This window comes from Nycticebus coucang, chromosome 6, assembly GCF_027406575.1.
Source record: "Nycticebus coucang isolate mNycCou1 chromosome 6, mNycCou1.pri, whole genome shotgun sequence".
Taxonomy (NCBI): domain Eukaryota; kingdom Metazoa; phylum Chordata; class Mammalia; order Primates; family Lorisidae; genus Nycticebus; species Nycticebus coucang.
The window spans coordinates 130,421,144-130,492,059 of NC_069785.1; the positions used below are offsets into that span (position 1 = coordinate 130,421,144).

The 70,916-nt window shown below is 44.3% G+C and overlaps 4 protein-coding genes across 4 annotated transcripts in view; 1 reads left to right on the forward strand and 3 right to left on the reverse strand.

Annotated features, from left to right (window-relative positions):
- Nucleotides 1–6,211: 6,211 nt before the first annotated feature.
- LOC128587962 (beta-galactosidase-1-like protein 3) lies at nt 6,212–44,284 on the reverse strand. Its single transcript, XM_053594503.1, has 20 exons — nt 44,121–44,284; nt 43,389–43,514; nt 43,031–43,243; nt 41,367–41,435; nt 40,694–40,789; nt 39,328–39,436; nt 35,665–35,757; nt 33,105–33,186; nt 32,109–32,173; nt 25,618–25,702; nt 23,994–24,131; nt 23,354–23,434; nt 22,579–22,685; nt 21,182–21,322; nt 20,774–20,845; nt 20,212–20,290; nt 19,421–19,508; nt 19,002–19,113; nt 6,757–6,873; nt 6,212–6,572 (listed from the first exon to the last, which is right to left on the reverse strand). Exons 1-20 carry the CDS (start codon nt 44,129–44,131, stop codon nt 6,507–6,509), a joined length of 1,950 nt encoding a protein of 649 aa, XP_053450478.1. The 5' UTR covers nt 44,132–44,284; the 3' UTR covers nt 6,212–6,506.
- LOC128587963 (STING ER exit protein-like) lies at nt 28,585–29,326 on the forward strand. The gene has a single exon (XM_053594504.1). It carries the CDS (start codon nt 28,586–28,588, stop codon nt 29,252–29,254), a length of 669 nt encoding a protein of 222 aa, XP_053450479.1. The 5' UTR covers nt 28,585; the 3' UTR covers nt 29,255–29,326.
- Nucleotides 44,285–54,651: 10,367 nt separating the features above from the next.
- Nucleotides 54,652–65,588, reverse strand: LOC128588274 (beta-galactosidase-1-like protein 2). The gene is made up of 10 exons (XM_053595001.1): nt 65,527–65,588; nt 64,795–64,901; nt 60,473–60,619; nt 58,454–58,522; nt 57,909–57,996; nt 57,080–57,167; nt 56,718–56,826; nt 56,010–56,126; nt 55,836–55,899; nt 54,652–55,028 (listed from the first exon to the last, which is right to left on the reverse strand). The coding sequence occupies exons 2-10, from the start codon at nt 64,891–64,893 to the stop codon at nt 55,021–55,023; spliced, it is 789 nt and encodes a 262-aa protein (XP_053450976.1). The 5' UTR covers nt 64,894–64,901; nt 65,527–65,588; the 3' UTR covers nt 54,652–55,020.
- Nucleotides 65,589–66,472: 884 nt separating this feature from the next.
- The window catches only part of LOC128588876 (beta-galactosidase-1-like protein 2), a 27,477-nt gene continuing 23,033 nt past the window's right edge, over nt 66,473–70,916 (reverse strand). Inside the window, exons 8-11 of the mRNA XM_053595637.1 lie at nt 69,793–69,874; nt 68,155–68,219; nt 67,509–67,593; nt 66,473–66,645 (exon numbers count right to left, since the gene is read on the reverse strand). Coding sequence (XP_053451612.1) covers nt 66,473–66,645; nt 67,509–67,593; nt 68,155–68,219; nt 69,793–69,874 — 405 coding nt within the window. The remainder of the gene's footprint in view (nt 66,646–67,508; nt 67,594–68,154; nt 68,220–69,792; nt 69,875–70,916) is intronic.

The window sequence follows — 70,916 nt, forward strand, 5'->3', positions numbered from 1 at the left end:
GAACATTCAACAAAATCTTAAAAGTTCTGAAGATGGAGGGAAGGGGTGGGGATAAGTAAATTCACACCTGTTGGGTGCAGTGCACACTCTTTGGGTGAAGGGCATGCTTATAACTTTGCCTCAGTCTGTACAAAAACAAAGTATACAGAACATGTGTACTGCCTCATATTCTGAACATTTTTTTAAAGTTATGAGGCTAAGATGCGCAATGCATCTTCTGTAAAAGCAGTCACTAGACTCCTGCTCCTTGATTTCTCCCTACAGACAGGCCTGCCCAGCCACCCTCCACTCAGGAGGAGCAAAGTCTACTTAGGCTGTCAAGCTACCAGGGACCTTGAGCAAAAAATGTAAGAATAGGGGGGAATTCCTGGGAATAAATAGGCAATTTGAACCCTAGACCAAAAGAAAATAGAAAGTCCTGGAATGGAGACTTTGACCTTAGAAAAGAAAAAGAGAAAAGAAATCTAAGTTAAGAGAAGTAGACAAGTCTCCTGAGCCGGAAAGGTATGTTAATGAGACTATAAGAGGCCTGTGTACAGCCTGTAGGGATTGACTAAACTTGACCTTTGGCCTTGATAGTCCAAATATACTGCTTTTCAGCCTTAGGCTTTGGAAAGCCAAATAGCCAAAGATCTAATTCGATGACACTTTCTTTATTAAAAAAAAAAAAAAGTTTCTAGCACTTGGGAGGTCAAGGCACGTGAATCACTTGAGTTCATAAGTTTGAGACCCACCTGAGCAAGAGAGAGACCCCATCTCTACTAAAAATAGAAAAACTAGCCAGGCATTCTGGTGGGTGCCTGTAATCCCAGCTACTTGGTAGGTTGAGGCAAGAGGATTGCTTGAGCCCAAGAGTTTGAGGTTGCTATGAGTTATGACGCCAGGACATTCTACCTAGGGCTACAGAATGAGACTCTGTCTCAAAAATAAAATAGTTGACAAGCCTTTAATGGCCATGTAGAATATGCTGAACATTGTTTTAGGTGCTTGGGACACATTAGTGTACAAACAAAGATCCCTTCCTTTTGAAACTTATATTCTAGCTGGGGAAAAAAAGATAACAAAAATTAACACAATGAACCAATAATCTGCATGTTCAAAGATAATAAACACCATTGCAGAGGTAACAAGTAGATGAAGGAGGGAGGATTAGGAGTGTGGTGCGGCGGGGCCTACAGAGAGGAGGTCTCACAGGGAATATGTTAACCGAGCTAAGAGCATAGCGCTAGGGGCGCTATGAGTTAGCCGCGCACACTGCTCCCTGGAGGAAGCACTGCCCAAGCAGAGAGAACAGCTAGTACAAAGGCCCGCAGCAAGAAGCACAACCTGGTATTCAAGGAAAGGCAAGCAGGTCAGCATGGGAGGACAAGGGCAAGAATGCAGAATTAAATTGGAGCCATGACAGGTTGTGGACATGACATCGGTTATGCCTTGGAAGTATCACTCTGCTGCTGTGGGGAGAGTCTGCAGGAGCAGGCACATGTGGAAGAAAGGAGCCAGTGAGGAGGTGATCGCAGTAATACGTGTGAGAACCGGTGCTGGATCAGGCCAGCTGGACAGGGATGGAGGTGTGACAAGTGTTGGATATCTGGAAATATTTGAAAAGCAAAGGCAAGAGGACTGTTGCTATTGATGTTGTGGAATGAGAGAAATAAAGAGGGTTCAAGAATGACTCCCATGTGTTGGACCTGAGAAAGCAGAAGGTCTGGAGTTGCTGTGACCTGAAATGGGGAAGGCTGCAAGGTGTTGGGCGGGGACATGATATTGCAGGGACGTCAGTAGCTCAGCTTGGGCTCACTGCCTTAGTGATGCCCAGCAGACGCCCAGTGGGTATTTCAGTCAGCTGTAGAATCGACAAGCCTGATAATTTAGAAACTGACAGAGTTTAATGACAGCACCACTGAGTGGAGTGTGGACAGAGGAGAGGATGAAGGATAAGCCCTGGAACCCACAACAAGAGAAAAGGAAAGGAACCAGGAGCCGGATGAGGAGGAGCAGCACAGAACGGGGAAGAAAACGCACACAGTGGGGTGTCCCAAATTCCAGCAGAGAAAAGCCACCAAGAAGGAAGCAGGATGGACTGTGTTCAGTGCTGTCAAGGCCATGTTAAAGAAAGACTGAGAATTGGCCAGTGGACTTAGTATGTGGCAGATATTGGTGAGCTGGACAGAGCGGTCCGGGTGGGGCTGGGGTCACAGGGATTGGGAAGCCTCCTGGACAGGGCTGAAAAAGGGACAGTTCAGAGGAATCTAAGACAGGGAACAGTGATAACTCACCCAAAGATGTCTGCTAGAAAGGGGAGCTCATAAATGGGATGGTAGCTGGGGGCAAAAAGGGGAAATGAGTCTGTTTTCATTTCTGTTTAGGTGGGAGGAACCACAGCGTGCTTGTATGCTGATAATGACCTTGATCAGTAAACAGTGAAAACCAGCAAGGTGAGAGAGATCGTGGAGGATTTCTACTGACTCCCCGGAGCAGGTGAAGTGGAGGGGAGCTGGTTACCAAGTGAGATAATTTCAGGGAGGGGTGTCCAACCTTGTGGGTCTCTGGGCCATATTAGAAGAAGAAGGGTTGTCTTGGGTCACACGTGAAATACACAAACACTAAGGAAAGCTGATAAGTGAAAAAGAAAGGTCTGTGCATAATTTTCATGATATTGGCCACCACAGATAAGCAAAAAAGTCCTCGTCCATCATCTTAATTATGTGGCAGCCTGTTCAGAAAGTTCTTTAATTTTTTAATATTTTTTTAATTTTCATATTAAAATTTAAATGAGAGTACAATTAGGTTACAATGTTTGGGTTTGTTTCTTTTTTTAATATTTTTTTATTAAATCATAGCTGTGTACATTTATGCAGTCATGGGGTACAATGTGCTGGTTCTATAGACCATTTGAAATATTTTCATCAAACTGGTTAACATAGCCTTCCTGGCATTTTCTTAGTTATTGTGTTAAGACATTTATATTCTACATTTAGTAAGTTTCACATGTACCCTTACAAGATGTGTCATAGGTGTGGTCCCACCAATTACCCTTCCCTCCACGCATCCTCCCAAATCCAATGTTTGAGTTTGTTAGGTAAGGTCCTGTTGTGGTTGTGCCCCTCCCCCAGGAGGTGTGCCTATTAGGGGAGAGCACACCAAGCCCCCTCCCTTTTCCTCCCCCCAACTTGAATCAAGCTGAGTTTTTCTCTTGTGTGGGCATGTATTAATTCATCTACTGAATACACTGGATACGTGCTTTTCCATTTTCATGATGCTTTACTAAAGTGAATGTTCTCCAACTCTATCTAGGTCAATACGAAAGATGTAAAGTGTCCCTTATTTTATGGCTGAATAATATTCCATGGTGTACATATACCACAATTTATTAATCCAATCATGGGTTGATGGGCCAGAGAGTCTTTCTAAATCATCAAGCAGATTCCAAGTTTGTGATCACTAATACAGAAAATGTATATATTTAAGTAATAAAAACATCTTTGGGGTTTTTAAAAAATATTTTTTCCTATAAAAGTAAAAGAAAGGTGGGCAATGTAAAACTAGTGACATATTTGACATTGTACTTGAGAAACTAAAGCACCAATAGTTCCATGGAAGGAGTTGCAATTTTCACTGAGTTCTCAAGTGCACATCAGATATTTGGGTTCTAATTTTACTCATAATGTGCTTCATTCTTGAAAATAGTTGCTCGCAAAGGTAGGTGCTGCCAAAAAGCAATGACGTGACTAAGGTGTGATTGTGAAGTGAGGGATGTTTGTCTCTGGGAAGATGAAACACACAAAAGTCCAAAAGACACACGATCAAATTTTTCTTCAAGTTGAATGTCAGATTATAGCTGTATGCATTCTACTTGAAAATTGACCGGTAACATATTTATGTCAAGTGAAAATGGAGTTGCAAATTGCACCAAAGTATTGATTACATTCCCAGAAATCTTGGAATCTGTTTTGAAATTCTTCTATCAAATCAAAAGGCAAGGCTGCATATTTCCTACAGTTCACAGGACTTGGTTTAGCCAATATGTCAAAAAGTATAGAATTGTTTGCCTTCGCTTGAGCTTGCCATAATTTCAGTTTCAGTTGGAAAGCTGTTATGGTTTGAAACATTATGTTGATAAGTTGGTTTTCACCTTGAAGACACATTTTTAACTCATTTAAATGAGCCATTAAATCCACTAAAAATGCTAAATCTGTGAGCCAGTTTTCATCATCAAGTTCTGGCACAAATTTGGTTTTTGATACCATAAACAACTTAATAACTTGTTGAAAATCATAAAATCTTTACAACACTTGGCCCGACTTAGCTATTTTACTTCCAAAAAGTAAATGATGTCACCATAGTCAGCATCAATATTTTTAAAGAATTCCTGGAATTGCTTGTGGTTCAATCCTTTGGCCTTTATGAAATTCACAATCTTGACAGTGCTTTGCATGACATTATTCATTTTTAAAGCTTTTGTGCATAAATTTTCTTGATGTACTAAGTAATGATACTTCATCAAATGTGAGTTTTGGGTGGCAATTACATCATCTTCTATTAATTTTATAAGTCCCTCTTTTACCTACCATTGCTGGGGCACCATCAGTCACCAACTATACCAGATATGTTAACAATGGAGAAAGAAAATCGCCTGAACTTATTTTTTACTGCCACATAGAAATCTCTTAATTAAGTTGTGTCTTTTAATAGCACTAAAGAAGCCATTTCTTCAGTGACATTATATTCATCATCAATACTGCTAATAAAAATGGCAAGTTGATGCTTATTAATAACATCAGTGATGTCATCCATCGCTAAATTTAAAATTAGCAGCTTAACTCTCCAAACTTCTTTCGATAGATCTGCCAGTTTCTTCAATTCACCTGGCCATAGTCAGGTGAGACAAAATGATTTTAGAAATAGCCCCTTTTTGTTCAGGTCAAATTGTATCTGCCGTGCTTTCTGTACAGGGCTTAATGAACCTCCAATGCCCCCAAACAGCCGTGATATGGAATGAGTTAACGTCTCTAACATACATCCAAAAGATACAACAAACAAATAACTACTGAAAACATTTTGTGCAGGGTTTAATTCTCTTAAATTAGCACTGAGAGAGGCTGCTTCAGAACATCCTTCAGCGTGGATCTTTTCATGACAAACCCTCTTTGCTTTTGTTTATCCAAAAGTTTGGTTTCTTAGATTTGCTCTTCCTGAAAGACAGTTTTGCCACAAGCTTTTTTCTGTAAGTGAACTGAAAACATTGTGTCTTCTGGGTAGCACTTTTGCATTGATATTTGGAAAAGTATGACATAGGTGCAGAGCTGAAGTGGAATCGCCAAGGGGTGTTAAACAGGGAGACATGTGTTCAAACACCTCTTTGAACCTCGGTTTTTCTTTCTGTAAAATGGATATGTTGCATGGCCGTTGCTAAGTTTAGTGTATGTTACACATGACATGTAATATTTACTCATGATCATCATGTTTATTTGTTCTGTTTTCCTGCCCTACTTTACAGTTTCTACAGACATCAGAGGTTTGAGCCTGGAGCCCCACAGAATAAAGTTTTATGTAGGAATTGTGGAGGTATATAACAGAATTCTCCTTCAGTGAGCTAGTCGTTCAGATCAGTGGGAGAGAAGATAATCTGACGCCTCATCTTTATTCCAAAAAAAGGAGACTCCTCTTCCCTTTGGACACTGGATTAGTTGCTACATTAGTTGAAGGCCCTAGGCACTATATTAACAAAATGAGAAGATTTTGCAATATTGCACTGGTTTGTATGTTTTGTTTATAAGAATGTGATGTGTTTCCAAGGGTGCCATTTGAAAAGACAGGTTGGAATATTTTTGCACAGGTGGCTAATCTCACTAACACCTGCCTGCTAATCAGTAGTATCGTTGACTATACCCAGATAGCTAAGGAATAAGAAGAGGACTCTGGGCCAGGCTTTGCCATCACACATGTCAGAAGCACACAAACCAATTGCTGTTCCTTCTCTGATTGGATGTGACCTCCCAAGTCACCTTGGAGACACATACTCAGCTTCAGGGATATGCCTAAAGACATTGTTCATTGCTCTCTGCTCTTTGGTGCTCCCACACAGAGACCATGAGTCTTCCAATCAGCACATGTAATACTCTCCTTGGCATAGGAGAGCAGGGTCGTTACTCTGCCCCAGGCTAGAGAGCCCTCTCCCTTCCTCCCAATTGCACATGGAAAGCAGAAGTAAGATTTATTTTTATTTTATTCATATCTGGATAAAGGATGAGAGAATAAGAACCTGATAAAGATTAAGTACGTAACTAGATAAACAAGTCATTATGGATTTTGAAGACTTTTTAAGTCTTTCTAAAGGCACCGTGTCTCTATCCTTTAAAATATACTACAGCTTGTCTGTTGATGGTTTAAGTTTTCACATTTTTGTGACTATAAGCAACATTGTATTTGATGGTCTTAAATCTTCTTCCTCAAAATCAACTTATAAATGAACTCTAACAATCCAAGAAATGGGTTAAAACAGCATTTTATAGCTTGGGCTTGTCTGTAGATTGGATGACTGAGCCACCCATCAACTTCTCAAACACGATGATCTAGGACAAAAAAAAAGGGTGACAGTAGAAAGGGAGGGCCCGGGCGACAGTGGGAAGGGAGGGCCCAGGCGACAGTGGGAAGGGAGGGCCCAGGCGACAGTGGGAAGGGAGGGCCTATTCAGCACAGGAGGAGAATGATGCTGAAATTGTATGAGATCTCAAGGTAGAAGTCGGGGTTACTCACTTCGTTGTCTTCTGGATGAAGCCAGGTACCAGGAAGGTAAAGTGTTCTCTGAGGCCCAATATTCCAGTACCGCCCAAGGTTCTGTCCGTTGATGAACACAAATCCATAATGCCAGTTCTGGAAGGAATGATGATTTGAGACATAGGAACACTGGCAAGGTAAAACCTAAGGCATTTGGGGAGTGCAAGCAAGAGTGAGGTGATTCTGGCACTCAACATGGAAGCAAGTTTAGAATGGAATATTTTCTGGAACTTCCATCCTGCTGTCTAGTAATGGAATGAATGGGACCAAGCCTTTAATAGTACTACTACTATTATTCCTGCCTGGGATTTGTCATGTTATATATTTTTAAAAGTAGGTCTTCTGCTTCCAGAAATAAATACTAGATAATAGAAATGAACACTACTATCGACAACAGCTATAAAAGATATTCGATTTTTTTAAATCTACTTGTAATATAATGAAGAATTATAGGGTCAAGAGTTAGGAAAAGAAACTAGAGAGATGAGGGTACAACCAGGCAGTTTTTCTGCTAGAGGTCTTTGCGTAGTCAAGGATGTAGCAAAATGTAAAACATAAAATTGGCATCTCTGAAATGCTGTAAATTAAAGTACAACGATTGCTAGATGGGACTTTTTTTTTTTTTTTTTACAGTTTTTGGTCGGGCCTGGGTTTGAACCCACCACCTCCGGTACAGGGGACCAGCGCCCTACTCCTTTGAGCCACAGACGCTGCTCTGGATTGGACTTTAAATAAAGCTGTTGTGTGCTATGCATAAGAAACATGAAGTTGTTGCAAAACTAAAAGAAAAACACTGGAGAAAGGTAAACATTAAAGTCTAAAAGAAAGTCACGATAGCTCTGTTAATATCAGAAAAATAGGACTTTAAGGTAAGCATTATTTGGTGGGACCTCACCTAATGTGCATGATGCGATGGTACATTTCAAAACTATTAAGAAATGAGTCTAACTGTGATGGATGTGTTACTTAGTTCAATGTAAGCATTTCACATTGTATATCAAAGCAGTACCCTGAACCCCATAAATGCATCAATGTACAAAGTTATGATTTAATTGAAAAAAAATTTTTTTTTTGTAGAGACAGAGTTTCACTTTATGGCCCTCGGTAGAGTGCCATGGCATCATACAGCTCACAGCAACCTCCAACTCCTGGGCTTAAGCGATTCTCTTGCCTCAGCCTAAATTAAAAAATTTTTTAAAAAGGTAAGCATTAGTAGAGATAAAAAGAAACATTTCATGATAATAAAATTCTTAATTTACCATGAATGTCTATGTCATATATAGATACAAAGTACAGATACAAAGCAAAATAAGCAAAATTGACAGAATAATAAGTAGAAATAAATTCATAACTGTAGTGAAAATTTCCACATAACTTTTTAATAGCTGATAGACAAAGCAAATAAAAATCAATAAAGATAGAAAATATTTGAAAAAAAGATAATTAACCAGATTGAATTAATTGACATTGGTCTTACATCTATAATAGACATGTATTTTTTCAACTATACATCAGAAAATATATAAGTTTGATCACATGTTAAACTAAATAAGTACTCACATATTTTAAAGTTCTCAGACTACCATGCAATTAAATAAGAAATTGATAGCACAAAGATAACTATGAAATATCCAAATAATGAGAAATTAAGAAAAATATACTTCTAAGTAACTCACAGGTCAAAAAAGAAACCACAAGGAAAGTTAGAAAATATTTTAATTCATTGCTGATGAAAATAAAATACATAAATATTTGTAGGGTACTGGACTATCAGAGAATTTTCCAGCAGAAACCTTGCAGGGCAGAAGGGCTAATATGTTCAGCTGATATGCTCAAAATGCTGAAAGGAAAGAAAAAAACAAAACTGCCAACCAAGAACATCAAACCCAGCAAAACTGTCCTTAAAGACTTTTTTTTTTTGTGGTTTTTGGCCAGGGCTATGTTTGAACCCACCACCTCTGGCGTATGGGACCGGCGCCCTACTCCTTGAGCCACAGGCACCGCCCCTTAAGGACTTTTCAAGACAAGTGAAAACTGAGGGAATTTATCACCTTAGGCCTGATTTATAAGAAATGCTTATGGGCAGCGCCTGTGGCTCAAAGGAGTAGGGCACTGGTCCCATATGCCAGAGGTGCCGAGTTCAAACCCAGCCCCAGCCAAAAACCACACACACATACAAAAAGAAATGCTAAAGGGAGTTTCTCAGCTTAAAAGAAAAAAACCTTAAAACAGCACTAGGGATGCATGTGATAGTATAAACTCATTGATAAAAATCATCCAGTTTCTCCCCATCAAGAGCACAGCCCCCAGAGTAGACGGCACCTTTATGAATGATGCTACCAGAAGAACCAGCCCTTACAGGTTGAATATTACCCCTCAAATTGCACCTTCAGTCTGCATCACTTCACTTACTACAGGAAAGAAGCACAGCCCCAGGGGTGGCACCTGTGGCTCAAAGGAGTAGAGCGCTGGCCCCATATACCAGAGGTGGTGGGTTCAAACCTGGCCCTGGCTGGGGAGGTGGGGGTGGTGGGGAGAAAAAGAAACACAGCCCCACTAGAGCAAACTTCTGGTCCCAGCGATCTAGTCCCTATCTCCCAGAACATGGAATCTGTCATGATGGGCAAACCCTTGTGGAACATGTGATGCTGACAATCCCCATAGCCATGTGAGGGAAAGTAAAGTTGAAACTTAAAATTCAGAAGTGAAAGAGCAAGAGTAGGTATTCTGTAATTGCAGCAGACTCAAAAAAATTGGCCACCGTCTGCAGGAAAACTTATAGACCTTCTCCTTGGTTGGGTTCAATTTGCCTGCCGGTTCCATATCCAATCATCTTTAAGATGTTCTAAACTGCCAATATTGAGGTTAACTTGGTAACTGCCGAGAAGCACCTGTGTGTGAAGTGCTTGCCTTTAGTACCAGCTGTTTTTTTTATTAAATCTTTATTTTTGTTAAGTAGAATTTGTGGCTATAATAAAAATGTTGGGCTGACATGGTAACCCAAAGGCAACAACTTTCTAATTAATGAGATCCTAAAATGAGTCATCTCTTTCTATATAGCCATCATTTTTCTTTCCTTTTCTTTCTTTTTTACTTTTATTTATTTATTTATTTATTTTGAGACAGAGTTTCACTTTGTTGCCCTCAGTAGAGTGCCCTGGCATCATAGATCAAAGCAACCTCAAACTCTTGGGCTCAAGCAGCTGGGACAACAGGTATCTGCCACAACACCCAACCATTTTTTGAGATGGGGAATCTCACTCTTGTTCAGGGCTGGTTTTGAACTCCTGAACTCAGGCAACCCATCTGCCTTGGCCTCCCAGAGTACTAGGATTACACTGCATCTGGCCCCCATTTTTCTTACTATAACTTGTTTTTTCTGTGCTTCTGCATGAAACACTATGTGTATAATATAAAATATAATATAAATTTTAATATGCTGATAGAAACAAGATAATGTACATTCTGAATTCTTGCTTGGAAGAATGCAATTCCTAAATTGTAAAAATAAAATATATCAAATTTTTCTTATTCTGTGTAAGAAAAAAAGCATAAAACTTATATCCAAATATGGAAATTCGAAAGGAGCAAGATGGCGGCCGAGTAACAGCTTCCCTGCAACTGGGCATGGTGAGTCTGGGGAGATAAGACTCCAGGCATCTCTGGCTGGTGGGATCTGCCTATAATCATCCCTTTGAGGATACAGAGAGTCAGCAAGGGACTTCTGGACCCCAAGAGGAGGACAAAAACAGTGGAAAATTGGCAAGTGGTTGCATGTGTTCGATCGACCTAAACACACCGGCAGACATAAGTATAAGCAGCAGTGAGACTGCAAACCGGAAAGGCCTTACCTGTGAACTGTTTTGGTGTTTTTGGACTTGGCACTCAGTTGAAGTGCCTTGGGGAGAGCTTGATCAAGAGTGCGGAGAACTTTGGGGATTGTCTAGGGACCCAGACTGAGCCGCTGAGCCAGATGGAGCTAAAAGTGTCCAGCTGTGGGCCACAGGGAGCCATTGTGCGAGAACTGCCCTGGCAAGCTCCGCCCTCACGGTCGCAGAGCAAGGATCGGCGGGAGCTAATAACCTAGTGACTGAGCAGCCTAAAGGTGGGGACTGAGCTGCCTTACAGCCTTAACCCTCAGGGGCAGAGTGAGACCGGTTTTGGCACACTGGAGCCTTGGGCTGTTGCCCTGGGTAGAGTACCATGGCTCTCACAGCTCATAGCAACCTCAAACTCCTGGGCTTGGCGCCACCCAGACCTCCATAAGAGCTGCGACGCAACCCCTGACCCGCAACCCATCCCGCCAGGCCTCCACATGCCCTGACCAGGAACTGTGGGAACCGCACAACCCTACATCCTCCGTCCTGTACCCTCCCTGCCTCCACACCAGCCCGCTCATCTGACCAGGGTCTCTGGTAGCCGCTTGCCCTCCGGAGCCCTCCCTGCCTCTGCGCAGAGCCCTTCTCCTGGCCAGAGACTGCTGGAGCTTTGGGCTCTCTGTGCCAAAGTCACTGGGGGCCAGGCACTCCCAGAACCGTGCACACCACCTCCTGCCCTGTTGCTGGATCTGGGTGTGTCACACTCCAGAGCTGCTTTCACAATCAGAACTTCCTCGCTGGGGCAGCCCCAGAGGAACTACACAGAGTCACTCCCTACAAAGATCCAGCAACAATAGAGTGATCCACTGGGGTCTAATCTTGGAGAGACACCTCCCAACTCTGAGGACAGCCAGAGGCAACGGTGAAAAACAATCATGAGGTGAAATCAACAGAAAAACTATGGCAATATGAACAATCAGAGTAGATAAACTCCCCCAAGCATCAATGGGGCAGACACAGCACAGGATCCCATGCACAAATAAATAGCTGAGATGTCAGAAATCGAATTCAGAATCTGGATAGCAAATAAGATCGAATTAGAATTCCAAGCACTAACCCAAAAGTTATCTCAAGTATTCAACGAATTCAAAGACGAAATTCAAATGAATTCAAATGACCAAAGATTTTGACACATTGAGACAAGAAGTTGCAGCCCTCAAAGATCTGAGAAACACAGCAGAATCCCTCAGTAACCAAATGAAGCAAGCAGAAGAAAGGATTTCTGACATTAAAGACAAAGCTTTCAAATGCTCCCAAACTCTCAAAGAGGAAGAGAAATGGAGGGCAAAAACAAATTACTCTCTCAGAGAGCTCTGGGATAATTCGAAGAAAACCAAAATTCGTCATATAGGGATCCCTGAAAGCAATGAAGTGGCTTCACAAGGCACAGAGTCTCTTCTCCATGAGATCATGAAGGAGAACTTTCCAGACATGACAAGAGATTCTGAAATTCAGCTAGCAGACAGTTTCAAACTCCAGCATGACTCAACGCAAATAAGACATCCCAAGACACATCATAATCAATTTTGCTAAAGTTAATATGAAGGAGAAAATTCTGAAAGCAGCCAGACGAAATAAAACCATCACCTACAAGGGCAAGAATATTAGAATAACTGCAGATCTCTCTGCTGAAACCTTTCAAGCTAGAAGAGGATGATCATCAACTTTTAATCTCCTAAAACAAAATAACTTTCAACCCAGGATCCTGTACCCAGCTAAACTGAGTTTCATTTCTGACAGAGAAATTAAATACTTCATGACATTCACACGTTGAAGAAATTTGCCATAACTAAACCAGCTCTCCAGGATATTCTCAGACCTATCCTCCATAAAGACCAGCGTAATCCTCCACCTCAAAAGTAAACCCACCCAGAAAACTTTGATCAAATTCCAACTTTCACAGTCGCAAGAGGATTAAAAATGTCCACCAGACTCTCGAAAGGCTTATCAATATACTCAATTAATGTGAATGGTTTAAATTATCCTCTAAAGAGGCACACGTTGGCTGACTGGATACAAAAACTCAAGCCAGATATCTGCTGCATACAAGAATCTCATCTTACATTAAAAGACAAATATAGACTCAAGGTGAAGGGATGGTCATCTATACTCCAGGCAAATGGAAAGCAGAAAAAAGCAGGCGTTGCAATCCTATTCGCAGATGCAACAGGCTTTAAACCAACCAAAATGAGGAAGGATAAGGATGGACACTTCATATTTGTTAAAGGTAATACTCAACATGATGAGATTTCAATTATTAATATTTATGCACCCAACCAGAATGCACCTCAGTTTATAAGAGAAACTCTAACAGACATGAGCAACTTGATTTCCTCCAGGTCCATAGTAATTGGAGATTTTAACACCCCTTTAGCAGTGCTGTATAAATCCTCCAAAAAGAAGCTAAGCAAAGAAATTTTAGATTTAAACTTAACCATTCCACATCTGGACTTAACACACATTTACAGAACATTTCATCCCAACAAAACTGAATACACATTCTTCTCATCAGCCCACGGAACATACTCCAAAATCGACCACATCCTAGGCCACAAATCTAACCTCAATAAATTTAAAAAAATAGAAATTATTCCTTGCATCTTCTCAGACCATCACGGAATAAAAGTTGAACTCAATAATAACAGGAACCTGCATACCCATACAAAAACATGGAAGCTAAACAACCTTATGCTGAAGGATAGGTGGGTTATAGACGAGATTAAGAAGGAAATCACCAAATTTTTGGAACAAAACAACAATCAAGACACAAATTACCAGAACCTCTGGGATACTTCAAAGGCAGCCCTAAGAGGGAAATTTATAGCACTGCAAGCCTTCCTTAAGAAAACGGAAAGAGAGGAAGTTAATAACTTAATGGGACATCTCAAGCAACTGGAGAAGTAGGAACACTCCAACCCCAAACCCAGCAGAAAAAAAAAGTAACCAAAATCAGAGCAGAATTAAATGAAATTGAAAACAAAAGAATTATACAACAGATCAATAAATCCAAAAGCTGGTTTTTTGAAAAGATCAACAAAATAGATAAACCTTTGGCCAACCTAACCAGGAAAAAAAGAGTAAAATCTCTAATTTCATCAATCAGAAATGGTAACGATGAAATAACAACAGACCCCTCAGAAATTCAAAAAATCCTTAACGAATGCTACAAGAACTCTACTCTCAGAAATATGAAAATCTGAAAGAAATCGACCAATACCTGAAAGTATGCCACCTACCAAGACTTAGCCAGAATGAAGTGGAGATGTTGAACAGGCCTATATCAAGTTCTGAAATAGCATCAACTATACAAAATCTCCCTAAAAAGAAAAGCCCAGGACCAGATGGCTTTACGTCAGAATTCTACCAAACCTTTAAAGAAGAACTAGTACCTATATTATTAAACCTCTTCCAAAATACAGAAAAAGAAGAATATTACCCAACACATTCTACAAAGCAAATATCACCTTGATCCCCAAACCAGGGAAAGACCCAACAAGAAAAGAAAATTATAGACCAATATCACCAATGAATATTGAAGCTAAAATACTCAATAACATCCTCACAAACAGAATCCAACAACACATCAAAAAAATTATACACCACGACCAAGTGGGATTTATCCCAGGGTCTCAAGGCTGGTTCAATATACGTAAATCTATAAATGTAATTCAGCACATAAACAAACTAAAAAATAAGGACCATATGATTTCTTTCAGTTGATGCAGAGAAAGCTTTTGATAATATCCAGCATCCCTTCATGATCAGAACACTTAAGAAAATTGATATAGAAGGGACATTTCTTAAATGTCCCCTTAATAGAGGCCATCTACTGCAAACCCACAGCCAATATCGTATTGAATGGAGTTAAATTGAAATCATTTCCACTTAGATCAGGAGCCAGGCAAGGTTGCCCATTGTCTCCATTGCTCTTTAACATTGTAATGGAAGTTTTAGCTATTGAAATTAGGGAAGAAAAGGCAATCAAGGGTATCTACATAGGGGCAGAAGAGATCAAACTTTCACTCTGCAGATGATATGATTGTATAACTGGAAAACACTACAAATTCTACTACAAAACTTTTAGAAGTCATCAAGGAATATAGCAATGTGTCAGGCTACAAAATCAACACCCATAAATCTGTAGCCTTTATAGTTACCAACAATAACCAAGCCAAAAAAACAGTCAAGGACTCTATTCCTTTCACAGTAGTGCCAAAGAAGATGAAATATTTGGGAATATACCTAACAAAGGACGTGAAAGATCTCTACAAAGAGAACTATGAAACTTTAAGAAAAGAAATAGCTGAAGATGTTAACAAATGGAAAAACATACCATGCTTATGGCTGGGAAGAATCAACATTGTTAAAATGTCTACACTACCCAAAGCAATATATAATTTTAATGCAATTCCTATTAAAGCTCCATTGTCATATTTTAAAGATCTTGAAAAAATAATACTCTGTTTTATATGGAATCTGAAAAAACCTCGAATAGCCAAAATATTACTCAGCAATAAAAACAAAGCAGGAGGAATCACGCTACCAGATCTGAGATTGTACTATAAATCGATAGTGATCAAAACAGCATGGTATTGGCACCAAAACAGAGAAGTAGATGCCTGGAACAGAATAGAGAACCAAGAGATGAATCCAGCTATTTACTGTTATTTGATCTTTGACAAGCCAATTAAAAACATTCAGTGGGGAAAAGATTCCCTATTTAACAAATGGTGCTAGGTGAACTGGCTGGCAACCTGTAGAAGATTGAAACTGGACCCACACCTTTCACCATTAACTAAGATAGACTCTCACTGGATAAAAGATTTAAACTTAAGACATGAAACTATAAAAATACTTGAAAAAAGTGCAGGGAAAACTCTTGAAGGAATCGGCTTGGGTGAATATTTTATGAGGGGGACTCCCCAGGCAATTGAAGCAGTATCAAAAATACACTACTGGGACCTGATCAAACAAAAAAGCTTCTGCACAGCCAAGAACATAGTAAGTAAAGCAAGCAGACAGCCCTCAGAATGGGAGAAAATATTTGCAGGTTATACCTCCTATAAAGGTCTAATAACCAGAGTCCACAGAGAACTCAAACGTATTAGCAAGAAAAGAACACGTGATCCCATCTCAGGGTGGGCAAGGGACTTGAAGAGAAACTTCTCTAAATAAGACAGACACACAATCTACAAACACATGAAAAAAAGCTTATCATCCTTAAGCATCAGAGAAATGCAAATCAAAACTACTTTGAGAAATCACCTAACCCCAGTAAGAGTAGCCCACATAACAAAATCCCAAACCAGAGATGTTGGCATGGATGTGGAGAAAAGGGCACACTTCTACACTGCTGGTGGGAATGCACACTAATACGTTCCTTCTGGAAGGATGTTTGGAGAATACTTAGAGACCTAAAAATAGACCTGCCACTAGATCCTATAATTCCTTTACTAGGTTTATACGCAGAAGACTAAAAATCACAATATAACAAAGACATCTGAATGTTTATTGCAGCCCAATTCATAATTGCTAAGTCATGGAAGAAGCCCAAGTGCCCATCGACCCACGAATGGACTAGCAAACTGTGGTACATGTATACCATGGAATATTATGCAGCCTTAAAGAAAGATGGAGACTTTACCTCTTTCATGTTTACATGGATGGAGCTGGAACATATTCTTCTTAGCAAAGTGTCTCAGGAATGGAAGAAAAAGCATCCAATGTCCTCAGCCCTACTATGAAGCTAAATTATAGCTTTCACATGAAGGCTATAACCCAACTATAGCACAAGACTATGAGGAAAGGGCCAAGGAAGGGGAAGGGAGGGGGGAGGTTAGGGTGGAGGGAGCGTAATGGGTGGGGTCACACCTATGGTGCATCTTAGAATGGGTACAGGCGAAACTTACTAAAGGTAGAATACAAATGTCTATATATAATAACTAAGAAAATGCCATGAAGGCTACGTTGAACAGTTTGATGAGAATATCTCAGATTGAAACCAGCACATTGTACCGCTTGATTGCACTAATGTACACAGCTATGATTTAACAATAAAAAATATGCAAATTCATAAAGATAATGAGAAGACTGGTGCTGCCAGGTGGTGAGAAGAGGTGAAAATGGGAAAATAGTTGCCAAATAGATAAAGCATTTCCTTTTGGAGTGAGGAAAATGTTTTGGAGCTGGAGGTAGGGGTTACACAACATTGCAAATATACTAAGTTCCACTGAATCATTCACTTTAAATGAGTTAATGTGATGTGAATTTCACCTCAATAAAAAAACTTTCAAAAAGTTATAATAGTCAACCAAATCCATGCTTAAATGATAATTAGTAGCCTAAATTCATAGATTGACATGAATAAAGACTAAAAATCAATTATCTAAGTATCTCAAGAAATGATTACAAATTAAGCAACGTCATTTCCAGGTTTGGGTACCAAAAAAGAAAAAAATACATTAAACAAACTACTGCTAAACTAAAAAACAGAATAAACATAATAATAATGACAAAAATTTAAAAAACAGAAAAGAAATACATAATTTAGTAAAAATCACAGCCAAACATCTTTGAAAGATGAATAAAATTGATAATGTTCTTGCGAGAGTTATCAAGAACCTACCTAAGACATAAAAAAAAGAACGCTACTGTTGGTGGTCTAGACATCAAAAACGTGAAAGCCAATATATATAAAATTTATATGAAATGGGCATGTTCCTGAAAAAATATATTTTATCAAAACTAACTTTAAAAGACCAGAAAATAAGAATAGTCTTTTGATCTTGAAAGAATTGAACCCACTACAAACTTTCCCACAAAGAAAATGCCCACTCTAGAAGCCTTCACTAATGAAATGGATCATATGTTGAAGAAATACTAGTCTTGCACAAACTTCATTTCAAAATCATTCATCAAGGCCTTAAACGTCAGCACCAAAGCCTGACAAAGATATCTCCATCATGATCATAAACACAAAAGAAGCCTTAACTTAATCATTTATCCGGGACAAACATTGGAAGTTTTCCAAATGTTCATCTTTAAATAAATTACGGAATATTTATCCAAGGTGAATATATACATAAACACAGACACAGAAGTGAAAATGAACCCATCACTTCAACATCAACAAATGGCTGTACAGAATGTTGAATGAATGAAGCCATGTTGAAAAGAATTCATTCATTCAGTAGGAAATCCTGACCTAGAGTGTTAGAAGTCAAGATAGTAGTTGCCTCTGAGGAGAAAGGAGTCAGGAATTGGGAGGGGAGCTAACAATATTTTTCAGTCTCAATGATAAATAGATGATGTTCACTTTGTGATAATTTGTTAATTTGTACATTCACACTTTGTGCTTTCATGTTCCCTACATGTGTGGCTCATTCGGTAAGGCGCCGGCCCCATATACCGAGGGTGGCGGGTTCAAGCCCAGCCCCGGCCAAGCTGCAGCCAAAAAATGGCCGGGCGTTGTGGTGGGCACCTGTAGTCCCAGCTGCTAGGGAGGCTGAGGCAAGAGAATCGCTTAGGCCCAGGAGTTGGAGGTTGCTGTGAGCTGTGTGAGGCCACGGCACTCTACAGAGGGCCATAAAGTGAGACTCTGTCTCTACAAAAAAAATAAAATAAAATAAAAAATAATAAAAATAGTCAAAAGTTAAAACTAACCTGCCACCACCACCCCCAAGAAAGCAAGCTGCAAAATATAATTTATCATTTAATCTCATTAGTGTAGAAAATAATTGACTGTGTTTAGGCAAAGTTATATATAAAACACAAATTGTTGGCAGCATTTAGCTTTGAGAAGGACAGGGATTGGAATGGGGGTGGGTCTGAAGGAGAACTTCCACCCTCTGCTCTCTACATCTCGTTACTGTCTGAATTTTCCCATTGTGTTTTGATGTGTTATTTTCTAAACAATAATACATTAGGAAGATTGAGAAATGTTGAGAGGCTTGGTTGGAGGTGAGGAAGATGAGGAAATGGACGAAGGGAGGTATTCCTGCCAGGAACACTATGGCTTTGTTTCAGGACTCTTTAAAAATAAAATAGGTGCTTGAGATCAAGAGTTCAAGACCAGCTAGAGGAAAAGGGAGACTCCCCCCGCCCCATCTCTACTAAAAAAGGGGGGAAAAATTAGCCAGGTGGCTAGGCAGGAGGATAGAGTGGACCCAGGCATCTGAGGTTGCTGTGAGCTAGGCAGACACAACAGAGCTCTAACCTGGGCTACAGAGTGAAACTCCATCTCAAGTTTAACAAAAACACACACACACACACACACACACACACACAGAGAGAGAGAGAGAGAACTCGGGCTTGTGACACCAGAGCAGCAGAGGGCGTCTCACTTACCAGCATCCTCAGGAAGGTGTCCTTGGGAGAAGAGCCAGCCTTCAAGGTGCCGCGGTAGAAGGCAGGGCCCATATATCTCAGTGGGACAGGCCTCCAGGTGGCAGAGCGGAGCCTGGAAGAAGGGCCCAGTTGTAAGGGACAGGAAAAGCCTTCCCAACTCTGGTCCCAGCATTGATGCCTGTATCCCTAACCTGGACTAGGATTCTGTTTCAGGGAGATGTATTAGACTGAAATATTAATGTTAGCATTGAAATCGGGAGACTTGTTCTAGGATTCTAGTCCTGATTCCCAAGAATCTGATAACCTTGAAAATCGCTTCAATTCTCTGAATCTTGGGCTCTTATCTGCCAAGTGAAGGGTTTCAAAGCTCTGTGTTCCCTGCACACTCAAAGTGCCCCCTGGAGCTGGTGCAAGCGTACCTCTCAAAGAAGCTCGTTTTCATCTCCAGAGAATAGATAGTAAAATTTTCCAGAGTAATGTTATTGATGGTCACAGATCCAGTTAATCCTGCAGACGGGAGGCAAGAAAGAGAATGTAAACGAAGACTGGACATTCTCCAGTGTCTAGGGCAAACATACGCCTTGCGGCTGCAAGTTTTTCTGGAACAGCAAGTTTTTCTGACCTGCCATGACCAAGAAACTGCCATGAGGTTTCCTGCCATGAGGTTTCTTGCTGTGTTTCCACATGACCAAGAAAATTTCCCTCTTAGATGATAAAACTTGTGTTTTATAGTTTTATAGTCTAGCAAAGGGGAGGGAGAGGTGAGAGGGAGATTGGCAGGATCTCACTAATGTGCACAATGTGAGGGTGTTCAGCACGCGCCGTGGGTAAAGGGCTCAACTACAACTTGAACTTTACCTTAGGATTGAAAACAAGGTGACCTAAAAACGTGGACCCTCGTATTCATTTGAAATAAAAAATAATAAAATAAAATAAAAATTCCCCTTTTAGTTTGAAAGTTGCCCTGAAATCCCCCCAAAAGAGTCTTATCCTGCTTCAGGATAAGCCAGCACCCAACAGAGCTGCTCTACTTTCCTGCCCTGGAGAACAGAAGGTAGGACAAGGGACAGGAAAGGAGTCTTTGGTGCTGGGACTCCTTTATGCCTTTGCCGAGGGATGCATTGTTCCTCCCAACCTCGACACAGCCCCAGTCTCAGGTTCCAAGTAACTGCAGAGAAGCTACAACCTGCGTCTCAGGCCCAGAGCCCACCTTTCTGCTCATTTTGCATTTTCCAGGAATAATTGATTCGTCCTTGATTCTCCACCAGGATCCTCAGAAGTTGACAGTCCTGCTCAGGACAGACCAGTTCGCAGAGACATGACCATGCAGGGCTCTTATTCTAGAACCCTTTTTTTTTCCTTTGAGGCCCAGACAGAAAGACAAGCAAATGGGAGAGAAGGGGGGGTCCCAAGCCCTGCAGGCCTCCCTGTCTTGGAAGGACCCCTTTCTTCCTATCCACACTCAGTCTGCCCTTTCTCCTGTTGATCCTGCCAGGAAAGGCCGAGAGAGTCAGTTGTGCCTTTGAGCAAAGATCTAGACAGGCGCTGATAGCTGACTCGGAGCTTACTGAGGAATCCCCTCCCCCTGAGCGAGTACCAGGACCTGGAGGTACGGTTCTGCCTCCGTCCCTGCATCTCCCCGGCATGGCCCTAAGTGAGGAGCAGGCAGAAGACGGCAGTGGTGGAGAAAGTACAAGGTCTGTCTCAGGAAAGGCTGTGTTTGCGCTTGAGTGGGAGGGCCAGGGCATCGCCTGGACTCAGGGATTACATACCCTGAATTGAGGAATGAGCAGACCCTTAACATCCTCATTCAAAATTCCTAAAATTGTCTCATTCAAAAATACCTGCAAAAGAAGAGCAGCTGTCAGATTGCTGAGTCCAGCTGGAGAAAGGGAGAAGGGAGGCTGTGGTTCATATTGGGGAGCTCATTATGAAGGCGGGGACTAGCCCTGGTGCTCAGATGGCTAGAAGCTGCCGAGGGGACCCCAGTAGAGTTTAAACTATGATAAAGCAGAAAGACAGTCTATTTGGCTTAACTTTTTATTCCTAATGCTTCCCACATAGTAGGTGCTTCAAAATATTATCAAACAGGAACAGGAGCCAGGGAATAATTGCTTCCCCAACAGCAGAGTCAGGCTAATGGTTTCGCGTGCCACCAGGGACAGCCTACGCACACCTACCTCTGCTACGTCGTGAACATAAGCCCAGAGGTAGCCTCCAGAGCAGATGCGGGTCTCATAAAGGATGAACCCATAGGACTGACCGCTCCCATTGTTTATAGGAAGATTCTCCATATTGACTGGTTGATTCAGTGTGACTGGCTATGAGGGAGACATGGTAGGAACAGAAGTCAAAGTGATGAGAAGTCAGGATTCTTCATCCTAACTTTCTGCTCATTTTGCATTTTCTTTTTTCTTTCTTTTTTTTTTTTTTTACAGTTTTTGACTGAGGCTGGGTTTGAACCCACCACCTCCAGCACATGGGGCCGGTGCCCTACCCCTTTGAGCCACAGGCGCTGCCCTTTTTTTTTTTTTAAGTGACAGTCTTACTTTATCACCCTCTGTAGAGTGCTGTAACGTCACAGCTCACAGCAACCTCCAACTCTTGGGCTTAGGTGATTCTCTTGCCTCAGCCTCCTGAGTAGCTGGGATTACAGGGGCCCACCACAACACCCGGCTATTTTTTGTTACAGTTTGGCCGGGGCCGGGTTCACACCTGCCACCCTCCGTACATGGGGGCGGCGCCCTACTCACTGAGCCACAGGTGCCGCCCCATTTTGCATTTTCTAGGAAAATTTGTGTGGTCTCCTCTCTTGGTGTGGCCTCACATAATGATCCCCAAGCGTTCATTGAACGGGAATAATAAAACAGATGCTATGTGACAGTGATCCTGTATTTTAGATCTCCACTGACCAGGTAGCTCAGGCGGATCAAGGGAGCACAGTGAAAGGGAACAATTGCTCTAATTGCTAAGAACTTATTTTCAGAGTGAATAAAGTATATTCTAAAATAGATGAAGTTGAGTGTTAAATTGAGCACTAAGCAAACGTTTATTCAGCATCTGCAATGGGCCAGTCACTATTTTTCATTTAAAACAGTAATAGTGGAAGTGAAACCAACACGAATTCGAGAGTTCCAGCTTCATATAGCTTTCATACTTTCTCCAAAATGGGACAGGTGATCTAATTTTAAAGGGGCAGCAGAGACCTGCAGAGGTTCGGTGATGTCCCAATTGATGGTGGAGGGAAGACAGAAGCTCAGTGTCACAAGTTCCTAACTCAGCCGCTATTCCTGGGCTGATCTTGTGTGACTCATACAGAACCCAACAACAGCTTTCATCAGATGGGTCCATCTGCGTTGGGGTCAAGATCCTCTCATATCCCACCACCCTCCCCTATACACACTGATTTTTCAAGTTCAATGCCCCTTGCAGACCACCCAGAAGGAGCTGGTGGTTCTAAGTTTGGACAAAATGCAGAGGACTAGGTGTCACACTACCCAATAAAAAGTTCCTTGCCAGAATCTCCCCTCCGTCTCTCCTACGGCCAAACTGACTCCTCTTCTCAAGCAGCGCTCACCTCGTTTAAGTAAGAGAGGACATCCCAGAGTGGCAAGTAGAGCGATGGGGTCACAGGAGGATACACAGCGTGGGGAACAAGTTCCGGTAAACTGGGCAGGGACATTACTGCAATGAATACAGGTCACAGGGTGAGACGTGCCAACAATGACCACTGCCTTCGGTAAGCCTCCTCACCCCCATTCATGACATCTGGCCTCCCAGAGCCACCAAGAGAAATGGCTCCTACCCTGGGACATGGGTGTGCTTCTCTAAGGGTGATGGTCACAGGCAATAAGTTGAAGCCCTTTTGTATCCACATACACAGGCAGACACAGAGCCTGCTGAGGGGTGACGGCCACACAGTAAGAGCTCTTTGGGAGCAAGGACTGTGCCACACCTTTAGGCAATGCCGGTGCTCACAAGTTTCTAGCCCTTAATGGATGCTTACCTAACTTCATTTTTTAAAAAACAATTAAACATGATAATTTTTGCTTTTGTATTTGAGGTTACTATGCCATACGTGATACTAAGAACTTTACAGATAGTAACTTACTTCCTCTTCACAATTATCACAGGAGACCAGTATGGTTACCTTCCTGATTCAATGAAGAAATTGCAACATAAAGGGCTTAGAAATACTTAAAAAAAAAAACCTCATGCAAATTTTAAGTGGGAAACCCAAGAGCTTGATTAAGCTGCGGGCACAGGGGAAATCTCTGCCTTCCTCACTCTTCCACAGAATGTAGATGCCCCATGAGGAGTGTGACCCCTCCAAGCAAGTGGTTGCTGAGTACCTGAGACATTTTCAAAGACTTTTCGAAGCCTGAAGTACTTTTCCGTGTAATCTCCAGCCTCTGTCAGCACAGCGTCATAGTCTGCAAGACACGAGCCTGTCACAGGCCACACGGTCCCCCACAGTAGCCCTGTTTCGGTGCCTCTGGCAGGAGGTGGGGGCCAGGGCCACTGGGAGTGAGGTGGGAGGCAGACAACTGTTCCAGCCTCTGCTCCATCCCAGGTTGGGCTGTGGGACGCCCATCTAGGAACATTCCCCAGTTTCTGGGGACACTGGGCTCCTCCCTCCATTCCCTTTCTAGTGGAATCTCTTTCTTTCCTCAGCCTTGATTGCCTAGCAGTGCCCACCTGTGCGTTACCACCATTACCATTTGCTTCCTGCTCCCCTCAGAGGTTCAGTCAAGGGGTCAGTGGACGAGAGAGTGACATGGAGCTCCAAGGCCTGGGAAGCCCTGCCTGCTCAATGGCAGTGGCCAGGGGCAGTGTGAACACCACAAAAGGAAGGAAAGTAGACCCCCAAGTCCTCAGTGCTCAGCACAGGGTACAGGTCAAGACTCAGTGATGCCACGACCTGCATTGGAGTCTCCCCTATGAATCCCCAGCACCTGCTGGAGGGCCGCAGACACCCCAGCACATACTTGCCGTAGCTAGTGACAACACTGGCGTGCCTCCCCAGATACGAGGCCCCATTCATGAAGCCAAAGTTGGTTCCTCCATGGAACATGTATATATTGAAGGAGATCTCATGTTTGATGAGTTTAGACACATTGTACTCAACCTCTGTAGGAGGGGAAGAGGACGAGGACAGAGAGAAAATTACAGGAGAAAAAGGAGTCTTATTTTCAGCCCCGACCCCATGATCAATTGCAGTAAGTCCTCAAACTTAACATCATTCCTGGGTCTTGGGAAACTGGGACTTTAAGCAAAATGACATAGAGCAAGTCTTCGTATAATGATGTTTCCTTACATGTTTCAGTACAACATTAACAAGGAAAATAAATATTGGTTTTGTTATACCTCATTTCACTTAAAGCCTAAGAACCCTTATGTTACTTCAATATCTAATTTTCATTAAATTTTTTGAAATTAGAAAAATAAGGCGTCTATCCTTATTACTTACTACCTTTTAGTAGCATGCTCTGGGGACACTGGCTTAGAACCACTGCCATAGACAAGTGGCTCTTTCCAATCTTTAGCCACAGAGACTTTGACTTGGCCATCTTGTTTCAGCACATACAATGTCTACAAAATATCCTCTGCCTGTTGGCCACCACTCTGTAAAATTTTGTAATGAGTGTTTTGTAAATAAAGGTATGTTTAGCTACAATTTCCTGTTTTCCCTCTGTATGCCAAGTTTATGGGCAATCTTTGGGACACATAATCTATCACACACAGAAGATACCAGAAAACTGTTATTTGGCTGCGGTGATGCTGGTATTCCTGCTGGCTGTGTTATCATTGACGGTAGGGGTGGTCGTAGTTGTGTTTCATCTTGTTTCTTTTCCTATTTTTTCAGTAACTCATTATTTTTCAGTGGTTTTCCTTCATATACAAGTGGGTTTGTTTTCAAGCTATAGCAAAATACATTTAGTAGCAACACACTTTTATCAGGTGAACACTGCCAAGATCATGCTGCGTGGCTGAATTTAACCTCGTAACAACGTTGTGGTTTCATGATCATTCCCTCTCTTGGATGAGGATGGTGAGATTTAGAAGTGAGGGCCGCCTGTCTCAGGTCACATGGCCAGTGCTGCAGAGCTGGAATTAGAACATTCCCCTCTTCGGCCACAGGATCCATGCCCTTGGCCACCCCTGCCTGTGGTCTCCTGATCATTATTCCCATGTAGTTGACAACTCCATAGAAAAAGGCCTGTGCATTTTCCGGAGATGATACGACTTTCAGCACTGCCTTCTTCCAAGGAGGCATCTTTTCCGAGGAACTCCTGTAACCATGTTACCTTTTCTGGGCAGGTCTCCCACCCTGTCTTTTCTATCATTACACCTTGCTTGCTTGCTTCAAAGTACCTCTCAAATGTGTAACTATGTATTGATTGTACTATTAATACGTCTCAATGATCTATTGACTGCACTAAATTATAAGCTGGGAGGGGGAACCATGGGATTTTTATTCCTTGGTGCATCCTCAGGGGCTGCTAAGTGCTTGTACTTAACAGGGGTTGAGTGAATGAATATTTGGGGCTGAGTAAGTGAGTGAGTTAGTAGAGAACTGTGTGCGTGGCCCCATGACTCACTGCTGGATACTCACTGTCTGAGTCCGTAATGTGGTGTTTTTCTCCCCACCTGTCAAACCAGCCGACCCAGAATTCCATGATCAGAAGCGGCTTATCTCTCTAAAACAAACCAAATCAAATACTAAGTCTGACAGGAAACCAAAGCGCAAAATCAGAAAAACTGAAGATAACATCTGAGAACTTGAGGAACTCATGCTTTTTCTCCTTTCCATCCAAAATCCTTTAGCTGCCCCTGCCCCACTGTCCATTCCACTTTAGCCATCCTCCATAGCTCTGGTTCCTCCGTTCCTGAACACCTGTGGTCTCCAGACCCCTAGCTTTATGTGTCTCCCTGCTCCACCTGGAAAGCACCATCAGCAAGTTCAATCCCTTCTTAACCAAGGCTGGTGTTGAGAGAATCCGTTTTGGACACACAAGGACCTGAACACAGTTCCTCATGCAGAAATGGAGGCTCAGAGATGACACTGCTCGCAAGGACAGATCTCAGCCCAAATCCAGGCCTGAGCCCAACCGTCAGCCACCGTGTCATACTGTCTGTCGAATGTATTGTTCATTTTCTATACACCTGTATTTAATTCTATTCTACCTCATCTGTGTCCCTATCCATTTCCTCCTTAGGACGGTTTCTTCCTCTGTATGTTTTTGTTAATTGAACAATATGGTTTACAAAATTCTTAAGTGTTATCACATCTTTATGGATTATACATTTTATTTATATTAAATAATTATCCCATTAAAATGGCTAAAAAGAGTTGAACTTTTACTTTGTGCTGGGCACAGGTGGGAGTACTTTAATCCTTTTTGTGCAACTTGAGGTAGATACTGTCAGTTCTTATTTTACAAATGAACAAACTGAGGTTAGGTCACATGTCCAGGTTCACTCAGGTAGAAAGTGCTCGAGCTGAGATCTGAAGTATGCCAACCTAGCTCCAAGAATCCATGCTCTTAAACCATTATATTAACACTACATTGCCTCTGGATTCCCAATGATTTGTTATCAAAAGCTAGAAGAGGGAAGCGCCTGTGGCTCAGTGGGTAGGGTGCCGGCCCCATATACTGAGGGTGGTGGGTTCAAAAGCTAGAAGAAAACATACAAAAGTAATACATTCCTCAAAACTTTCTAAATTAATTCTTGCCTAAAAATGTAGACATTTCTTCTAATGTTTATATGTGGGGTGACTAAACCGTCAGCTGCCACAGATACCTGCAGCCACTTCTAGCCCAGCATTTTTAAGGCTGCCAAATAATGGAGGTTCTTAAGGCAGCAGATCCAGCTGCTGTTGTGCTCAGAATGTTAAAGTGGATGATTATGGCTGATTATTAACACAATTAATATTGAGTCTGAGTATAAAATTTTATATTGGAAATTTATTTATTCTTAAAAATGTAGAAACACATTCTGTTGCTTCCTATTAGCCAATGTCAATATTGCACAATCCTATGCCATTCTAATTCTTTCTGCTTAATATGTAAGCCTGTGGTTTTTCTCTCTGTAGGATGCTAATTGCACATTATGTGGGGTTTTTTATCTTTTACTATTTGAGGGACACTCTTAATCTGGACATATATATATATATACTTCACTTAAAGGAAATTCTCATGTTAGTTATTGATAAATTCCTTTCCCTCAAGTTCTCAGTCTTCTCTTTTCGTAACTACTATTACTAAGATATCAGGCCTCCTAAAATGATTCTATATTTATCTTTGTGTCTTATATTTTATGTCTATACTATTTCTAGGAAATTCTAACAACTTTACCTTCCAACACTTATATTTAGTTTTTAATTTCAAAGCTTAGATTTTAACATCAAAGAGGTCTTTTTGGCTCTCTAATTATCCCTTTTTCTTAATATCCCATACTGGTCTCATGCATAATAATCTTTTTCATGTCTCTAGGGTTATTAATGATTCTTTTTGATACTGTATTCTGTTTTTCGAATTAACTCTTATGTTCCCTAATTTCCATTTTCTTCTTTACTTGTATTTTAATTACTTTTCTCTTTGTGACATTTTATGAAAATTATACAAATTCTTGATTCTCTATTTGTATTTAGAAGACTGACATCTGGTATTAAAAAGGTTCTATGCTACCGGTGGGCTTGATATTAGCCACTCAGAAATCCTAAAAGACAAAAATGAGGAATGAGAAAAAGAAACATAAACAATATCTTCCATATATCTAAGAGACATCTGTAAGTTTACAATATAAACTAAGGGAGGAATGCCAACGTAATGAACATCTATGTGGGGCTCAAAAGATGAAGAGTGTGGATGCCTATTAGCAGGAAGAAGTATGCTGCTCGTGCAGCATGTGTAATCTATCCTGACTCCCTGGAAGAATGAGCAAAGGGAAGAGAGGTGGGTAAGGAGAAGAATCCATCCCTACTTTCAACAGCATGCCACTAAAACACATTGTTAGCACGAATACAGTTACGGCTCTCTCTCACAGTAACTTCACTTGAGTCAAAAGAATAATAATGTAAGTAATAATAATATATAATTAATATTATATAATATATAATAACAATATAATTAATATAATTCTATTAATAATACTTATATTATTAATATAAGTAATAATAATGAAAAGGGAACAAGAGAAGAACCTATTAAAAGTTACAATAAAAAAGGTTTTTTGTGTTGTTTTTTTTTAAAGCAAGAACGTAAATTAGAAGAGAAACACCAAAATCTTTCCATAGTACAGGTCAAAATTGTGGCCCAAAAATATTTAGATATAAAGTCAAAAATCTCAATGAAACAATCACCTCTGTAAATTGAAAGCATACAACAAAACTAAAAGTGCTCAAGGAAGACGTGATAAGAAAACATAAGAAGCTAAATTATGACCCGGGGGGAGGGGGTTCAAGAAGGGAAATGACGTAAAAATAAGAAGTCAGAACAAGGCTCACGGCGCGCGCGTGACGTCATATCTGCGCGATCCTCTTCCTCCGCGCAGAATTTTCCTGGTGTCGCCCTGGAGCTATGCCGAAAGTAGTGTCGCGGTCGGTAGTCTGCTCCGACACCCGGGACCGGGAGGAGTATGACGACGGGGAGAAGCCGCTCCATGTGTATTATTGTTTGTGCGGCCAGATGGTCCTCGTGCTGGACTGTCCGTTAGAGAAACTGCCCATGAGGCCGCGGGACCGGGCCCGTGTGATTGATGCGGCCAAACACGCCCACAAGTTTTGTAACACAGAAGATGAGGAGACTGTGTATCTTCAGCGGGCTCAAGGCATTGAGCGACAGTACAGGAAGAAGTGTGCCAAGTGCGGACTACCCCTCTTCTACCAGATCCAGCCAAAGAACGCCCCCGTGACCTTCATTGTGGATGGAGCAGTAGTCAAGTTCGGCCAGGGCTTTGGGAAGACAAATATATATACCCAGAAACAAGAGCCTCCTAAGAAGGTGATGATGACCAAACGAACGAAAGACATGGGCAAGTTCAGCTCTGTCACTGTGTCAACCATTGATGAAGAGGAAGAGGAGATTGAGGCTAGAGAAGTTGCTGACTCATATGCACAGAATGCCAAAGTGATTGAAAAACAGCTGGAGCGCAAAGGCATGAGCAAGAGGCGACTGCAAGAGCTGGCTGAACTCGAAGCCAAGAAAGCAAAAATGAAGGGGACTTTGATAGACAACCAGTTCAAATGACCAACACCTTTCTCTGAGCCCCGATTAGAGGCAAACATTTAGATGAGGAAGAAAAGTAACTTCTTGATTACATGGAAGCAGCTAAAACATAAGTAAACAATGTGAGGAATAAAAAAGAAAGGTAGCAAAGAGTAAACACATTACATAATGATAAAGTGATTAATTTTTCAACAAGTGTGACAATCCTAAATGAGTGTGTACCTAAAAACTGTAAAATACAATAAAATTTCAGGAATCTATAAATTTATTATGTCAAAGGGGAAGGTAACCCCTGGAGACTGAGTCCCATAGCATGTTTATAACCGTTGCTTCCAGAGACCAGACACTACCACCCCCACCAACTTCCAATCGTTGATCTTTGTTGTAGATTAATTGCCTTCTCTATGGTCCTGTACCTAACTCAGATTAGGTGGTGCAAAAGACCCCATGACTGTTACATCTTCAGTGGAGAATATTAAATATACCATTTCCAAAAGGAAAATGCTACCTCAGCCTGTTAGATCATTATAACGCCTTAAGGCTTACATAGAAAGATAGTAAAATTCTGTTAAACTTCCCTAAACTTTGTCTAAATGATCCCAAACATCTACGTTTCAGAACACTGGCTTCCATTCCGTGGAGTCTGTGCTTCCTGGATGGCTATCCTCAAACTCTGCACTTGAATACACTCTCTTTCTACTAGATTCTTATACCCTTTGTATTATTTAGTTGACAAAACAGAGCTTTAAGTTACATGAGACAAAAACTAATAGAACTAAAAGAAACAAAAGCAAATCCTTATTTAGAGGCGTCAACACTCCTCTCATCATTGATAGAACAAGTAGGCAGAAAATCAGTAAGGATAGAGATTACCTGAACAACACTATCACTCAACCTGACCTAATGGTAAATTATAAACAAATGCAAAATACACATTCTTCTCAAATGCACATGGAACATTCACCAAGAATGGCCACGTTATGATCCATAACACAAATCTTAACAAATGTAAAAGAACAGAAATCATACAAAGTATGTTCGTGGACCTTAACAGTATTAAACCAGAAATTAATAATAGAATGACAGCTGAAAAATCCCCAAAGATTAAGAAATTAAACAATACATTTATAATTAATGCATGGAATCATCATCCAGGAAAATTTTTAAAAATTGTAATGCTTTAAGCTCAATAAAAAATACAGCATATCAAAATTGGTATGCTGGTATACAGCCAAATCAGTGCACAGAGGGAAACTGATAGCAGTAAATGCTTAGATTAAAAGATAAGGAAAGTCTCAATAACTTATGCTTCCACCAGAGAATAACTAGAGAAAGAAGAGCAATGCAATATAAGGGAAGCAGACCACAGAAAATGCTAACGGTCAGAGCAGAAATCAGTGAAATAAAAAAAAAAAAGAGGGGAAAAAGTCAAAAGCTAATTCTCTGAAAAGACTGATAAAACTAATAAACTTCTAGCCATACTGATAAAAACTACCAATATCAGGAATGAACAGTAACCGCAACTACTGACAACAAAGACATTATGTGGATAACAAGGCATTATCACAAACAGTTCCATGCCCGTGAATTCAAAAACTTAGTTAACATTGAATAGAATACATAGAATAAATCCTTGAAAGACACAAACTACCCAAACTCACTCAAGAAGGAAATAACCCGTATTATTCTGTACCCCTGTTAGACAAACTGAATTTCTAGTTTACGATCTTCTAAAAAAAAATTTCCAGTCTAGATGATTTCACTGGTGAAATTTATCAAACATTAAGAAATACAAACAATCCTACACAATCTATTTCAGAAAAATAGAACAGGAGAGAACGCTGCCAAACCCATTTTACGAGGAGAGAGCACTGGTGCTGTGGGAGTCTTTGGCCCAGTGGGGGCGTCACAGCATGGGGACTGCAGGGAAGGCCTTGTGCCCAGGGAAAGGGCAGCACGGGCAGGGCCTGAAATGGAAGTGTCACACCAAGCTTAGCAGGCTGTGTCACAGATTTAACTGTGTTAAACTGTTAAGCAGAGATTATTATGACCACCATGGGGCTTAAAAAGCAGGGAGAGGGAGGGGAAGGGAGGGGAGAGGACGGGTGGAGGGAAGGTAATTGGTTGGACCACACCTATGGTGCATTTTACAAGGGTACATGTCAAATCTACGGAGTGTAGAGTGTAAAGGTCTTAACACAAGAAAGTATGGGGAAGGCTGTGTTAATCACTTGGTTGCAGATATTTCAAATTGTATATAAAACCAGCACATTGTACCCCATAAATGCATTAATGTACACAGCTATGATTTAATTTTTAAAAAAGAAAGAAAGAAATGCTCTACGTATTCCCTGGAGGCATGGACAATGTTTTTCCATCTTTGTAACTATCACAGAAGGTCCCTCGCTGACAGGAAAGGAAAGGAGGAAGCTGCTCAATCCATGTTTGTTAAGTAAACGCATGTACAATACTCACTCGCTCCCATAATTTGCACAGCCTGGCTGAAAAAGGCTACCCCCACCCCAACCATGAGTGATTTCTCTGTAAGCAATGCACACAGCCCATGTCTGAGCTCCGTCCTCATGGAGGGAGAAAATGTGGCCCCTTTTGATGCCACTGTGAGGTTTTACATCACGTAGCCCCCTTCCCACACGTCTCTCCAGGACATGACCCACAGATTGAGATGACACAGGTGGCTTTCCTCCTCATTCCCTCTCCAAATGGCTTTGGAACATGCTGGAGACCCAGGGTGAACAGTTGTGGCCTTCTTGTCAAACCTTTTGTTTCCAGTGAACACAGGTTGCACAGACGGGAGTGGGGGTGGGGGGTCGTGCAGGAGGAGAGGATGGCTCATCCTTCATCTCTGGGATCTTACCTGTACTTCATAGAGCTGACTGAATGCGTGCTTGTGAAGACTTTTCAAATTGACAGTGGCCAGCACTATAGAGAGAAGGGGGAGGTCGTGCTGAGGCACTGTGACAAGTATCTCGAGGGACGGGAGGGAGGCCCACCCGCATATGGGAGGGAAGGCGTGCTGCCTGGGGAGGGTGACACGATACTGCGGGCATCCTGCTTTGTGACATAGTACAGCAAGGACCTCCATAGTCTTTATTGGACCTTGCAAGGATGCTCATTTGTACTGAGAAGGGCAGTTACCATTAACCACACTATGCAAGGAAATGAACCAGGTCAAGGCCATCTGACTTGTTTAGACTTAATCAAGGTCTCCTGGCCCCCAGCTCAGCCCCCTCTCCAGGGCACCACAATAATGTGCAGAAGAGCCCCGCGGCAAAGGGAAGAACAGCAGCCTGGAGCCACAGCAGGTCCCAGGCTAAGACCACCTGCCAAGTCCCCTCTGAACCCACTGCCTGCCCACACTCTGGTCATTCCCTCACTTCCGTCATCTTATGATTGTCCTAAATTCTCCTGCTACTTTATTCTCTGGGGTCTACTAAACGTCTACACTCAGCCTAAGGCTGCAGGATCCTAGGAATAGGATTCTGCCATCTTCTGGTTCCCCATGTGGCTCTCCACATGGGTGGAGGTGGCCCTGACCCTAAGCCACACCCAGCACCAACTCAGGCCCCAGCCACAGGAAAGCAGGAAAGATGGGAGGTATTCAGAGGACCAGGCTGCTCCTTCACTGCTGTTTAAAGACCACAGGAGCAAGGACAAGAGATAGAGTTGGTGAGGAAACTCTGAGCTGCGGTGTGGGGTCTTCATCGTCTGTAATATCAGATCTCTGGGATCCACATCAATGGACATGTGGAAGAGAAGCATCAGAGAGACACTTGGGTCTCTCTGAAGCTTGTTCAAGATTTAAATGTGCTAAGAGCCTCCCTGCTCCTTTACAAGAACTCTGAATTTGTACCTCCTTTGATGTAGCCTTTCAGAACGTCCTTCTCACTATCAGAGGTCAAGAGCAGCTCCATGATCCCTCTTTCCAGCAGTGCCTGTTGAAAAAAAACCAAACAGAATGAACCCACTTCCCTGGACCCCAGGAAAAGAAGGAAATACAGTCAGCCCTACACATACGTGAGTTCTGCATCCACAGATTCAACCAATTGCCAATCAAAACTATTTTTTTTAGCCTGCACCAGGCTAAAACTATTTTTTTTAGCCAGGTGTGGTTAATCCCACCGGTACTTTCAGCATTTTGGGAAGCCCCATGGGAGGATCACTTGTAGTCAGGAGTTTGAGACCAGCCTGGCAAGATCCCATCTCTACAAAAAAGTTTTTAAAACAGCTGGGCGTCATGGGATGAGACTGTAGTCCCAGCTACTCAGGAGGCTGAGGCAGAAGGATCACTTGAGCCCAGGAGTTCAAGGCTATAATAAACTATGATCACATCATGCACTTCAGCCTAGGTGATAGAGTGAGATCTTATCTCCAAAAATAAATAAATAAATAAAATGACATTGCATCTGTGCTAAACATGCATAGAAATTTTTTGGCCATTCTTTCCTAAATGATACAATATAACAGCTATTTGCATTTTGTCAGATATTATAAGTAATCTGGAGATCATTTGAAGGATACGTAACACAGGAGAGTATGCAAATACTACACCATTTTATTTCAACATCTACATTTTCTTTGAGCGTCTAAAGATTTGAGCAATAAACAGTAAGAGATGATGATAGGAGGAAAGTGGGAAATGGACCCAGCAGGGCTCAAATGGCAGAGTGTGCACTAGGGTCTGAATCTGGAGTCTGACCACCTGTGTCTTAGTGCAGGGGAATCACTGTCTCTGTCTCAACCAGATGTTTGGGGGATTGGAGGAACCACCTTAAAATCAGCTGAGTATATTCTCTGACACCCAAGGTCAGAGGCTTCAGGGAAAAGGAGCTGAATTTATCAAGAAACACCCTGAGGGAGGAATTAACTCACAGAAAGGGAGAGAAGGACAACTTGGGAAACACTAGGTGCTGGAAGGAGAGAGGCTGAGCCGTGGGCTTCTGAGAAAGATCTGAGAACAAATTCGCAAAGCCTGGGTCCCACCTAGACACTGTCAAGGGAGGTGGCCATGGGGAGGAGGGGAGGGCTAATCTCAAAAGTCATATTTCCTAGGCCAAGCAGCCAGGGGGCCCCATCTGTGTGTCTCCTGTGTTCATCAAGTTAGATCTGGGCCTGGGGGTAGAGTCGAGGGGTAAATTTGAAAATCAAGAAAAAATAATGCTAGCTAAATAAGACTGATTTGGGGGCAGTCCTACCAGCTCCTGAGCAAAAATAAGGAGAGGAATTATTCACAGACCTTGTTCCACTCCAAAAGCTGCGGCTGCAGGGCAGGATCCAGTGCAGGAATGGAACCCGGCTCTGCCCTCCTGACCCCTTCTTTGCCCAGCTAGTGACCTGTCCCCTCTATGCCATTCAGCCAGAGGTCTCTATGTGGACAGAGCTAGGTAGGCAAGGGCAGAATCAGGATGGGTCAGGCCAGACCATGGGCCCCCACAACCTGTTTAGCACCCTGAGGATAGGAGGTCCCATTGAGACTGGGCTCATCAGCTTCCCCAATGTGGGAAATCAGGGACAGGGAAGGACTAAGACACCGGAAGGGACTGAAGTTGTTCCCCAGCCTGAGATATCCTTCTTTGAAGAATCAAAGGGAACAGAAGAAAGGATATTCATACTACAGGTCAGAAAACCGCAAGCTGATAGCCACCATTTTATTGAATCGTTGTTTACTCTAAGTATAGAGACATCACCCCCCAGCTTTCATGAGCATTATGGATTGTAGAAATAGCAAATAAAAAAGAAATCATCTTTACTGCCACATTTCATTTCATAATAAAGTTGTTTAAGGACATCTTTATGGTCCTGACCATATTGTAACATCATAGAGAGATCGAACTGGATCTTCTGCATGGGATTGAACTGTACAGGTCCAGCCGTGCGCAGACCTTTCGCAATGAAGATTATACCTCATGTAACTCCCCTGCCTACCCTTCCACCTCTCGCTCCTCTGCTACCCCTGGGACAGCAGCCCAAGCCTCCTCTTGCTCCCCCTCAGCCTACTCAATGTGAAAATGATGAAGATGAAAACCTTTATGAGGATTCACTTCCACCTGACGGTTTTCTCAGTAACATTTTCTTCTCTCTAGCTTGCTTTATTGTAAGAACACAGTATATTCCACTATAACATACAAAATATGGATTAACTGACTGTTTATGTTATCAGTAAGGATTCCAATTAATGGTAGGCTATTAGCAGTTAAGTTTTAGGACAGTCAAAGTTATACTCAGACTTTTGACCTTGCAAGAGGTCGGCACCTCAACCCCCATGTTGCCCAAAGATCAGCTGTATGTACATTCTCAGATTGCACAGTGCCCAGCACAGTCACCCGCATATCAGGGAATCAGAAACATGCTGGAAAAGAGACAGACTGGGCGAGGAGACATGGGAATGTGGGAGAAAACCGAGTGTTTCTTACCTTGTGAAGGTAGGGCATGTACTTTTCATCCATGTTGTATGCACCGTATTCATTCTCCACCTGCAGTGCGATGACAGGGCCTCCCTGGGAGTACTGAGAGAGAAGGAGGGGAGGGCTCAAGAGAGATGCTACTGGGGCCAAAAGCCTGGAGTCTCTGATACAAGGCTCCTTCCTGTGTGTGCTCTCCTTCCTCCCAGCCCTGGGGTCATGGTCCCTAGGGGTGCCGAGCTGCTGAAGGAGTCCTCCTCTCCCTCGGAGTTTGGAGTCAAGCAGCTGCAGTAGTTTCCCCTTTATTCCTCATGTGAGCTACTCAAATCTAATCTCGCAGACCTACGAATGCACCTGCTTCTATGCCCTTCCTATCCAGCTTCCCACCTGACAAAGCAAAGAGACACCTGTCCTCTCTCCCAGTCCTAAGGTAATGCCACCACGGCGTGCAAGGGCTTGTTGCCCTCCACCACCTGCTGAAGAGCTCAGCTCTCCTCATAGTCCCTCTCCCTTCCACCTTCCCAACCCGACTTCTGTTGTCATGGAAATGCATTCAAGGCCTTTCGCATCAGAGAAAAGGGGAGTGAGGGGGCTCCAAAGTTTTCCTGCCCTCTCCTCTCAGAGACCGACTTCCTGAGAGTTATCTGAAGAGTTACCTGTGCTTGCATCCTCTCCTTTCTCCCTTTAACTCACTCCTCAAGCCACCTTAGCAGAGCTTCTAGCCCATCATGCCACCTGACCCATCAACATTGGCCTAGTTGTGCTAAAATTAAAGCACTTTTCAGCCCTTAATTTAATCTTCCAATGTCCTTCCACACTCAAGTCCATTTCTTTCTTTGAGCCTCTCCACACTCCACATGGAAGGCAGAGTGGTGAGTCTTTGAAAGCAAAGGTCTGATCTTTTCACTCCTAACATGAAGCAGTGCTGTGGTTCCTATTGCCCAGAGAGTAAATGCCAACCTTAGTGTTGGGACAAGGGGCTGTTGGCTCCAGAGAGGGCACAAAGGACAAAGAGCGTGACCTGCCTCTGCCCCTCTCCCACCCAGGGACGCTCAGCTTCCCGCAGGTCTTCAGACTCCTCGTCTTTTGCCATCTGTTGCTTCGTCCATGCTGGGGACTCAAGAGCACTGCCCAGCCTCAGTGACACCTGTCCAGTCTTCAGGTCGCTGTTTTCTCTGGAAAACATTCCCTGAGCCTCTCTTTCTCAGCAAGAGCTTGGTACACACCCCTGCCTACTGGGGCCTCCTGTATCTCCTCATTGTGCTGACAACCATGTAACTGGAGTGCTGTCTCCAGGCTGGATGGAAGCTCCATGGGACAGGAGCACCACATCTGTCCTCCTCGGGACTGGACACTTGCTCCTGCCCAGTACCTGGACCACTCGGTAATAATACCTGGCTTTCAATAATGACATACTGACTGGATATAAATATTCTGAATGAATGGGAACAATGGTTTCTATTAATGAACAACCTAAAGGGTGACATTCTCTCCAAACTAAAGAGTGACATTTCTAAAAACCTCGTCGTAGAATTCACAGTTGACTTTTTGACATAAATAGGATTAGAAAAATAAAAGACCCAAGTAAAATACTAAATACACTCTAAAAATTATTTTACATAATAATTAAAACAATGAAGACCATCAATTAAATAAACACTTTAAAATACTATTAATTTATCAATTATGAGCCCTATACATTTCGTTTATATATAATTCCTGGTGGGCACCTGTAGTCCCAGCTACTGGAGAGGCTGAGGCAAGAGAATCGCCTAAACCCAAGAGCTGGAGGTTGCTGTGAGCTGTGACACCACGGCACTCTACCTGGGGCAACAAAGTGAGACTCTGTCTCTTTAAAAATAAATAAATAAATAAAAATGTTCTAGGATTTACCACCCTCATGATTTTAATGGATGTTTATTAATTTGCTTTGTTTGCTGCATACATACAAATGCTAAGTGACGTAGGTATTTATGCTTGAACTTCATCCAAATATCCAAAGTCTTTCACTCCTGCTACTGTGTCCCATCTAGATTGCAGAAATGTAAGCAAAAACATATGGCTTCAGCACTTTACCCAAAAGATGTATCCTTGAGTCCACCCAGCAGACTTAGAGCTTAATTCTGAAGATGGGGCTCTCTTCCCCTCCACAGTGCCCATATTTCCAAAAGCATGAGCACTGCTCCTAATATTTCCCTTTCCTTCCCTTTCTAATCCTGGTTAGAATCCTCTTTATAATTATCCTAATAGGAATAACTCACAGTTCACAATTCAGGATTAGTTATACAGGGCTGGAGCTACACGCCTGGCATATGTTCACCCAAACAGAAGAGCCTAAAATAATAAACTAACTGTCTACTACCAAATAATCCTGGGTTTCATCCCATCTCAAACTATGTCAAAAAATGTGTTTTTAAACTAAGATTTTTTTTTATTTTTATTTTTTGCAGTTTTTGCAGTTTTTTGGCCAAGGCTGGGTTTGAATCCACCACCTCCAGCATATGGGGCCGGTGCCCTACTCCTTTGAGCCACAGGTGCCATCCTAAACTAAGATTTATTTTTACCTAAATTATAGCTTTCACATGAAGGCTATAACCCAACTTTAGCACAAGACTATGAGGAAAGGGCCAAGGAAGGGGAAAGGAGGGGGGAGGTTATGGTGGAGGGAGGGTAATGGGTGGGGCCACACCTACAGTGCATCTTAGAATGGGTATAGGCGAAACTTACTAAAGGGAGAATACAAATGTCTACATGCAATAACTAAGAAAATGCCATGAAGGCTACGTTGAACAGTTTGATGAGAATATTTCAGATTGTATATGAAACCAGCACATTGTACCCCTTGATTGCACTAATGTACACAGCTATGATTTAACAATAAAAAATAAGATAAAATAAAATAAAAAATAAATAAACAATAACCATGTGTATTACATTCTTTCCATTCTTGGGACTAAATCAAACTGGAATGCCAACGGATACAAAATGACACATGAGCAAAGTTATTTATTATAATATAAACTTGGAAACTCCAAGTCTCCATGGCTCCGGCACTGATTCAATGAATTAAGATATATTCATACTAGGGAATACTCTGTAGCCATTTAACATAATGGCAGGTTTAAAATATATATATTCAAATGACAAAAGAAAAATGGCCAGTGAAAACTGTATATTTTTATAGATAAAAATGACATCATTTGTATAATTTGCTTCTATATGTGCAGAAAATCTCTGGAAAGATATATAAAAATCTAGTAAAATTAGTTGTCTCTTGAAGAAGCAACTAAATAGCTTTGGATAGGAGGGGAGGCTTTTATTTGACCATAAACTCTGTTGTAATTTCTGAGCTTTTTTTGCCAAGAGTCAAAATAAGCAAGCTGACCCAAAGATCAGTGAGCTTAGGGAATGAATATCAAGGATGTATCTCAACCAGGACGCCTGTCTATACTGTGCCTGTCTTGTGGGATGAGAGGGCTTCCAGATGCCTTAGGATCAATGCACAAAGACAGGACAAGAAACAGTTTCTGTCCTTAAGTTGAGAGTCGAGAAATCAAAGTTACAAAAAAGCCAGCTTTCTTTCTTGTAGAGACTGAATATGGCCTGTCTGAGAGCCAGAGCCAGAACAAAGTATTACCCTGAAGGGAACATAAGCAAGAAGGAAAAGGTAATTACCTGGAGAGGAATCACTCTGGGAATCAGATGATCAAAATACTTATCAACGGCTTCCAGGAAGCCCTGGCTGGTTGTTCTCAGTTTCAACTGGGGGTCTTGCAGGAGCCAGCTGGGGGTGGAAAAGGCAGGTTCTGTGTCTGGCATAGGGACAGAGGGAGGGAGCAGGCAGCCACAGCTGGCCACCAGCCACCCCAGAGCTGTCTCCCCTCACGTTCACATCTGCCCACAAGTCCCACGTCTTTGGTCCTGGAGCACTCAAGGCTGCAGAAAGATCTGTACTGTGTGAACTTTTCAGACCATGCCTACTGGCCTGTGAGATTCAAAAGAAAACACCCCACCTCTGTCTCCAGGGCACAGCTTCTGTTCAATCAGACTGAGGGGCTGAGGCTATCGGGCTCTCACACCCACGCCTAAATAAGTTTTATGTTTCCTTTACCATTTATTGAATACTCTCCTCCATTCTTTTTCAGTTTATTAGAAACATTTGACTTGAGAAAAGCATCTGTTCCTTAGGCACAGGGTCACATTTCCATTAAAACCTAAGACTTCAAGCACAGGGGGTGAGCATAAGCCAGTAACACCTGCTGTCCCCACTCAGGTCACTGGCGAGAGATCAGGCAGGTCCCCCCAATCTGCACAGGGAGGAGTCACTTCCCTAACACTCCCATCTCCCTCAAGCTCAGGCTATTTCTGCTTCCAAGCTGGGTGGGAAGAGCCCATCGTGGAGAAAAGCAAAGTCTTCACCTGACTATGGGGTGCTCCTTCAAAGGCAGAGTCCTGGCTGACCCCGAGAGGCCTGTCAGCACTCAGGGAAACTGGAGAGGTCCTTGGATTCTCACCCAGAACCACAGCAGTCTGCCCTGAGGACCAGCAACACAAAGCAGGGAACAGGCCAAGAAAAGCAAGAGGAAAGGAGAGGAGCTGAGGGTCTCTGTGCAAGGAGAAGGTGGCCTTCCTTCAAGAGCAAGATCAGAGGCGTCAGAACCTTCCCTTGCATGCCCTAGATTCCATCTCCTTTCTTCCCAGCTGGTGAAAACAGAGGTGGCCACTGCCCCTGCTCTGTGGGGAAGGAAGAATGCGAACATCTGCAAGTGCTTCTCTCTTTGCACGCCCTCTGAGCCCACAGCCCCAAGCACCAGGCCCGATGCCTGGAGGCCCTCATCTATGAGATGGGGACAACAGTGGTACCCACCCCTCACCACATTACTGCAGGCAGCACATGAGACAATGGAGGTAAAATGCATGGAATAGCGCACCCAGGCTCAGTAAGTAAAGGTTATTGTCATCATTATTAGATGGAAATTTCGTTTTTTTCTAAAGCAAAATACTTCAGTACAACCACAACTGGACTAGGAGTCCTGCACACCTGGGCAAGCCCCCGAGGTCAATCTCACTGCAGATGTAGGGGCCTGGACGCAGAATCACCCATATCCCAATCTTCGCAGCCAACAGGACAAAGGCCCTGGGGAGTAAACAAGTCAATACCTGTCAGGACTGTCCAGGGCAGAGGCTGGGTGCCAGGGCCACCCCGCTCCTCTCTGCACCTCTCTCTCCCAACCAGGCAGACTGGGGTGAGGGAGGTCCCCCCAGCACAGCAGGGAATCCCATACCAGGCCTGAGGCTAGAGCTGCTCCCAGCCCCAGACCATCCACACAGCCTCTTGGGGCCTGAGGAGGAAGTGTGTCAAACAGGGCACAGGGGTCTAGACAGTGAGCATGAACCCAGCGACCTTGCTCCCCTAGAGGGGCAGCCCCAGTCTCAGCCCAGATGCAGGACTCCCCTGCAGAGTGGGCGGCACCTGGGGTCTTCAGCCCCTCTGGGCTGCCACAGAGAGTGGGGCCCAAGAGGCTGCAGGCCCAGCCCCGCAGGTGACAGGCCATGTCTGGAGAGCATCTGGGTCCTAGCTGCAAGGCCTCACAGCATCTGAGAACAAGGCTCCCGACCCAGGTCCCTCTCGGGTTCTCTCTGGCTCCTAATCCACCCGAGTAGCCTCCTCTCTGCCCTCCCCAGGCCGGTCACAGAGCAGCAGCACCACGCACTCCAGGTCCAGGTTCCCAGAGAAGTCGAATTTGCCTCTCTGGGGCTCGTGCAGGTTCCAGGGAACGTAGCTGAAAGAAGGAAGAGGGAAGCGTGGTAAGCACCTTCTTATTTCTTACTTCCAAATTGCTAGATCAAACCCAAGCCAAAACCTGGGGTAATTCTATTCTGGAATAAGTTGAACTTTCCAATGGAAATTAAACCTCGATTATGCTAACGAAGACTCTCTCTTCAATAGTTCCTTGCTCTATTACCCTCTTGTGGCCCAAACTCCCAACTTCCCTATGATTCTAGATTTCATGTATCAACATATAAATTCTCCTATTCACTATCCCATGTTTTGCAATATCCATTAAAAATATAAAGAAAAATAAAAAGAATAAAAACTAAAATGTCTACATCTTCCCACTAAATTATTTCTATGAACTAATCAAAATAAGAATAGACAAGGAGTTTCTGTGAAGATAATGGAGATACAAAAAAGGAGGGGACCATCTTTAGAACACAAGAAGGGCCCCTACAGAGCTATGAGTCTGGAAGGCCACAAGGACATGTGTAAAATGTTTGTTAGGTGCTGCTCTTTTGAGGTGACTATCTTTTTTGCATGTCACTGACAAGGTTTTTTAGTGTTACACCCCAACATCATGTTTTTATTGTGCTTTTTATTACACAATTTTGTGCAGTGCAGAGATTTTTTAGTAATATATGTATTGCATTATAGCAGAATAGACTGTATTTAACATCGCTTGCTGTGGGGAGGAATGAAAAGTTAATTAGCTGAAGACTAAATATACACAGCCAAGTTTATCACTATACATTGAGAGAATAGAACAAAAAAAAATCTGAGGATTACTTATAAGTGAGTTTAAGGAAAATTGCTAGAAAAAGTTGAGGGGGAAGAAGGAAAATTTTTAGATGAGGCAAAATAATTCTAGCAATACTAATAACAGGCAAACGGATCTTTTTTTAATTTAAAAAAATGGCGGGGGGTGGCACCTGTGGCTCAAAGGAGTAGGGCGCCAGCCCCATATACCGGAGGTGGTGGGTTCAAACCCAGCCCCAGCCAAAAACTGCAAAAAAAAAAATTTTTTTTTTAAGAGATGGGGTCTCACTATGTTGCCCAGGCTGGAGTGCAGTGGCTATTCACAGGTGCAATCCCACTACTGATTAGCATAGGAGCTTTGACCTGCTCTGTTTCAGACCTGGGCCAGTTCACCCCTCCTTACACAAACAGAATTGTTTTTAAAAGCTGCCTCTGGCTGGTTCAGCAATTTTATCGTGGACCCCTTCTAAGAATAAGAGGGCTTATTTATAAAGAGAGTGTGTGCATCTGTAAGTATGCATTTATCAGTAACTGTGCCTTGGGCTTATACTTTAAACTGAGTGCCCTTAAGGGCTCCCAGAACCTGGAGACTGACAGGCTCCTGAGGACATCACCTGCTTCCTTCATATTTCTCCCAGTAACCCCTATCCAAGGCTTTGGTCCCAGAGCAACTAAGTAGGAGACAGAAGTGACAGCTGGGAACTTAAGCCTAAAGGCATGTGCTGGAAACAGCTGTTCAGAAGGTGAGTTCTTACACTGGGCCCCCAAGCCAGAGGCTCCGGCTCTAAACCAGGATTTGATGATAGGATAACAAGTCATGGCGGGGGAGGGACCAGCACTCACGTGGTGACAGTGTTGAAGCCACAGGCCCTCAGCTTCAGCAAGCGGTCCTTCCAATACTCCCTGGGCACCCGGAAATAGTGGATGGAGCCCCCAAAGATCAGGAACTTGTGCCCCTCCAGGGTGAAGTGTGGCTTACTCCAACCTGTGCTCTTAGTCTGAAGTCCTACAGATCTGTTCTTCAGCTGGAGAGGGGTCAGATGAGATAAATTGAACCTGAAGAGGGAGGGAGAGAGAAGAGAGACGGCTGAAACCTTAGCGGAGAAAGTTCTTGTTAGCGGGACGTCCTCCGTGCACACTTCTAACATGACTTCCCCCCTCATAAAAGGACCAAGCTCCTCCCTTTCCCGCTCAGGCAAACCTGGGTTGGAGCTGACGTGCTCTTGCATATAGAAGATTCTTTTCAGATTTAATCCGAGGAGCAAAAATAGGTAAGATAAATGGCAGGAAAAAGATGCCGAGGATTCTCTTCCAGGAGAGACACTGGCTGAAAGGAGAAAGGGTGGCAGTGAGAAGGGGAAGGCCCTGACCTCAGAAACGGCCAGGGCCAGGAGTCTGTTCCAGAGGCAAGACTCTCAGAGGGCCCCGTCCGAGGCAGGTCTTCTTCTAGGCCACCGCCAGGACTGTCCTGAAGTCCTCCTCAGTCAGAACCCGAGGCTGAAGACGGACAGGTGCAGGGCATGGCTGAGCACCAGAGGAAGGGGGGCCCGGAAAGGCGGAGAACGAGAAAGGGGCTCAGAGACAGGTGAGGGCACTTCATGGCGAGGCTCGGAGGGGACAAACGTCCAACAGCTGGAGCACCTGTCTGCACCCACACGTCTGATTTCCCCCTTCTGGTTCAATGGATAATAGCGGGAGGGGCGGAGGATGAAGGCACCGGAGGGAGAAAGAGCTGGAGAATCTCAGCGGGTCTGAGGGCCCAGGGGGGCTTTCCAGTCCGCATAATGTCCCCAGGGCCTAGCGCAGTAAATACTGTGGATGACTGGCTGACCCATAGAACCCAGAGAAAACCTAGGGTGCGCCCAGAGGCGCGCTCCCGCTGGGACCGAGAGCCTAGGAGGGAACGTGAGGACAGCCCGGAAGGCGGTGTCACCTGGAGCCCATCACGGCGAGGTCCAGCAGCCGAGGTCCCGCGCTGCTCCCGCCCCTCTCCGCGCGCAGTCCCGGATGTGGCTCTGGGGTGGGACTCCCGGCCGGGCGCCGCGCCAGGCTCAGGTCTGCGCTCCGCGCGGGACAGACACAGGAGCGAATCCCGCCGGGAGCCCGCCTGGTGCAGCCCGCAGCCCGGGCGCGAGACGGAGCCCCTGGGGCAGCACCAGGGAGACTCTGTCGAGCTCTGGATGGCGGGGACGCAGAGCTCCGCACACGCCCAGGTGATGGTGCAGATGCTTTTCAAACCCTGGGAGTAATGTGGGAGGATTTTTAGGTTATCGCCCTGACCTTGGGTTTCCTGCGTGGGAAGAAAGGATCTGCACTTGGCCGCCATCCGGGCACGGAACCGCGAGGATGCGTGGGAGGAAAGGAGGAGGCAGACTTAGCCTCCGTGTGCCTCTGGCTGGTTCAGCAATTTTATCTTTTTTTCTTTTTTTTGCAGTTTTTGGCCACCTCTGGCATATGGGGCCAGCGCTCTACTCCTTTGAGCCACAGGCGCCGCCCCGGTTCAGCAATTTTATCACGGACCCCTTCCTTAGGGTCCAGCACAATTAAATATAATGTGCAAATGCTGAAATAAAGATCCCACGCGTGCGACGGAAGTCCAGGCGAGGCGCGCAGAGTGCCCTGGAGAATTAGGAGTTTTCCCAAACCGTCTTGGTAAATGAGCGGGAATTTCCAGAGCCAAGAAAAGTGGGAACCCTGCTCTGGTCGGTGGGAGTAATAGCATGCTAGGACCTTCCTAGCACCCGCAAGAACTAGTGTTTGTTAATTCTGTGCTCCTAAAAAAATAGAGACCAGCAGGGGTGGGTCGGGAAGGGCCAGGTAGCTCCATCTCTTTTTAAAGAACAGTGGGGGGACTACTAAAAGATTTCAAGCAGATGTCATTATTGTTTGGCGGGCCGGGGCTGGATTTGAACCCGCAAGCTCTGGTGTATGTGGCTGGTGCCTTAGCTGCTTGAGCTACAGGGACCGAGCCAAATGGCAGCTTTCAAATGCTAATTTTAAGAAGGTGTACTACATTTATAGGCAGGGACAATTAATAATTGCCTTTATTAAAACTATGCATTAATGACTATTAAGTCCAGTCAGTTTTAGATTTGGAATAAAAATATTTTTGCTATTTATTTGCTATTATACTTATTGCTAATGAACAGTTCCAAGTTACTCTGTATAGGAGTCCTTTAACACATTAGTTATTGACTATTATGGTATAGATTTTTTTCTGAGTTAAGACCCCAAAACCAAATCAAGTATATTATGTGTACAAGAGCACACCATCATTTCTCTCATCTTCACATAATCTGTGTTCTGCAGCTTTAACAGTTTTATTTTTTTCAGATCAGATTTTAATTTTGAATACTTAACACTATGGTTGATGTGCATGTCACTTTCTTCATGTTTACTAAGAATATGTGATAAATGCTGCCAATCTCTGCACCCATTCTCATTTCTTAGTTGATTTTTTCCTTCCCCAAAGAGCTTGCAATGTAGACAAAACACAGAATCTTTTGAGGTTGAATAAAGTAACCAGGATCTAGTGGTTTTTTCACCATTTGGAAGAACGTGGGTATAATAAGTTTCTGAAAACTTCCTCCCTGTATTGTCTTTTGGAAAGTTAAAATTTCTTACTTGAGGTGGATCATTTTCAACAGAGTGTCCCGTTGTTTAGTATCCAAAATTCGGGGCCATGTACCTGGATCTGCAGAAAGCACAACTGGTATAATGGAGTCTTCTGATCTTTTCGCTTCCAGTTGCTCTTGAAATTTATCGGCTATGGTTGACATGGAACAAGGTGATAAACTCATGTTCTCTTCGATCAGTAATGTATCTGTACTACATTCTGTAGAACTCTGTAGCTCTGAAGTCTTTCTCTTTTTTTCTGGTAGTCCCTCTATTTTTTCTAAAAGTATACCTGACCATCCATATAATTGTCTTTCATTTTCTTCTCTAACAGCATTTCTTTTTCTATTTTCTGATGGTGATAATTTCTCTGATTGTGTTTCCATCATGTTTATATTTGTTAACACAAAATTGGCAGCAAAATCTCTTCTGCTGGCCTTCAATCATCAGGATGTTGTTCCCAGTGCTTTTACTGGGCAAGTACTCCCCACACTGTTCACAGCAGTTCATTACTAGGCCATTTGCTATTCTGTACTTATTAAAACAGTGGTTACCGCACAGTTTATGTGTTACATTATTTACGCTGACTTCATGGCGAATCAGTGTTAATTTATTACAACAAAAAAATAGCCGGGCGTTGTGGTGGGCGCCTGTAATCCCAGCTACTTGGGAGGCTGAGACGAGATAATCACTTAAGCCCAAGAGTTGGAGTTTGCTGTGAGCTGTGATGCCATGGCACTCTAGCCAGGGCGACAGCTTGAGACTTTGTCTCAAAAAGAAAAAAAAAAGGAAGGAAAACTGCCATTTGACAAATTTGATTAATACTGTTCTAGGCTCAGTGCCCTGGAGCACAGTAGTTACGGTGCCGGCTACATACACCGAGGCAGGTGGGTTCGAATCCAGCCCAGGGCAGCTAAACAACAATGACCACAGCAACATGAAAATATCCAGGCTTCGTGGCAGGTGCCTGTAGGCCCAGCTGGTTTGGAGGCTGAGGCAAGAGAATCACTTAAGCCCAAGTGTTTGGGGGCTTTGAAACAGGCTCTGAAACTATAGCTTTTTGCCATTAAACCAAATATTTGTGATTTATTTCTTTTGAACAATACATTTTTCTTTTTATTTACATAATATAGTATCATTTCTTATATATTTTATTGGTTCTATTCTTGTAATTTAAATTATAAATGTTTTAGCTTTTATTGTTGTTTGAGAACTATAAGCATAAAGAATACATACCTATTTTTAAATTGGTACAAATATGAAAAAATAAAAATATATTGTTAACCCTTGGATTAACAAAAAAAAAAAAAAAGATTTCAAGCAGAAACTCACAGAGTTTAGTTTTACAGAGATTACTTGCCTGCAAGATGAAAACCAGATGGAACAAGGTGATGTAGGCTTGAGTTGTTCTCAGGGTGGTACTACAAGGCCAGAGGAGGATGTGCATTCAAAAAAGATGTCCAAGGTACAGGGTGTACTACTGTGAAACCAATTTAGAATCACTCACACTTGCATATGAAGAATGAAACCCAACTATAGCCTAGGATGAAGGAGAGAAGGGGGGGAGAGGGAAAGGGAGGGGGTGGGTCGGGAGGGTTAGTAGGGGGATCACACCTATGGAGCACATTGCAAGTACCAGTTGGATCTATCAGGTGTAGAACATAAATGTCTTAATGCTGTAATGGGGTAAATGAGGTGAAAGCTATGTTCATTAGTAGGATGTAAGCACTCCAATTTGTACAAATAATCAACACATCAAATCCCATAATGGCATTGAGAGAACCAGACCGAGGCCATCTTAAGGTTCAGCCATTTTGTCTAAAACTGATGAGTCACGGTGAATTGCTGGTTTGGGGGCCTTGAGTCATTGGTGTCCAATCAGAAACTGCCTCCTGGAATGGGCCATATGGCAGGACCAGTGGCAACCAATCCAGAAGGGATCCCTTTGCTTAACTTGTATAGGCCTACTTTGCTGTGCTATCCTATAAAAATATCCCTGTTCCGGAGCTCAGGGCTCCTGGCTCAGATCCCTTGTAATGGAGACAGCAGGAGACCAAGCTCAAACTTGCAATTAAAGGGCTCTTTTGCTTTTGCATCAGATTCAGCTCCTCCATGGTCTTTGTGGGGAATTTCAACTGGGCACAACAGCATGAATGTATTTATGATCTATGTACAAATGACTTAATTTAAAAAAAGGAAGAAAAATGTGTGCAAACTGGTAACTGCTGATCAGGGACTGGATGAGGTGATACACAGAGAGGGGTTTGGGAAGACCACCACATTTCAGGCTTAAGTCACCTGGTATTGACATTGATTGAAATCAGAAACACAGGAAGTGGTTAGAGGTTTGCAGAGAGAAAAAAGTGAGGAACTCCATTCTGGAAGGGCTAGGCTAGAACTCTGTGATGAAGAGAGAAATCCTCTTATCTCCCTGGAAACCCTTTGCATGTCTTCTCCTTTTTGAAAGAACAGAAGTAGAGTTCTCACAGAATATGGTGGGGAGTTTTCTCTTGTCTCATCCCTTATAGGTATACGTTCCTCTTTGAAACCTCAGCTCCCTGAAAACAGGTGTTTTTCCTAGGTCGTAAACGATGGGCAATTATGACATTTTACCACTTGGTTTTACAGTTGCATAACTTTATTCTTTTTTGTCAAGATTAAACTATTCCAGGGTTTCTGCCTCACCATATAAAATTTAGAATAAGATTTATCTATTTCTGTAGGAAGCTGTGCTGGAATTTTGATAGGAATTGCATTAGACCTAAGATCTGGCTGAGGAGAATGGACATCGTAACTGTGTGGAATCGTCCAGTCCATGAACATGGTATATCTATTTAATTAGGTCGTCTTCCACTTTTTTCATCAGAATTTTGTGATTTTTTTCAACACGCATGTTTTGTTGGATTTATGATTCAGTATTTCATTTTATTTTGAACAATTTTAAATGGTATTGTCTTTTTAATTTTAGTTCTGACATGTTTGTCATGTCATGTAGAAATGTGTGTTTCTTGTGTGGATCTTGTATCCTGTTATCTTGATAAATTACCTACTAATTCTAAGAGATTGTTGATCAACTTGGTGTTTTCTATATAGGTAATCATGTCACCTGCGGATATGGACCTTTCCAATTTATATGGCTGTTTATTTCTTTGTCATGTCTTATGACAATAGCTAAAGTGTCTGTGGCAAGAGAGGCAAGAGCTGGCATCCTTACCTTGGTCCCAGTGTCAGGTGGAAGACATTCACTTTTTCACCATTAAGTGTGATGTTAGCTATAGGTTTTGTGATGTTAGCTATAGGTACTCTCTCTCAAGTTGAAATAGTTCCATTCTATTCCTAATTTTCAGATAGTTTTCTATTGTGTGTGGTTGTTGGATTTTGTCAACATAATTTTCTGTGACATGATTATCCTGGTTTTATTCCTGAAAAATACTTTCACCAAATGTACAATTTTCAGTTGGAAGTTCTTTTCTTTGAGCACTTGGAAAATATTGCGCCACTTTCGTCTGGTCTTTATAGAACAGGGTTCTAGTCTATGTCTCATAATTGGCTCTAATGGTTTGCCACCGATAAATCCAAATGGAATGACCTTGCAAACAAAAATCATAAAACACACAAAGCAACAGCACAGCAAATGTGAGAAATCAACAGACAAAAGAAACAGCAGAGTTGGAACTAAAAGACTTCATACATTGGGATTATCTAAACAAGACAGCTAAGGGCAAATGGAAACTGAGTTTACCACCAAGAGTACTGCACTCAGGGAACATCATGAGATGTACTTCAGGAGGAAAAGCAAGTACCTTAGAAAGAAGGCTTGAGATCCAGATTGGACTAGTGATCCTAGAAAAGAATCTTCATAAGCTGCTCCTATAGAGGATTAAACATCATACTTACTAAAACAGTCACCAATATCATAACTCATCTGAGGAGTAGCATTATTGATGATAGCCAGAAAGTGGAAACACCCCAGATGTTCAGCAACTGATGAAAGGATAAACATAATGTGGTATATCCAGACAATGGAATATTATTCAGCCAAGAACAATGAATAAAATACTGGCACATGCAACAACATGGACAACCCTTAAGAACATGCTAATTGGAACATCACTAAAGACCATGTATTGTATGACTCTAGGTATATGAACAATCTGTTAACAGATGTGAAATCTGTTGCTTGGCGCACAGAAAGCCAATTGCTGAGGCAATGAGGATTGTCAAAGAAGAAAGGATTTAGTGTGGAGGACACACCAACCAAGGGCTGGGAGGCATGGACTGCCTCAAATCCACCTCCCTGACTAATGGGGTGAGAGATTTTTCTGGAGGTGAAATGAATAATCCATTAAGTGAGTGAGCATCTTTACATCCCTGGGGCAGAGTGCAAGGCACACAAGCCCATGTATCACCTGATCAAATGATGACAGGGAAGTCCCTCCCAGGGCAGAGATTTTAGCAGTGTCATGAGCTCTGTGTTAATAATGGTCATTCTTCCACCCTGGTGCGCAGGCAGGATGTGGGGAGTAGGCTGTTCAGCAAGTCTTTGAGCACAATCTGTGGTAGGTGTCACTTAGCCTCTCTGGACAAATGGGTGGTGTAAAGCTTTGTAGTTATCTCAAGGCTACAAGGAGGTTCTGCCATTTCTGCCAGAAACTCAAAAGGAAATGAATCAGGGCAACAGAAAGTTACAAAGTCTTGGTCAGCAAATCTTACCTGGTTACAATCTTACCAGTTACAAGTCCAGAATAGGAAAATTCACAAAAATCACAAAGAAAGTAGATAAGAGGTTGCCAATGGGAGTCAGTGCTAATGTGCCAAGGCTTCTTTCTGGAGTGATGAAAAAAGGATGTAAGGTTGAGTACAGATGGTTGCACAGCCTTGTGAATATACTAAAAACTACTGAGTTTTATACCTTAAGAGGATTAATTTTAGGTTACATGAATTATGTCTCAATAAGTTGTCATTTAAAAAGGGAGAGGGAATGAATGAAATGATCCTGTCACTTTAAGGGTAGCAACTGGTTATATTTGTTGCCAGCACCACAATCCAAGCTTTCCGTTAAAACTTAGTATTTTGGAAAGTGGGTACCCACTATCCAGTAGCTTGACAGTTTCTCACATCTTAAATTCTTCCTTAGTTGCAGAGGGAGTGACCTGGGAAAAAATGGCAAAAATATTTTTTCTCTCCCCAACTTTTGAATACTGACTCCCGGCCTCAGGTCAGTGGTCAGGAGGGACGGGGAATGTTTCTTGGTCTTCCTGCTACGGAAGATAGCTCAAGGGAACCATGTGGGTGGAGGTCACAAACCAGTGTTAGCTGAAAAAAGGGGTGAATCTGGGCAGAGGCCACAAGATTGTCTTAGCTCAAAATGGGATGACTGGGATCAGAACCTTTTCAAGCTCTGTGCTTCTGCTCAAAAGCAGGAATTTGCATTTTGAGACCATTATCTGCTATTTTCCCCCTTTATTGGCAAAGCAATAAACTTCTCTTTCTTTCTCCTTAAACTGCTTGTCCCTCTTTTTCTAATGTGTCTTCAGGGGACAAGAGCCGAACTTTCAATAAAAATATTGATAACTGAATGTTTTCATATTGGATAATGAAATTGTGAAGATCTGTAGAAGGCAGTGAGCTGATGCATGATATTCGAAAATCATGACTTAAGAGATCCATGCAAGATTAGACCAGTGGATTTTATTATAACTGTTCAGCATTGTTCTAGGATATGACTTGAGCAAAGATTGGAAGGAGGTGAGAGATTGAGCCAAGGAGGTAATAGGGAAGGGAGGGGAAAAGTGTTTCTATTATATTGGTCAACATGTATGAAGAAGCAGTAACCTCATACAAATATATAATGGAAAGAGGAGGAATATTTTCATAACCTTTCTAGATAACTATGACAGATATTCTTCTTTCATAGTACACCAAAATTTTACAATTCCTTTCTTAAAGGTTAGCTGAAATGTGGAATCTAAATTCATACAGATAAGGATGGGCACAGCGGCTCATGCCTATAATCCCAGCACTTTGGGAAGCGAAGGTAAAAGGATACAAGAGCTGAAGGATAACTTGAGGTTCAACCCCAGCCTGGGCAACACAGCGAGACCCTATCTCTACAAAAAAAATGTGTTTGAGTTGGCTGGGTGTGGCGGCCTGCACCTGTAGTCCTAGCTACTCAGCAGGCGAGACAGGAAGATCACCTGAGCCCAGGAGTTTGAGGTTACAGTGAGCTATGATTGGAGCCACTGCACTCCAGCCTGGGTGACAGAGCAAGACCTTGTCTATAAAACTAAGTAAATAAATAATAAATTCATATAGAAGAATGTCCATACTCCAACTCACTTAGGTAGAGAAACTGTAGTTTCTATGATTTCATCTGATATTCTGTCAAAGGCATGAAGCTCCTGAGATCGGGAGAAAAACCACCATCATCACCACAACCACCATTAAATTCCCCTTAAAGCTTCTCCTAGTGGACAGTTTGGATAAGACGAACGTATCTGATGGTGCACATTGCCCAGGGCCCTTAATGGTCAGGAAGACAGGAAAAGGGCCTGGTAGGAGACAAGCTGTTCCATTAATAGACAGAAGTACAGCACCACCTTCACTGTCCTTTGTTTATAGCTATAAAGGGAGCAGTATTTGTTTTTTGTATTTCAGATTAATAAAAGGGTGCAAATGATTAGGTTACAATGTTTGCCCTTGTTAGGTGAGGTCCCTGTGGTAGTTGTGCCCCTCACCCAGGATGTATGCCGTACACCCTTACACTGTGCGCCCTAGGCGGGAGCACGCCCATCCCCACTTCCTACCTTTACCCCTTCCTCCTCCCCGCCCCCCAGCTTGAATGAACTTGAGTTTTTCTCTCGTGTGGGTGTGTAGTTGTTCATCTACTGGCTTCATGTTAGTATTGAATACCTTGGATACTTGCTTTTCCTTTCTTGGGATACTTTACTGAAGAGAATATTCTCCAATTCTCACCAAATTAATACAAAAGATGTAAAGTCTCCACTTTTTGTGACTGAATAGTATTCCATGCTATACATTATACCCCAGTTTGTTAATCCATTCCTGAGCTGATGGGCATTTAGGATGTTGCCACATCTTGGTGATTGTAAATTGAGCTGCAATAAACAATCTAGTGCAAATGTCCCTATGATAAAATGAGTTTTTTCCTTCCAGGTAGATACCTAGTAATGGGATTGCAAGATCAAATGAAAGGTCTATTTTGAGTTCTTTGAGGATTCGCCCTACTTCTTTGCAAAGAGGCTGTGTTAGTCTGTAGTCCCACCAACAGTGTAGAAGTGTTCCCCTCTTTCCACACAGGGAGCAATATTTATAAAGGTGTGATGTGATGATTCTCCCTTCAGCCTCCTGCATACATGACTTTTACCCCAATTTACCCGAAGAATACATTTATCTGTGGGAATATCAGAATTTGTTTCAAAAGAAGAACAAAGAGAACAGAAAAGTAACAAGCTATTTTTGTTTTTCAGAACTAGGATAGTGCAGAAAATGGGGTCATAGATAAACTATTGTCTAGAGAGAGGAGTTTCCAAATTCCCTCATCTTTGCCCTTAATTTATTAAGGGTTGATCCATGAGGCCCCACCCTCTAGTGCTTTTCTGAATGGCAGGGAAAGTATCATTTCTGACTGGGAGAATCAGATATGCTCCAGGGACATGCTTCTCATCCTGTGGATTTTGATCCCCAGACATTTGACAAAGCCTGCAGACATTTTGGGGTGGTCATAGTTGGGGGTAGGGTGCTGCTGGCCTCTAGGGAGTAGAGATCAAGGGACACTGCTACACACCCTGCAATGGATGCCCCCACTGCAAAGAATTAGCTGGTCCCAGGGGCCAAGAGTGCTGAGGCTGAAATCCTGCTTTAACGGTCCTCAAAGTGAGATTCCCCAGCCTGGTAACAGGAGCATCAGGGGAACTGACCAGAAATGCAAATCCTCAGGCCCCGCCCCTGACATACGGAGACTGAAATCCGGGGATGGGGCCCAGCAGGCTGTGTTTGAACACACACTGCAGGCGGCTGTGCTGCACACTTAGCGTATGGAAGGAATAGGCTACGATGTGGGAAGACTTCTGGGCTCTGGGTGATGGAGGAAAGAGAAGGAAGAGACGGATGGATGCAGCCAAACTGCCATCTGTCCTGCTTTCAGCTGTGGGCTTCAGCCGAGAGACAGGGCTGAGGTGGGCGGCGAAGGAGACCCCTGAGCAGGCAGCTCCTGCCCTAGGGCCTGCCTGAACTGTAGAGGGCCCCCGGCATTTACAGTGCAGCGTGCCAGGGTGTGCTCGTGATTTTGACCCTCTGGACCAACCACACAATGGCCTAATCCTAGCTCCTGTGGGAGCTCACGGAGCCTCTGGGGTCTGGCTGGATTCCTTTTGGTCTTGGCTTGGGCTCCCCTCTGCAGCCCCCAATGCAGTGCTAGCTGCCTCTGTGGGTGACTCACTCTTCTGAGCCCCACAGAGAGCTTGTCAGCTAACCCAGGACCTGTTTACACCATGCTGGACTCTGCAGTGGCTTGAGTGAGTGAAACTCCATAGGTCTCCCTTCTGCCTGCCTGTGCTGTGCCACCAAATGGCTCTCTCCGCCCTCTGCACAGGCTCAGAAGGCTTGGAGCCATATGCAGGAGGGAAGAGGACAGGGGATCGATGGGCTGTGAATCAGGTGCCAATGACAATAAGGAAAAGCTACCGGCATGTGTCTCAGTGAAGCAGGGCTTCCTCCTGAGTATAGAAAACCAATGGAATGGGGAGACCACCGGGAAATAAAAGGAAAACACTTTTTAAAAACACGGAAAACACAAAGTATAGATGAGCTTCCTTGCATTTCCTGCATGAACCTTATATTTTATTTGCTCTCTTGGGAAGATCACTTGTGCTTCAGATTCACATTTGTGAGACCAGATATGTTGAGTATCTTCTCATTTTTTGCCTCAATATTTGATTCAAGGGTCAAACAGCTTTTGCTGCGATATGACAAAGGTGTGCATTGGGTATCTTGTAAACATCAGAGACAGGTCAGCCAACTGAAGCCACAAGAGGAAGGCACAGGCAGGTTAGGGGGTGGATGGCAGACCCAGCAGGGCTCGGCACCAATGAAGAAGCCAGGGCGGTTCCATGACCAGGACTGACAGCTGCTCATGGTACCACTGCTGAAATGACTCAGCTCAGCCTGTTTCCTACGTGATGTCACACCAGGTGAGATCAGTATCCTAGAGAAGAGTGTATGACTGGCTTATTGTGGACAATGTACCCACCCCACGGAGGAGAGGCAGCATGGTTATTAGGCCCACAGAAGTTCTACTGGAGGGAGGGGGAACCACTCTCTGAAAAGATGTCTGAATCTTGCTGCAGCAGAAAGAACCAGGGAGGCTGGGGATGCAGGTCCCAGGTGTTACTAGGAGGGCCCAGAAGCTCTGCAGCAGTTGGGGCCAACGTAACTGGTCTGTGCATTCCGTGGCAACCTGAGTTGGGCCCTAGGAAAAGTGCTTTTGAGTTACCCAACATGGCAGCTGGAGAAAGGGCAGCGAGCAGAAAGCTCAATGCATTTCAGAAACTGCAAGAAGTACAGGTGCCAGGACTGGTGTACCATGAGATAGAGAGCTCGAAAATACCATGGACATGTCCAGAAGGGAGGCCAAAGGAGGTGGGTTTAGGCCATTAAAGGAGCAGGTTAGTTAGGTCAACTTAAAATGGGAGGCCTGGCCAGGTGTGGTGGCTCATGCCTGTAACCCCAGTACTCTGGGAGACCAAGGCAGGTGGATCACCTGAGCTCAGGAGTTCGAGGACACTCTTCTACTAAAAATAGCATCACAGCTCATAGCACTCTACCCAGGGCACAGAGTGTGACTCTTACTTAAAAAAAAAAAAAAAAAGATGGGAGGCCTAAGAGCGTATCTATCACACCACGCAGAGCCCTGATAGGTGGTACACACCCTACCCTTTTTGGCTCTATCTCAGCTAGAAAAATCCAAAAGCTTTGACTGAGATCCTGCAAATGACCCTTCAGAATACCATACCTAGATGAGGGTACTTTAAGAACTTGATCCCTAGACCAGCTTCCATCTCCTCAAACACGACAATCTGTCAAGGAGAAGAAGGTGGGGCAACCATGAGGTTCAAGTTCTACCTCTGAGGCCGGGGAGAGTCCTGAAGTGGACAGGGAGCTGTGGGGTACCGTGGGCAGGGTTCACCTCATTTGTCCCAGAATGAAGCCATGGTCCTGGAAGGTAAAGGGTCTCCTGGGGACCTAATTTCCAGTAGCGTCCTAGGTTTTCTCCATTGACAAATACAACCCCTTTTGTCCAGCCCTGAAAAAGAGTGGAATGGAAGATTCAAGATCTGCGTCCTGGAAGTAAAGACCCAAGAGGAGAAGACACATTCTCTTCACACAGCAAATCATGGCTATGTCCAGACAGGATGGATGAGCAACCAAGGCCCTGGGGAGGAGGCCTTGTGCTGCAGCCGCGGGCCTGTGGCTGGCTCAGCAGGCAGGGTCAGGGAGAGGAGTGCTGCTTCCCACCACAACTCCCCCATCTTCACCATCATTTGTTCATCAAAACATACTGGGCCCAAAACATAACCAGCATTGTAGACCATCAGGAGTGGCACCAACAGTGTCTTGACATCCTACCTACGACATCCCCCCACAGGCTGGGTGACGTCTGGGTGATTCTCCCAACATTCCCCATGCAGTGGCTCCCCCTGGCCAGTCCTACACGTCACCACTCTCAGCCACCCGGGGAACCTGGGAAGGGGCAGCCACCCAGATGGCTGTAGAGGGGTTAAGGCCCTGGTCTTCCCTTGGTGCCTGCAAACCTGTGCACCAAGGAGCCATTCTCTACAGGTCCTTTAGGGATGGGAGGCTGGGGGGACACAGACAGGACAGAGATGGCACTAACCTCCAGCTTTACGAAGGTGTCTTTCGGCTCCCCAACTTTCAGGATGCCGAGGAAGAAGGCAGGGCCCTGGACTCGGTTTGAGACTGGTTTCCACATGTTGGGAAGGGACCTGAGAGAAAGTCAAGGACCGGCAGGAAGTCACACCTGTCTCTAACATGTCATCTGTGAATGCTGAGTGTCCTCCCTGGAGCACAGGCAATGCTTGTCAAGGAGACTTTACACTTGGGGGCCATTCCTTTCAACGTCCTGGGTCTCTCTTACTGAAAACTGAGGGGTTGATCCGGATGACCCCCAAGGTATCTTCCCTCTCTAACACTGGCCAGTTTTGATCCATCGCCTGGAGTCAATGCTCAGGCACCCACCTTCGTATAAACCTCGGTTTCATATCCAGGCTGTAGATTACAAATTTTCTTAGTGGAGAATTGTTCAGATAGATATCCCCAGTTAAACCTGCAGGGGGGACAGAAACGGAGAGTGAAGGAGGCAGAGAGATACAGCAGGGAGCAGGGCTGTGACGGGCTCTCCCTGGAGGAGGCAGCTTCCTGGCCTCCTGTGGCCAGGCAGGTCTCTGTAAAGTCCCCACACAGACCTTGCTGTCTGAGTTCATGCCTCTCAGAAGGGGGTCTGTATCCTCCATATTGACAGTGGACAGGTGGCTGCTTGTCTCAGCCAGGTCTGGCCAGCACAGGGGCTCCGGCCAGCCTAGGTCTCGGGTATGTCAAAGCACTTGGTGGGGGGAAGGAAGAAGGCCAGAAAGGACTGCATAGATGCTGGCTCCAGAGAGGGAGAAGCAAGGTCCCTGTGCAGGGACCCTCACCACTTTTTTTTTTTTTTTTTTTTTTTTTTTGCAGTTTTTGGCCGGGGCTGGGTTTGAACCTGCCACCTCCAGCATATAGTGCCCACACCCTACTCCTTTGAGCCACAGGTGCCACCCACCCTCACCATTCTTATTCTACAGTTCTCTCCTGAGAGAACCATGCTCAAACCCTCCCCAAAGAAGAAGGCAACGTGCTGGCTCTGGCCTAGTCAGGAGAGAGCACACTCAGGGACAGGGAGGAAGCCAGGCACCGTCACAGTCTCTGCACACAGGGGCCTCAGGCTGAGAGGCCCTGCATTCCTCCACCTGCACACCTGCCCCTCACTGCCCTCCGCCTGTGGTAGGAACAACTGGGGCCGCATCCCGGAGCCCACCTTTCCTCTGTTTGTTCATGTCTTCCCCGTAGGCAAGTCGGCCTTGATTCTCCACCAGGATCCTCAGAGAGTGCTGGGTCTGGAAGGCCTGTGCAAGACAGACCAGCCAGAGGGGCCCCGCTCAGCCACTCTCCTATAGACCAGCTAGCTCTCCCCTGGAGGACTGACCTGCAGACAGGCCTTGGAGCCTGCAACCCCCAACTCTGAGCCAAGCAAACCCCAAGTCTGCCATTCCTGCTCATGCCCCACCCTCCTGGGCCAGGCCTTTTGGGGAAAGTGTCACTAGACTCTACTGGGGATGATGAGCAACCAGAGTTCTTCTAGCAAATATCCAAGGTGGTGAAGCTCTGCTTACCCAGAGCAAGTGCACCTGCACCTTAGAGATACACACAACTCTGCCTCGTCCCTGCTGGCTCCTCTGCAAGGAGCAATCCCAAGGGCAGGGAAGAGGAAAGGGGCTACCACAGGGCCTGGCCACGTGCACACCAGAGTGCAGGGCCCAGCAGGCTCTAGGACTATTTGCCAATTAACACTGTATTATGTACATTTTTCTTAATAGAAAGATGATCAGTGGAGTGATCCAGGATTCCCATAAACTGCCCGTTCAAAAACACCTGCCGAAAAAAGAAGAGAGCAACATTAGGTCCTCATCAGGAAAGGGAGGCAGACGGCGGGAAAGCCGGGAAAAGGGCACAGCAAGGGGAACAGTGAACTGTCTGTCACCCTGAATTCCACCAGCTGGCCACACGTTCGCATGAACAGATTTGTATTTAAAGTAGGCAGTGATGTACTGAGTCAGGTCACGTCTGAAGAAAAGGGGTTCCAACATGAGAACTGGGCCCCGGCTTGACTGGAGGACGAGGAGAGAATTAAAAAGACCTGCAGGGAATGAGGCAAAAAGGGAAGTAGAGAATGAATAGACAGTGTGAAAGAAAGGATAGCAGGGTGGAGCTGTGGAGATGGAGGTACAACAGCCACGCACATGTCCACCCAGCCGTCCACGGTCTCCCACGGTAGACTGCCATTCTGCTGGGCGTCCCCAGATTCTCATCTGCACTAAGAATCTGCTGCTGCCACCACCCTGCCTGCTTGGAGGGACAATCTGAACATAAACCTGTTTCTCTTCCATTGCCTCCAGCACTGCTCCACCCCTAGATTAAGCCACCCAGAAGACCGCACACTGGCCATGCAGACCAGATAAAGGAGGATTATTCATAATTTGCTTCTTAGGGTGTTTTGCTTAGATCACAATTTTTCTCATAAAATTTGACTTGGAAACTATAACAAGACAAATCCACAAATGTGCAAAACACAAATATTATTATACAGAACAGGGAATTCATAATTTAAGTTTACAAGAGTCTAAGCACAGGCTGATATATTCCATAATCATCTACCTGCTTCATGAATCAATACCTCACTGGGGAAGGGGGCTCAGCTGGGTTAAAACACAGTCCTGGCCATCGAGGAACTCAGATGGGGAGCTACACAATGATCGGAGCTACCACCTCTGCTACCACGGAGCTGGGGGCAGCCACAGGGACCACGGGGAAGGAAGGGCAGCTCCGATCCACTGCAGAGGCCAGGATGGCTAGGGAGAACACCAACGGAGCATACGGGACCAGTGGCACAATGAGGCTTTTGCCTTGGGAAGAAACTCAGTAAGGGAGAGAAGGGGGGACAGAGGATAACACACGTAGTAAACCAGAAGATCAACTGCTGGTTCTAACAGCAGCAGAAGCGAGATACCAGAATGAGACTGGGGCGACAACAACATGAATTTTAAAAGAACAACTGAGTGATGCTGCTCCACACAGGGGCCGGAGGAGATTAAGGAGTGAAGAAGGGGTGAAGGGTGTACACCAACAGCATTTCTAGCTTGAGAGGCCACGAACTGCTGAGGGTTCACTTAGGAAGCTGACCACAGGGGGAGCTGGCGGCCTGCGGAACAAACACATCACAATGGGTGTCCAGACAGCAAGAAATACGGGTCTGGAGCTGAGGACAGAAGGGGAGAGCTGGAGGCACAAAAACGGAAGTTCCTGAAGCTCTGGAAGAACATGACGCCCAGAGTATGAAGAGCAAGAAAATTTCACCCGAAGCCAGAAAAAGACAGCTCTGGACATGGAGGAGGCTAGGAAGCCCTTAGCCGGGGTCTGCAACACTCCAGCTAAGCAACATTTGAAAGTCACTTAGCGCCTCTGAGGTTTCCTCATGTGTAGTGAGTATCGCAGGTGTTTTAAGAGTTACATGCCACGTGTTAGGGGTGATATGCAATTAGTATAAGGACTATTAGTATAAGGACTATTTATGCTCTTCCCGGGTCTCTGAATAAAAAAAAAAAAAAAAACACCCTGAATCCCCTCAAGGCTCAGCAGGCGTTTATACACCTTAGGCAAAGACAAGCAATAGTTCACATATAAAGATTTCACTGAAGGGACAGACAGTAAGAAACAGTGATGTTTTTTGAAGGTCAAAACGTTTTGACTATTAGTCCCCTCAATGGCACAGCGGGGCTATGGCCGCTGACAGATACCACTGAGATGGCGCTCACTGCCTCCTACCTGGGCGCGATCCTGAATGTGACCCTTGGCGTAGAGGATGCCTTCTTTGGAGACGTACGTCTCATACAGGGTGTACCCATAGGACTGGCCACTTCCCTCGTTCACGGGCAGCATCTCCATGGAAATCGGCTTGGTAGACTTGACTGGCTGTGGAAGACACAAGCAAAAACCAGGCTGAAGGTTGAGGCTGGACACAAAAACCCCAGAAACTCCCGGCCAAAGCCCACCTCTCCAAAGTGGCCCCAAGGGCCTTGTGAGCAGAAGTATAAAAGAGGACGATGTGGTGAGATCGTGCTTAAGCGTGGCGTGCAAATGGCCCTTTTTGTTTTTCAAACCAATCTCATATTTCTCTGGGTGTGCTAGGCAGGGAGGTATTTTTATTGTTCAGGCAGAAGAGCTGAGGTCAAGATGGCTAGGTGTGGTGACTCGCGCCTCTAATCCCCACTCTGGGAGGCCAAGGCAGGTGGATTGCTTGAACTCAGGAATTCAAGACCAGCCTTAGCAAGAGCAAGACCCCTGTCTCTACTAAAAATAGAAAAACTAGCCAAGCATGATGGTGGGTGCCTATAGTCCCAGCTACTCAGAAGGCTGAGGCAAGAGGATCACTTGTGCATAAGAATTTGGGGTTGCTATGAACTATGATGCCATGGCACTCTACCCAGAGTGAAGAGAGTGAGAAGGGAAGGAAAGGGAAGGGAAGGGAGGAGAGGGGAGGGGACGGGAGGGGAGGGGAAGGAAGGGGAAGGAAAAGGAAGGGGAAAGAAGGGGAAGGAAGGGGAGGGAAGGGAAGGGAAGGGAAGGGGAAAGAAGGGGAAGGGAAAGGAAGGGGAAGGAAGGGGAGGGAAGGGAAAGGAAGGGAAGGGAAGGGGAAAGAAGGGGAGGGAAGGGAAAGGAAGGGAAGGGAAGGGGAGGGGAAGGGGAAGGGAAAGGAAGGGAAGGGGAAAGAAGGGGAAGGGAAAGGAAGGGGAAGGAAGGGGAGGGAAGGGAAGGGAAGGGAAGGGAAGGGGAGGGGAGGGGAAGGGGAAGGAAGGGGAAGGGGAAGGAAGGGGAAGGGGAAGGAAGGGGAAGGAAGCGGAGGGAAGGGAAGGGAAGGGAAGGGAAGGGAAGGGAAGGGGAAAGAAGAGGAAGGGAAAGGAAGGGGAGGGAAGGGGAGGGAAGGGAAAGGAAGGGAAGGGAAGGGGAAAGAAGGGGAGGGAAGGGAAAGGAAGGGAAGGGAAGGCGAGGGGAAGGGGAAGGAAGGGGAAGGGAAAGGAAGGGAAGGGGAAAGAAGGGGAAGGGAAAGGAAGGGGAAGGAAGGGAAGGGAAGGGAAGGGAAGGGGAGGGGAGGGGAGGGGAGGGGAAGGGAAGGGAAGGGGAGGGGAGGGGAGGGGAGGGGAAGGGGAAGGAAGGGGAAGGGAAAGGAAGGGGAAGGGAAAGGAAGGGGAAGGGGAAGGAAGGGGAAGGAAGGGAAGGGAAGGGGAAAGAAGGGGAAGGGAAAGGAAGGGGAAGGAAGGGGAGGGAAGGGAAGGGAAAAGAAGGGAAGGGAAGGGGAGGGGAAGGGGAAGGAAGGGGAAGGGAAAGGAAGGGGAAGGGGAAGGAAGGGAAGGGAAGGGGAAGGAAGGGAAGGGAAGGGGAAAGAAGGGGAAGGGAAAGGAAGGGAAGGGAAGGGGAGGGGAAGGGGAAGGAAGGGGAAGGGAAGGGAAGGGGAAGGGGAAGGAAGGGAAGGGAAGGGGAAGGGGAAGGAAGGGAAGGGAAGGGAAGGGGAAGGAAGGGAAGGGAAGGGGAAAGAAGGGGAAGGGAAAGGAAGGGAAAGGAAGGGGAGGGGAGGGGAGAAGGGAGGAAGGGGGAGGAAGGGGGAGGAAGGGAGAGGGAGGGAGAGGAAGGGAGGAATGGAGGAAGGATTTGTGGGCCTGGCTCTTCAATTCATGTCTGGAGCCTGCACTGGACTCCTGCATACAGGAATCCAAGCCTGGCCTTCCTTTCTTTTCCTTTTTTACACTAAGAGAAATCACCTGGGCCCATAGTCTAACTGGCTGTGATTATTCATAAATCCACCTATCTAGCAGGACCCTAAAACGCCCTGTGTCTGTTTATACCATGTCTACTGGCCCCCTCCAGCTAGAGGTCCACAGGGGTTTCCAATGCAGTATCACCCAAAACTGCACTGACCACAGCACTTCCCCAGGCCACTCTTTTTCCTTTAAGAAGAACATCACCCATCCAGGCAAAGAGGCACAAGACAATGTCCTCCCCTCCTTTTCTCTCTCTCCCTCAACATCCTATGTCATCCAGTCATCACCTCCTGTTGAGTCCAGCTCTAAATATCTGCTTCACGCATCCTCTTCCTTTGTTCCTAGTCCCCAAGTTCAAGTTCAGGAGACTGCTGTTTGGTTTCAGCGCTCTAGCAGGGTCCCCCACAGCACCACCAGAGAAATCCTGAAATACACACCTGTCCCTCTGACTCCCAGCCCTGTTGAAAATGACTTCCCATAACTTTCAGAGAATCATTCAAACTTCTTAGCATAAAAACATGACCCTTCAGAACCCCATGGAGAAACAGATGCATCTAGGTGTGTGAAGCCACACAGCCTGCAACATTGGGGAGGACCAAGGAGCAAAGATCTCAAAAGCTCTGGGAGTCATGTCAAAAAGACACAGGTGCCAGCCTACAGGGGCTTCCGCTGGTCTAAGAGGGGACAATTGGAGCATGAAGACAAGTCTGCAATGGGGTAGAAACATGTTAAACGTGTGGATAAATATATTATTCTGATAAAAGTAAATACTTGAATTTTTGTCCTGACTTTTCCATACAAGCTATAGTAATTATTTTGGGGTAATAAAATAATTGATGAAGGGAAGTTCTACACAGAAGAATTCAAGTGAATAAGCCCAGAATAAATGATAGAATTAGAATGATAGCATTCGCAAAACCTTTAGTGAAATATTGGATATAGATAATAATTGTCAATGGCTGCTGAAACCATGAGGTAAAAGGCTGATGGGAAAGTTGAAAAATGAATAGATCTCACAATACCTGAACCCACTTATCAATTATGAGAAACATCCAACCATGATGTGCCTGGTATATGAGGCATAGAAAGTATACCACCCCCTATGAAGTATACGTGTACACAGATAAATAAAAACCTACCTTTAAACCCATCAAGGATCTAGGTCTAACTATCAACTTACAGAAAATGCAGGGAATACAGAGACACGTCACCTGACACAGTAGGGATTTCATCAGCAAAACCAAACCCACAATGCAGAGAATTCTAGAGTATAAATAATGCAGCTTTCCCACCAAATAAATGGAATAAAAAGAAATTTAAAAAACATACAGGTTAAAGGAAACGAAGGAGGCATGCCATTTAAATGCAATGCGTGATAGCCTTCATTTGGATCTTGATATTATCAAATTGATGCTACCAAAAATTTATGAAATAATTGAGAAATTTCAGCGCTGGCTATTTTATGATGTTCAGCAGTGACGGGCTACAGCCAGCTTGTACTGGTTCATGACCTCAGCTCCCCAGCGCCACGTGATGTTAGCGGCTTGAAGGTAGCCATGGTGCTACCTTCAGCTTGGGACAGTGATTTTCCTTTTTATTTTGTTCTGGAATAGGGAGTGGGAAATACCACTGTCGGCCTGTTCTAATCTTCCTTGCTCTTGCGGCCTACTGCGTCTTCTGGCCCACCGCTGTCTCCCTAGAATTTTCTCTTAGACACATTCTTACCTCCTGCCTCTTCAGGATCACTAACTATTGTTTCCTCTTTGGGTGAAGATTTCTTCTTCTTGGGAGGATTCACATGGCCAGTGTTGACCAGTGACTTCTAAACTGTGTTCCTTGCCCTAGGGTCAAATTAGAAGTGGCACACAGACCGTCCTAGAGAAAGAAAGGATGGCTGGCCCTTAGGAAGGAGAAAGCACAGAGTGACAGAACTTACCCCTGACTTACCTCATTTGTTTTATATAGTGAACTTTGCAATAAGTCTGGAGAAAGGGTATCTCTACTAAAATGGAAATTTGCATATTATTGCCCCTACATTAGGCATATCTAATCAATATGCCTTCATTCTAACCATCTTTGGAAGGCAAGGGCTCTTGTCCCAGCTAGGTTGTGAAAGGGAATCTTCCTAGTATCCTGCAATGTTTAAACGATTTCTTCAAATCCAAATTTCTGAATTCCTATTCCAAATTGTGAAATTAGGAGAGGGAAAGAAAACTATTAAGGACGACTTTTTGTTCCCCAATATGTACTTCCAGTCCTTTGAGCAAAGGCTATCTGTACTCTCTTTTGTCCAAAGACTACCCCATGTGTCTAGGCCCAGGAAATGCTCACCAGGTCCAGGTAGGGCAGGATGTCCCACAGTGACATGAAGTGTAACAATGTCACTGACTTATATGAAGTCCTCTCTGGATGGTCTGGTTGGAGGGGCATGGGAATTTCTGCAATGAAAATCAGATGGTTGGGCCATTCCAGGATCCTTCCCCAACCCCACTCAGGTACCCTGCTACCCAAAGCCAGCAAGAGTGAAGGGCCCAGTCACAGGCCATGGCTCCCCAATTTCAGGGAGAGTCATGACATGGGGAGTGATTGAGGGGGATCCCTCTCATGTCCCCAAGCTCTGAGGCAGGTGCCTTGCCACCCTGGAAAAAGAAGGTACATTAGTCCCGCCTGTGGGCTCAGGAGTTCTCAACCCTGGATCCTCAGCAGAATTTTCTAAAGCCGAGTGGGAAAATACATATATGCTCAGATTCCACCCTTCCCTTCCCATTCCAACTAGGTCATATTTACCTAAGAGCTCTGGGAAGGGCCTGGAACCTCTGGTTCTAAAAGCTCCATAGAAAATTCTGCTGCACACCCCAGACTAAGCAACATGGCCCTCGTGCTGAGTACACAGAGAGCAGCCCCTGTATCTTACGCATATTTGAATCCCCAGTGCCTAATGATAAAATAAACTGGAGCAAACTATCTCCCAAATAATCTCCACCCATCCCCTCACTCTCCTCTTCAGCAGAGACCACTTGGGAAGGCTGGGTTATCATTCAGATTGAGATCATTGCTGGGTACCTAAAACAGAGTTAAAATACTCTTGAAACGCGAGATACTCAGTTGTGTATTCTCCTTCCTCTGACAGCAGTGCCCCATAGTCTGAAAAACATAAACAAATGCATCATTTTCCCCAGGAAAGCCTGAGCTTCAGCTTCTTTTCCCCACCAAAAGATGAGCTTGGTACTGAGCAAAAGGATCCTTAATATAGCAGCTTTGAGAGAAAAACACTTGGTACTAGGGAAAAGAAAAAAAACCTCCATGTCCCAGTTAATTTTGCCGAGGAGACATCTGCCAAGCTTCCCAGGGCCTTCAAAAGCATTGGTCCTTGGGTGTCTAATAAGCTCTAGCCCAGTGGTTTCTGCTTCCCATTCAATTTCCAGCTGAACACGTGTCCTTCTTGCACACTTGACTTCCCACTTGCTCTCTTAATAGACTTGTAGATTGGGGAAGACACATCAATCGATACCCTGCAGCTATCAGAGGATCCAAAGTCACTGTTTCTACAGGAAACTTCTAAGAACAAGGGTCTGCAGGGGATAGACAAGATTAAGCTACCAGGCTCAGCACCCATAGCACAGTGGTTACGGCACCAGCCACATACACCAAGGATGGTGAGTTTGAACCCGGCCCAGGCCAGATAACAAAAATGACAACTGTAAGAGAATAACTTAAGCCCAAGAGTTTGAGTTTGCTGTGAGCTGTGACACCACCGCACTTTACCAAGGGTGATATAGTGAGATTCTGCCCAAAAAAAAAAAAAAAAAGATTAAGCTACCAACTTCTCTGCTTGCAATGTCCGAGAAAGTCTATACTCTAGTGGTGAATAAATTCTAGTACCATCAAAAGGAACAAATACCAAATCCTCAACCCCTGGGATATGGTAAAGGAAAAACAGATGAACCATTTCAGAGATTATCCTCACAGGCCAACCTTAAAAGCCCCAGTCTCAAATGGTGGGGTGACCTCAGTTGGAGACAATTCTGGGGGACAAGTACTTGCCATAGCTGGTGACCACAGGGAGATAAGTGTTCAGAAATGCAGCTCCACCTATAAAGCCAAAGTTGGTGCCACCATGGAACATGTAGAAGTTGAGGGAAAACCTGAGCTTGAACATTTCTTGCACGTCCTTCATTAGCACTGCGTAGAGGGAGGAAGAAAAGGGCGAATGGAAGAACGTGTGAGAATTTACAGCCCATTGTGGATTCTCAAATCATCTAGACCTAAAATACTCACAGTCTATCAATATCTCAGGCCCCCTAAAATGTGAGGGATTAGCCAGAATTGACTAAGAAGGGTAGGTCGAGTTAGTCTCAGTATTACTTTCATAACCCAAAGTCGTTCCTTACTTTCTTCCCTGGATTTCACATTTTGGGAGATATTTTCTGTAGCATACAAACGGCACATGTCAAATTTGTGCCTCTTTGTCTTAGGTCAGCAGTTTTCAACCTATGGGTCGCGACTCACAAGAACTGTATTAAAGAGCCGCGGCATTAGGAAGGTTGAGAACCACTGTCATATGTGCAGAATAGTGTTTCTTCTGTACTTACCACTTCTAACAGTGACTGATCTCAAATTACAGCACCAGGAACACTCACCTTCATTTTAAAGATCACTACAGTTCACCAGGGGACTGCAGAATTGAGATAGATCATCAGAGACCAGATAACATTCTACTCTCACCCAACGAACTTTCATTGAATTTCCCTTCCTGCCAGAATGATTCAATCTGAATTATTTAATAGCTTCCACAAACTATATTAATAACTGGAAGGGAAACTCCGCTAAAATTTAAGTTTCAACTGCAGTGATCTCAGGATGCTCATTTTACGCTGTCATTTTACCTGCGCTGATGTCTGTCTACTTAATCGCATGGACATTTGCTGAGCTATACGGTGCAGGAGCCTAGTACCCTAAATCTCCATTACACTAATCAGCAGAACAAATAAGTCAGTGTCATCTGTGGCCGCGTTCTCCTGAGAATGGAACCAAGCAGCGCTCACCTTGTGGGTCCAGATAATTGCGGATAGCACCCCACGTGTCAAAAGATGTTGCTGTATATACCATCATCATTATGGGGCTAAGACCCTGTGAAAAATCAAGTGGCAATTGAGAAAAGTCTGTTACAATTCAGAAGCTTGAATTGCTTGGAAGGGAGCTGTAAAGTCTGGTTCTCACACCCCCCTTGGTGACTCAGAGCATCCCCTCCCTGCTCACCGACTCTGAGCTTTACTCTCTGGCTCTCAGACTGTTTTCGTGGTCTCATTATTCCTCCTGTTTCACTGCTCTTCTTGCCTAAGCTTTGGTAAAGTCAACTGCCATTTCAACACTGCCCTTTCTAGAACTTTCTAGAATCTTTTCATCCCCTCAAATGACCAGAGTAGAGCTCTAATAAGGAAGTGCCTGACACAGAGGAAGCACTAAAAATGTTTCTCTCATGTGGTTCTCTAAGTCTATAAAACGCATTGGAAACAAATCACAAGATAATATTTAATGCTGAAGGCTAAGGGTGTGATATTGTGGGCAGGTGAATTTGATTTAGCCAAACCTAAAGCCACTTACAAGAGTCATTTCAAGGGCACAGTAGATCCCGGTTTTAACTGAAGGGCAAGAATCAAAACACATCGCCCAGCCCTGAAGTGTCCTTACCTGGATTGCAGCAAGTTCTTGGTAAGTTTCTTGCTTAATTCTCTTCAGGTGGACAGTGGCAAGCACTGGAGAGGGAAGGAAGAAACTTAGCACAGGCCCTGCTATGACTATTACAGGGCAGGGCAGAGGACACCCCACACCCATGACAGGGTCAGGAGTGACAGTGGGCTCAGTGCCTCCCATACACGCTTCCCATGGGCATTTCCCATTGACACAGCTCATGGCTAGTCCTGAAGGTAGGATTCAACAGTTGGATCCAAACAGGTGACATACAAAGGGCTTTCAAACACATCCCTTCACTTAGCATCTGCAATGAATGACCCCGAGAAGGAAGACTGGCCGTTAAACCACATCGCACTGATGCATAAATGCAGGGCCACAAGAAGAAATTGAGCCCAGAGAGGCGAATAACCTAAGACCTAAAACGTGGCTGTGGGTCTCCTGACTTCTAATTCAGAGCGCTAATATGACTCTCCCACTACAGACGAAGAAGGGTCACAAAAAATCCCTGGCGTGGAGAGTATGGAAGAGGCCAAGGCATCTGACAAAATTGCTTGAGCTCAAGAATTCCATAAGCCAGGCCAGGCGCAGTGGCTCATGCCTGTAGTCCTAGCAGTCTGGGAGACTGAGGCAGGTGGATTGCCTGAGCTCACAGGTTTGAGACCAGCCTGAGCCAGAGTGAGACCTCGTCTCTAAAAAAAAAATAGCCAGGCGTTGTGGAGGGCGCCTGTAGTCCCAGCTACTTGGGAGGCTGAGGCAGAGAATTGCTTGAACTCAAGAGTTTGAGGTTGCTGTGAGCTATGATGCCACAGCACTCTACCATAGGTAACAAAGTGAAACTCTATCTCAAAAAAAAAAAAAGAATTCCAAAAGGCAATGTTGTCTGGCTCCATTTGTCCGTGTGTTATCTTTTCCCATGTTTCCATGTATCAACCTATATTTCCTCTTTGTAATCCTATTCTGTATTTCTCCACTGCTTTTCTTTCCTGGACTTACTTACACCATGACCTCAAAGGGCTCCATCCATGACAGTACAATTTCTCTGACACACATCCACTTCTGGTGGCTCACTTGTGGCCATTTGGCAATGACAGACTTGCCTTTATTCAAGTCCCAGCCAGTCCCCCCTCTGGGCCACCCAAAGGCTGAGGGGGATGAAACGAGTGCGCTGGAAGGTGCATACCCTGGGTAATAGCCAGTGGGGCAGCAAGACCTAACTAACTGCCTTTATTCAAGTCCCAGCCAGTCCCCCCTCGCTCCACCCAAAGGCTGAAGGGGATGGAGCGAGTGTGCTGGAAGGTGCATACCCTGGGTAATAGCCAGTGGGGCAGCAAGACTAACTAACTGCCTTTATTCAAGTCCCAGCCAATCCCCCCTCGCTCCACCCAAAGGCTGAAGGGGATGGAGCGAGTGTGCTGGAAGGTGCATACCCTGGGTAATAGCCAGTGGGGCAGCAAGACTAACTAACTGCCTTTATTCAAGTCCCAGCCAATCCCCCCTCGCTCCACCCAAAGGCTGAAGGGGATGGAGCAAGTGTGCTGGAAGGTGCATACCCTGGGAAAGCCAGCGTGGCAAAGGGAATCTTGTTCTGTTTCAGACATGACTAGTGGAGGAACTAGGACAAAACCAAAACTGTACCATTTTCTATGTGGCCTTTTCTCAGTTCCAGTCCACTGTCAGCAGTCATGAGCAGCACCTCGATCCCCCGGGTCACCAGGGCCTATGGAGAAATTCAGCAAGGTAAATGAACTGTCTCTGACCTCATGGGATTTCTCTTCTCTGGAAAATATTATGGCAATAAAAAAACTAGATTGAAGCTGAAGAGGAATGGAGAGGAAGATCTAATTCCCCGTCTAACTACTTATAAATCAGGAAATTAGGACAAAATTATCATCCCTGCTTCAGCCACACTCAGCAAGGGACAATGGAAATTTCGAATCTAAAACAAGAGGCAGTGAGATTCTTTGGATTCACCTTAATAAAGTACTTTCCTCTAAAGACCTGAATTCTGAAATTTTCTCCAGTGCGTCAAGGAGCTAGAGTGGACATTCTTCTCCACATCTTCACCCAAATTAGGCACATCTTGTGTACCAAGAGACATTTGTGGACATGTGCACAAGTTTGGGTTTTCCTTTGGGCAGTGGCAAAGGCAGGCAAGATGTGGCTAAGTCCACCCATAGTCGCACTTTTGACTGCATGAGCCTTTAATGTAATGTTCCTACTTTAACTAGAAAAAAAATTCTAGATAGATTCTAAACCCAAGATAGAGAGATGAGGCTAAGGAACCTATCTACTTCAGTGTAAAAGATTGGGACTGTGCCCACAGATGCTGACAAAAGCCAAAGATATACCTTCCTTGGTCTTTTGGATCAGAATATCGTGAAAATTAAAATATTCCTACAATTAAACCTAGACTCCTATGTTAAGTATGAGGAAGTAATTTGTTTCTACTGAACTCTTTTGAACAAGAGGGTAAGCCGAGAAGTGACTCTGAGAAGAGCCAGCATGTCACACACCAATCAGCGTTGCCCCACCTCACTTACCATGGGTCCTGTTGGAATGCCATGAGTCAAGTTTCTAGCCTCAGTGAGCAACATGACTCAATGGCAGGTGACTATATAGTTTATCCTACTAGACACTTGAGAAAGGAGAGAGTGGTAACAATTATTCCAGCATCCTGGTGGTGTCCTGGACAAACCAGGATGCATGCATTGTTCACAAGTCACAGGGACAGTGACAAGTTCTACTTCTAGGGATGATGA

Excerpts from the sequence above, each read along its gene's own strand:
- LOC128587963 (XM_053594504.1), top strand. The coding sequence starts at position 28,586 with ATGCCGAAAGTAGTGTCGCGGTCGGTAGTCTGCTCCGACACCCGGGAC.
- LOC128587962 (XM_053594503.1), bottom strand. Across the intron at positions 23,435-23,993 it reads CAGTGTTGTCACTAGCTACG|ACTATGACGCTGTGCTGACA; the intron begins GCAAGTATGTGC and ends CGTGTCTTGCAG. Across the intron at positions 20,846-21,181 it reads ATGTTCACGACGTAGCAGAG|GTATTTTTGAATGAGACAAT; the intron begins GTAGGTGTGCGT and ends CTTCTTTTGCAG.
- LOC128588274 (XM_053595001.1), bottom strand. The coding sequence starts at position 64,893 with ATGCCCCTCCAACCAGACCATCCAGAGAGGACTTCATATAAGTCAGTG. Across the intron at positions 60,620-64,794 it reads TCCTGCCCTACCTGGACCTG|CCAGTCAAGTCTACCAAGCC; the intron begins GTGAGCATTTCC and ends TGTCTTCCACAG. Across the intron at positions 55,900-56,009 it reads TTCATTCTGGGACAAATGAG|ATTGTCGTGTTTGAGGAGAT; the intron begins GTGAACCCTGCC and ends TCTCCTTGACAG.